Raw genomic sequence first — 60,713 nt, forward strand, 5'->3', positions numbered from 1 at the left:
AATAAATTTCGCATTTCTTTCTAAGAAATAACTGATTTCTGATAACTGATAACCGTCATTTATCCAATTATTCGTATAGAGTTCTCTTGTATATATTTATTTAAATATGGAATATTCATCGAAGCCTTGGAAAAATTGTTTGGAAATTCATCGTCAAAAGAAACCAGAAAAATGTTTCAAGTATCGTTTATTTTTATTGACTCATTACAGAAGAAAACTTTTTATACACAAGTTTAAATACGCAATACTGAAATGTGCAAAAGATAAATTTCTTCAGTACAAAAATTGACAAAGCATATATTTTTTCTTACAGTGCATATCAAACGGTAAAAATTTCTTCAGCAATTATGTGGAAGATAAATAGCTTCAAGTTCAAGCATCAGAATTGATTTCAAGAAACTTCAATCTTCTTTTAACTAAAAAGAGAGAAAAAAAATAAGAAACAATAAAAGATAATTTTTAAAACCAATCCTTTCATTGTAATAAACATTTTTTGAATAGATAATGGCAATTTACAAATGCAATTAAAGATAATTTTCATGCTAAAAAAGTTGTCAAAAGTTGTCATAAAGAAGAAAAAGAAACTGAACAAAAATTTAATGATTATTTTCATTAAATAATTAAAAATAAATACGATCTAATGTTGAAGCATTAAAAATTGTCGAGTCGCCCTTTTCATTTACTATATGCTTAGAATGGGAAGTGCAATTCTTCCTGATACTTTATATTTCTCAATCCTGTAAGGGGACTTGTACCTCGATTTCAAGTCATTTGCAGGACTGTTTCCCGGAGCATAAAATTCCCCATAGACGTCTATCCTCCACATGATTTTGATTGTAATATGTTTTTCAGTACAAATGATTTACATGCTCTTCATGCTGAAAATAAACCAAACCCACCCCCCACTTTAAAAAAACCCTCCACATGATTTTGATTGTAATATGTTTTTCAGTACAAATGATTTACATGCTCTTCATGCTGAAAATAAACCAAACCCACCCCCCACTTTAAAAAACGAAGAACACAATAGTGGCTTTATGCATTTTGCAGCCCTAGACTGTGCACGTTACGAAGCCCCTTTGTTAATAAAATAATCGATTTAATTTTACATTTCAATACATTTATTACTTATGCAAATGTAATAAATCTTATCAGAACCTCATCAGTTATATTTTATAGAGTGTTGATATATTTTTCATTTTTTATAATTTACATAGTTTAATTTTTTTACAAATTTATTTATTTGGCAACTAGAAAATATGAAACTTTTAATCGATCTACTTGCGGCCCATTTTCAGACTAATGGCCCTAGGCAGATGCCTAGTTGAAAATCCACTATTATTAAAATAGATGTCAATTTAGGTATAATCAGTTTGGTATTAAAAATTGTCATTGATTAGGAATTGAACTGTTTAATTTGGCCTATGCAAGGCAGAATATCAATAGGCAAAGTAAGCAATTGCCTAGATGTCCCGTGACTTGGGAAAGGTCCAAGGTTTCGAAATTTTTTTGCGGTATTTTCAGAATTGTTTAGTTTTTATGTATTCATTTGATTTAAAAGACATGAATTGAAATTTGTTAAAATCAAATATTGTTTATATTTTGGAACAAAATGCTTAGAATTGATTTTCCCCATGTATTCTGACACGCTTACAAATCACTGAGGTCCACTTTTTCGTGGTTTGGCTTTACTGTCTGTACTTTGCATTGAAATATTTAAATTCTCTTAAAGCAGCGTTAAACAGATTTTTTCTTTTTTTTGTCGTTATGTTAACCCTTTAAAGGGCCGTTTTTTTCTAGTCGTATTATGTTAAAATATTTTGAGGCTTGAAATTAGAATAAGAAAAGTGATTCATTTTGCTTATTAGATAAATTTACTTTGATTCATTAATTAATTTGGTTAATTAATAATTAGGTTACAAACCAAGACGCATCATTTTGTGTGAGATAAAGTACTGACGCATCTAAGTTTCTGTCTTTCTAAAAAAATTTGTCAGAACTTATGTCAACCTACATCATTTCATACAAAGATTGATAAATTTAGTGGGAAGCATACTTCCCACGGCCTTAGAAAGGGTTAAAATAAAATTATATTTAAATTTAGATTGTTAAAGTCCGATATACTGACAACAACTCTTCTTGAAGTAAATATTTTATTTCCATTTGTTAAGATATTTATCAGTTAAAAATTGCTTATTTAGAGATTAAATTAACATTAAAAAATTTCTGGATTTAAAAACTGGAAATAGAAAGTATGTATCCTGGAACTTGTGTTGCCTAAAGGCCCTATAGCGCTTAATTTGGCAATGGTCCTGGAAACAATATCATAACCTTGCATCGTTAGAGAATATAGTAAATTTATCTCGAACTCATTCAAATTCGCTGATGATCCCAATTCCTTTTTTCTCTTATTCCTTACCATTCTGTACCGTGGAGGGTTGTACCGTGGCCGGTGATGGCCCTTAGGACTCAACCACAGTTCCCGCCAATGTTGCTGTTGCGACGCTCCGGTCATTCAGTTTTTTGGTTTAAATCCGTGCGTCTTCGTGGCGGGTCGAAAAGTCAGATGGCTGACTTACCATTCTGTAGGTACTTTTAACATTCAAATGTAAAATAAATAAATAAAACGTCAAAATGATGCATCGTCTTGAACGGTGCCCGAGAGAAATCATCGAAGTGAAAAGAGTTCAATTCTATGTTAAAATATCGCCAATAGTTCGAATTTAATTTTACAAATTTGAAGACAGAATTAAAAACGGAAATAAATTTATTTTCGCCCTTGGATAATTTTTTATTTAAAAAAACAGTTCACATCTCTTCAGAAATTTTATTATAGAATATTGTGTCCAAAATTTTATTTGTTATTCATTTATCAAAATGATTTATTTTTACTTTCTTGTGTATGCAGTATATATAAAGTATAGTAATCGTTAAAAAATTCGAACTCGAGAGTTTTGACGAATTTCCACGTTTTAGACCTGCCTGAATTGGAAAAACACATCTTTGGCATTATATCTGTCTTTCCGCCTATCTGTAGAAAAAGTTAATGCAGAAATGCTTAGAGTTAGACTGATGAAATTTGGTATGCGGACTTTACACAAAATTTATAGATTATCTATCAAATTTTGAACAAATTCCTTTCAGAGGTACTCTGTCTGGCAGTCTGAATATACATTTACACGATAATAACAAAATGAAGAGAGCTAAATGGATAAAATTCAGCACACGGATTTAATATTCATCTATATTGTAGATACATGTTAAATTTTGACCCTAATCCAACAAAAGGTTGACCGTCTGTCGGTCTGTACTTTCAGAAACCTGTAAACTTAAAAGTCAATAATGTAATGACTTAAATATATCAAATTTGGCATGGCATTTTGTAACTATAAGTATAGATTTGTGTTATATTTTGATTTCAATTCAGTGGGGGAAAAACGCATTTAAAACACACATTCTATTTTCGGACCTTATTAACCGCATGCCAAGGATTAATCGCCAAGGATCAAACGATAGATGCAATAAAAATGGTATATTCTCGCCAAACGTTAATATTTCGTAACTATTGTACGCCAATGCTATGCAAGGCTTTATCCAAGTTCCGCAAGGAAGAGGAAGATAATAAAGGATAACTTAATTAATGAGTATACGTGAAAATGTTTCAAAGGCCGCTCTCCCTTTTTAATAACTTATGGTGGTAGCCAACCGCCTTTAACCATGTCGCTCACTGCTAGTGACTCGAAAATTTTTTGATTTTTACTGTTAACCTGTAGAATGTGCGTATAAACAGTTTGGCAAGGGTGCCTTACCTTTTGACTTTCTTGTCATTAAACACTCACCATTTTGCGCTAAAATTCGTAGCATAATAAAGAAAATCGATGATGTATTTTGCATATTTGTCTCTATCAGAGTGGCTTATAAAGACCTACCATTTTCGATATCAATATGTATCTCCATTTATAAAACTTATTGAGCTTTTGAGTTATTATACAATTTCCGATAAGCAATTTCATATCACGATTACGAACATTTCTGCAAGACAATAAAAATTATTTTCTTCATAAACTGCTACTTTCACAAGAAACTCGCTGGGTTTCCGTGTGATCGTTAAAATAAATTTGCTCTGCTTTTCTCCGCGAGCTACTGATCGCTCACACTTCACATGAACGTCTACTTTTCCTGGCTGCTTAGCAAACAAGAAATCTTTTCTGCAAAACTTTCAAGACAACGGGAATGCGCTGCCATCTGGGGTTAAGGCAACTAATTACTTTCACATATTCATAAATAGACAAATCGATAGATATATACTTCTTTGGCAGAATTCAGTCCAAAAATCGATATAGGTCTAGAATTTTGTTATTGAAACAATATGGCAAATTTCATTTGTCAGTTTTTTGAGTAACATATATATATAAATTACCAATTTTGTACACAAATTGAACGAAATTAATATTCTGATATAAAGACCATATGACAAATTGCATCTTTCTAACTTGTGTTTTTTAATTATCATGTTCATAGACAAATATCATTTGATAGTTATTTTCGGGCTCAAGAAGGTCAGAAACGAAGGGGGGAACTACGGTAACCTGATGGTGAGGTCTTGACTTCAGAGCTGGAAAGTTTCAATTCGAAATCCGATTCCATCGAAAAACTTTTTTTATAATTTGGTTTAATGCAGTGAAATCGCTCGGAGTCAAAGGTTTCCCTGCTGGTATAGGTGGTGTAGTATACTAATCATCCTCATCATCTGATCGCGACTCAGAATTATGAAGCTTTTTCTGAAACAGCTTTAGTTACTCTTTAAAAAGGATGTTAATACAGATAAAACTAAAATTAATTAAAACGAAGTGATTTATAGAAATATCGATGCTCATTTTTTCTTTCAATTCTAATGCGAATAAAAAAAATCATATTAGAATTCCTCACCGCACATTACATCTCCTTTTAAATAAATAGAAATATATTTACACATTCATAAACTCGGAATGGCAATTAATTATACATTTTACCTGGAACACAGAATATCCGTCAGCACTGCACGAATCGTCATCGTCACATTGAGTTGTATCTATGCTGGACAACGTGTGGCAAATTCGGCTGTAATTCTGCGAATCTTCCGTGAAACCGCCAATGGCTACTCCGCTGCAGTCAGTATTATTCCAACAATTTTGGAGGCAAGAGATCATGTGGCCATCTTCAATCGTCTGCAAAATCCAGTCGTTGTGCATCTTATCCTGAAGTACGAAATCATAAAACCGATCCGAAACTATGAAGCCAGAGATCCGACTGTATTCAATAAGAATTGTAAAAGAAACAACTAAAAACCAACGAGTCATCGTTTTTTCAACTTGTTGTTTTTCTTCGGTGGAAATCTGTTTTTACGAAAATTGCTATTGAAGGAAATCAGTTATTTGAAATATTCCAATAAATACCTATTCTAATGTTAAAAATATTGAGAATTCTCTGATTGAATCAAAAATAATTCTTTTGATTTGATTTAATTTAGAATTAAATATTAAAATTTTTGATTCTTCGTAATATTTCTTATAATAGAACTACTTTTTAAACGCAAATTTAGTTAAATAAATAATCATCAATTAAGCAAACACTTTTAACATTTAATCAATGTAATCCGAAAAAAAAATTATTTCAATAAACCTTTTAACTGAATATTTTAAGAATGAATTTTGAAATTTAGTCTCTATTTCGAAGGCATAACATTCAAACGCGATTGCAACACTTAATAAATTAGTTCAGACAGTGCATCAGGAACAAAATTCATTGTGTTTATGAAACATAGCCATAGAAACAAGAGACCGCAACTTGTTTTTTTTATTATTATTATTATTATCTCATCCCCCCCCCCCCCCGCCTCGACCTGCTAAACACGCTCTAACGTTCGAATTCAAAAACCATAATTAAGTAGAGTACATCTTTGGTGAAAATTGTCACGCAATTTATAGATTCGAAAAGGAAGAAAGATTTTAAAAAGTCGGAAGTTGGGAGTTTTTGGTCTTGCTTATAAGATTGTTAATTCTTATTGCATTTCTTGATTGCACAATAATTTATTCGAAAGTGAAGATTGTGTGCTGGGTGAAAGGACTTGAAGACACATGTTGTCTTTTATGTGGTTCATTGGTAACATCAACAACAAAAGGCACTTGAATACGCCATAGTGTAGTAGGCCTAGAGAACTACACATAAAATTTCTCGAGAGAGAGAGAGAAAGCCGAGATCACACTCCCCCTAGTACAGGAGTCAAGTTCGCTTCTATTGGAAAAGAAAAAATATACTAACATCAACAGTGAGACCACGTAATATTTACATGATTGGCAGCTAGCTCCTCCCAGGAAGACCACGTTTTTAACTGAATTCTTAACAAAGACCTTTTCGTTTGGGCGCGATCAAAGTGAGGAAAATTCTTACAAGAAAATGAATGCAGGCTTTAAAAAAATCGTAATAACTTTATGATTACGTGACAGTTATATGCAATTTTTACTTTCTCATAAACGAAATATATAAATTGAAAATGTTGTAGTTAAGAAATTCCAACTGGAGATTTTGAGCAATCTCCACATTTCAGATCTCCCTCAGTTAAAAAAAACACATTTTTATAATTCTGCTTGTCCATCTATCTGTGAACGCGACACCTTCGAGCTAGACGGATGAAATCCTGTATATGGATTAAACACTAAATTTCTAGATTACGAAATTTTTTTAATTAAATTTTGAAATGTCCAGCAATTCTAATGGAAGTTAAAGCGATAACTCCAAAACGAAGAAAAATAGATTAATAAAATTTGATACATAAATTTAATTTTTAATATATGTATTCTAGAATATATATAAGTATCTAATTTTGGACCACATCCATCAAGGAGTTGACCGTCTGTCAATCCGTACTTTCACAATCTTGTAAATTTAATAACTCGAAAAAGCATTAACTTAATATATAAAATTATGAAATATATGAAATTTAGTATGTGATTTTGTGATTATAGTTGCAATTCTGTATCAAATTTTGGTTCCAATCAATCTGGAAGAAAAAAAAAAGACGTCCAAAATAGACATTCCTTTTTCTCTAACTAATGTATCCTTTCTCTAACTAATGTATCCAGAAGTAAATCTCCAAAGATCGCTTGTGGTCCGGTAGTTAGGTCTCGACTTCGGAACCGAAAGACCCGATTTCCACCGAAGAACCACCGTGTAAGCGGTTTTGGTGCACATTAAATCCGTCGGGCCAAACGTCCTCCCACTGGTGTGGTGGGGAAGTTTGGTGAGGAGATGCCAAGCTCAGGTATCATCCGACCGCGGTTCAAAATTACGAAGTCGAGACCTTTAGTGTTGCTTTGAAACGGGACGTTAATATAACTTAACAAAACTAAACCAAAGATCGCATTCTAATAAGCTCTTTTATAACTACTGTTCGCCATTCCAGAACATATAAATGTTCCTTTTCGAGTAAGTGTATCATAAAAATTGTAAGAATAACTTCTCTAATCCCCCTAATCTTGAAACAACTGTGTACATTTTCATTGCTTCTTAAACATTCCGCAACAAAGACGAAAGGAAACGCGTTTTCTCTTCTTGACAGGGAGTAATACGCGAATAATTTCGAAAAACGCCGCCGAGTATTGTTCGAACCTGGGATATCTCCAGTCCATTTATCATCGGCCATTGTTATTAGGAATCATTTATCTTGATAGGATGCAGGCAAGTGAGGCATGGAACTGGATACTGCCACTCATATTTTATTGTAACTAGAATGAGTACTGTTTATCTCCACATTAATAGAACCGTAATCTAATAAAGTGGTAATAGTTATTAATTGTATTAATGATATAATTTTATAAATGAATACATTCTCAGGTGTAATATATATAATTTATGCATAAGTAGCGGATTGGCAGCAACAGAATTGAAAAACTCTTTTAACTAGTTGTTTGACTGTATCATTTTTATTTTACTAAATGTGAATTATTAACTGTATAATCAGTATTTCTAATAAAACATGAGCTTAACAGCGACTGTAATGCAAAACGCTTTACTATCTCCCGCTTTGTTTGTATTTTCTCACCCTCAATGTTTTTCGGAAATGGATTAAAATAAATATTTTGTTACAGTTAAGAAGTGGAAATGCAATTTTCAAAAACAAATTAATTCCTTATTATGAACTAGTTTTTAAGAAGCTAATATTTACATTTAATATGGAGATCATCCATACATACATGGAGAAAACAGGTGGATATATATCTAATATACTACCTACCCAAGCTTTATTTAATATATATGAACATATAAATTTCGTTTTATTGTATTTAATATACACAGGGTGCCCACTCTAATCGAAGCATAGCAACTCATTTTTATACCAATAAAGATGAGAATACAGTTTCAATTCATTCCAGAATTGTTTTCAATATTTAACTGTATCCGTACCTTAATACTTTCTTGTAAATGAAGTATACGAGTAAAACGTAAAATTTCAGCCCGAGATTTTACAGACAAGTTACAGACGTCTCTAAGTTCGAAAAACGCGTTTTTAGAATTATGGCTGTTTATCTACCTGTAAACAGAAAACTTAAATGCTTTGAGCTACTTATAAAATTTAGTATGTGGTTTTTACACTAAACTTGTAGATTTCTTTCAAATCCTTTCGGGGAAATCTGTCTGGATGCCCAATTACAAATGAACACAGCTACAAAATGTAAATCTAAAGATAAACAAGATTTGATTCATAATTTAAATCTAAAATGAAAATACATATAAAATTTTGGTTGATGATTTGTACTTTTGCATGCTTTTAAAGAGTGTAACTCAAAACGCAACAGCTTGTATAAATAAAATTTAAAATGCTATTATATGACCAAAGTAGTTGTTAAATATCGAATTTTGGTTTCATTCAGTCAGGAAAACAAAGAGACACGAAGAATACATATACGGTTTTCTTCACAATACTAATAAACAAAGAACGTTTAAAGTAAGGGGCTCTTAAAATAAAAATCTGAGCACTTGTGACATTTATGATTTGCCCAAGGTCCAAAATTTTGTGCGGAGGGATTAAACCCTTATTAGGGGTATACATGAATGTTTCCTGAACACCCGCTGATATCTTTTGTGATCAAAAAAGATTGAAATCCTTAGTTTGTTGCGATTTGGTTATAGCGAGGACCGTTTGGGTTCGTAGCCGAGTAACATGACCACTAAACAAAAGTGATCACTCATGTAGAGAGGCTGTTATCTGGCTTATAAAGATACATCACAAGTTCACTCGAAAATTATAAAAGGAGAATCTAAAGAAATGCGATTTCACCTTCCATTTAAGAGATCAGCATCAATCATTTAATGATTGGTGATCCACTTTCTATCAATCTTTGAAGCTTTTTTCTTTCTCGCCCTCATCTTAAATTTTCCTATAATGAATTTAAATTTTAAGAATTTAATTCTGCAACATCAGTATAACAGCTAACTAAAATTTCGGCATCCTGATGATAAGCATATTCTTGTTGTTTATTTCTACCTTTAATATTTGAGCAAAATTTGATTCGTACTTATTATTTAAATTAATTTTAAAAAGTTGAATTTATATGCCCAGTTGGTCAAAGGGATAAAATTTTCAATACAGCTGTACACACTACATGCATAAAATTATGCATAAATGCGTCATCAAAATCGGCGATAGAATAATTAAAATACTCAATATGATTCGAACAAATTTATTCTAGTTCATCAGCGTTTGAATCTTTCAAAAAACATTTATAGTATCTAGTAAAGGGAAATAATTCTCTAGTTAAATTAATAAAATCGATGGCAGATTCAATCCCCCCCCCCAGAAGAATAAGAATGTTTTTATGTTGAATTACAAACACTTATTACGGAATGTTTCTAATTTCAAAATTCAAGTATCTCTTTCATTTTCAGAGTCCTATGAAAGATAATTTAGTACATTGGAATTGGTTTTCATCCATATTGAAAAGAATACGAGTGATGGAAGTTTGCATTTATTAACACTGCTGTTTTGTTTAAAAGACAATGATAAGATTAGTTGTTTGTGACGTCACAAACAGTCTCAATTTAAAGCTTTACAGTGGCCATAAGTAGAGTGGCTGTAGAGTAAAATATCCATTATTCTTTAAAAATGTATTTCGATAGAATTTATGTTTATTACATTCGTAATTTTTATCTTCGTACTATTTTTTATATTCTTTACAAGTTGATTCATTTGGCCTTTGCTTGCTCAGCTATTTGAATTGTATGTGAGGCAACAATGAATCTTTCCATTTTCAATTAAAGATTAAATTTAATCTACCATATAAGCCGTACAGCATGAGCTGTTTGTATATTGGACACCATAAAAATATTCGTTTTTTAGTCAGAAAAAGTTCACCTGAATCTGTATCTGTAGAGGAAGTCTAAGTTAACACGATAGTTACAAAACAAAGTAAGAGCTAGACAGATAAGATTCGGTTCACAGATTTAAAATCTCTGGAGTAGACGAATGTCAAAGTTTGAGACAAAACCAACAAAGGGTTGACTGTCTGTCGGTCAGTACTTTCAGAAACATGTAAAAGCGATAATTAAAAAATGTTGACTTAAATATTTTGAATAAGATATGAGATTTTGGGACTACAAGTGTAGTTTTGTGTCAAATCTTTATTCCAATCGATTGAGAAAAACGTGTCTAAATCACAAATTCGATTTTCGGATACTATTAATCGCATGCTAGGGATTAATCCCCAAAAAACTTGCAAAAGGTCACTCGATAGTGTGGTGAATAGCTTATAAGCCAATTAACAGCTACACTACCCGAGCAATTGCTTTTGTATCATGGTCATGTTACTGGACTGCGAACCACAAGGTCCCAGGTTCTATCCTCGCGTATATCAATCCACACAATAGATTCAGTAAAAATGCTCAATTCGCCCCAAAAGTTTATATTTCGTAACTATTGCACGTCAATACCATGCAAGAAGTTCACTGGGATACCATCTTCTGTAGAGAGTTTGCAATAAAGTTTCGGGATGCCATTCTCGCTGGTTTTGAGTTTGTGAGGTTCAGTTTCAAAAAGTGTTTTTGTAAGTCTTATTTACTCTTAAAATTTGTAAACGATAGTTTGGGAGCCCATATATGCTAATATGAAGAGAAAAAAAAATCATTTGGCAATGAAGTATGTTTTATAGAAATCTTATCAATTTGTGGGAGGGGGCGCGGGATTCTTGAACCGATTGTTCTTAATCTTCGGGTTTTATAGTTGGAGTTTAGAAGTGTGGCTTAACAATGGTATTTTATTTAGCAAGATGGTAGTCATTGTGAATTAAATAGGATGTTCAGTCAGTCTTGAAATTTAGTTATTAAAAAAAATGAAAGAAAGAGTGAGTTTTATACTATGAAATTAGTTGGCAGAGATCTGGTCAGTCATATCGATGAGGTAAATCAGTACGCCGATAAATCTGTGGGTCTTCTAATGTTCTTGAGGCACTTTGAATTGTTGCTCTCACTTTCTTAGACTGCAACATTGTCGCTTTTATCTATCTTGTTAAAAAAAAAAAATTCTGACACACAATTTTCCATGAAATTTACTGAGAGTGGTGATCTTTTCTAATATTATTACATATAAACCGTGTCATTTAAAATATTTGGAGTATTCTTTCTGTTCATTTTCAAAAATTTTTTGAAGGTCGCAGTAACCTGGTGATAAGATCACAGATACGAGATCCGATTCCACCGAAGAACCGTCGTGTAAGCAGGTCCTGAGCACGTTAAATCCATCGGGGTCAAATGTCCTCCCGCTAGTGTGGTGCGGAAGTTTGGAGAGGAGGTATCATCTCAGGCATCGTCCTTGTCATCTGCCCATGGTTCAAAATGACGAGATCCGTCCCCAAATAACCTAGTGTTGCTTATAACCGGAACGTTAATATTACTAAACTAATAGAAGAATTAGTGGCATATATTTCCCCTATACACTCTTGGCTCAAGGAGCATGGAACTTAAAAAGAAAGATTGCACAAACTGATATACATATAATTTATTAAGTACAATAATTAAATATTTAACTACATTTAGAATATAATTCGAGAAAGAAATTCAATAATTCTTTTGATAACAGAATAGCATTCAAATACAAAATTTATATTAAAGATAAATAAATAATATAAAATGCATAATATGAGAAAATGAGACTAAAAGCATCAACAATGACATAAAATGTTCTCGGTAGAAACAACAAACACCTAATTATAAACATTAAAGTAGAATTGCAATTAGGAGTAATAAACGATTTCATCCTAAGGAAAAAGGCACTGCATTGCTTCACTTGCATGATTTAATAATACAAAATATTCCTGTATAATAAGGCACATAAAAACTTTGGAAGAGCATCAACAATAAACACAATAGAATACTAAAAAAACTAGTTTCCATAAAATGCAAAATAACGGAGCATGGATTAGATTTTATGAATCAAACTTAACACTATAAAAATCAAGGCACTATGCTCATTATATATATAATTTGTTAATAACAAAGTTTGTGAAATACAAGTAATATAAAAAATTACCTGTATTTGACAAAGATTTTTAAAGATTAATTTAAAAAGCTTTGTCTAAATATCAGGGGTGTTTGTGGGACCCCAAAAAATCCCCTGAAACTTTTACGGACTTACTACCGGCATTTTGGAGTTTCGAGAAGGGGGGGGGGAGAGAAATGAAAAATTACAATTATGAAATATTGAATGACTTAATTATAAAAGTTCAATGAATTACTTTTTTTGCAAAATTAATAACCATAAATTTTCAAACATATAAACTACTACATTTTATGCAAATATTTTAAATTACCTGAATTAATTCTTTAAAAAAATTATCTAATTTCTGCTGCTTTTTTTTTATTTTCTGATGTTTGTGGGCTTGTCTTTCTTTTGTGGTGAACTTCATAATTGCAGGAAGATTGACTTTTATCTTCCTCATTTACAGTTGAAGAAATTTCCTCGAGAACTGCACATGCAGAGGTAGAAGCAGTTTGCTTTTCTGCTAATGTAGAAGGTTTTTCAGAGACTTTTATAGGTGACTCATCTGAAATACATGTTTTTAAGTCCTCTTGATATGTTTTCCAACTTCTGTTCATATTCAGTAAGAGATCTTTGTGAATTGGATCAGTCATTGGATTTTTTGAGCCATATTTTTCACATGAGGTTTCTTTAGAAGCCATTAAATCATATTTAATAGTCTGCACTGCATCTAGGGAATCAATTTTAAGAGAGGTTCTATAGTCAGTGACAAGTGTATCCATTAAGTTGAATGCACTTTCCACTAATGGGCCATGGAAGCAGCTAAGGCAGGCTTTGACCAATTTAGCCAATGTAGGATATTTATAATCATTTGTGAAATCATCTTTTAAATTAAAAACTTTAGACCAATATTTATCAATTGTACACTTGACTTGATTTCCACTTTCATCAGATGTGTAGAGCATTTCTTTGGTGATATCAATATCACTCTGGTATAACCTTATTTCAGCTTCTACTTTTGACTTTTCATTATCACTAAAAATATGGGACATAAAAGATGATAATTTTTCAAAAGCTAATATTGTACTGGTTTTACCTCTTAGCTCTGAATCTAATGCTGTAAAACTAATTAGATATGAATTTTTAAGGGGTAATTTCTGTTTCATATGCTGAAATTTCAAAGTGAAATTCTCTTGCGTACATAAATAAAAAAATATTTCAATAAGAGAAACGAAAAATTTACACGTGCATCAATAAATGAAACGAAAATTTTACACAGCGGAGAAAAAAAAGTTGCGAAGCGATCAATGACAAATAGCTAATACGGCGAAAAATCCCCCTTCTCTACTTATTGGCGCCACGCCAGGAGAGATAAGACCTTTGAACCCAGAGTCACGTGATCGCACATCTGGTCGCGAAGTCTCTCCCTTTTTTTTCTGCCGCGCCTACTTGCCGAAAAGAATCCAGAAGAGAATGTCCGAGAAACGGGGGAATGAGTCATAACTCGCAATAAGGAAAGAACAAAAAAGAAGTTTTTTCCCCCTTTTCACGCATTATCACTGCCTTTGGAGAAAGAAAGGAAAAGTTTTCACCACACACGCTGACCTTGCGTTTTCTGCTTTCAAAGCAAACAAAATCGCCCAGATCAAAATAAATAATTCATTATTATTCCTACTTCCTTTTGAACGACGATCCCCGGAATTTCCGGGTATCGAAGTTCAAAATCCCCGGAATTCCGGGGTTTCCCCGGAGCACAAACACCCCTGAAATATATATAATATTAAGCATTCCACAAAGGTCGTTTTATTTTTTTATAGCTCCAGTCTTTCATATAAATAAAGTTACAAACATGGTTATCTTTGTACATAGTCGCATGAAGATTCAAGCCTTAGTCACATTAGTGGATAAAGTTTCTGATTTTCTCTTCAAAAAAATATTGCCATCAGTGATGCAAGATGGGCTTTAACATTCTTTAGAAGCTAACTCTGTAGCTTTGGCCTTCTAGACAAAGCTTTCTTAATCTTCTTTGGTTTTTCAGTTTAAGGAAGGGAATGAGAATCACCTGGTTCTAAACAGTGTTCTCAGTGAATGGGTGCAAGAAATGCCTGTCACAACTGAAGATCTTGTTCGAAAAACACATAGAATACTGGAATCCCAGACAGCAAGCTTGCCGACCAACATGCCAAAATAGTGATCTTGGAAGGTGAATGTTTAGAGATTGCAGCTCCATACTTTTTTCTTAAAGAACATCCAGAATAATAAAAAGTTTCAAAGAAAAATTGCCAAGGAGAATTTTATCTCATATTACTGAGGGTAGCTTCAAGAAGGAAATGGAAAGCCTGTCCACCAATATGTCAGATAGTAAGTATGTCGAAAAGAAACCATGCTTGTATGCAACTTCATTTTCTCGTCTTTTTTTTTTTTTTTTTCTTCATGGCCTGTCAGAGCTTGAAAATGCATGAAATGAGATGAATTATGAAAAGATTCTAATAGAATCTTTATGCAATATAAAGAAGCATTAAAAAAACATTAAATTTTACTTGTATGCTACTGCAAAAATTACAGTAACATTTTATAAATAGATTATTAAAATATTCTACTCATTATTAATGTCTGCCAAATACTAACCATATATATACATATAATTATGGATTGATTTTCCTTCCTTAAGTATCCACTATCTAATCTTTCAAATATAAACAAAATTCATAGCAATTACTGGCATTAATGTATGTACAAAACTTTTTTATATTTTTGCCACTAATTGTTTCAAAATTAGAAATCATTAGCAGAATTATTTTATGTATTTTTACATTTGCTTTCAACACCAAATCACCTAAATATTATTAATTAGATTAATTATTTAAAAGCAAATTAGCTTAAAAAAACTGATATTTCAACAATTAACATTAATATGCATATAATTTTCTTTTAATAAACTACATAATTTCAAGCTCCTTTAATAACAGTATTCTGTTTTTAAATTAAAGGTCTCAAAATAAAATGGAAGTAACTCTTTATTCTAATTCTATATTGAATATAATTTTTCATTGCAAAACTGTTCTGCAGGAGGTATATGAAGTACAAGATCTCATTCCCTGCCCCCAAATCTGTTGCTGATACATTTAAACTAAAACAGTAACCATGTATTTGTTTTAAACATATCAGCTGTATTTTATAACTGAATTTGTCTTTATCTCATAGCAATTTTTTTTTTTTTTTTTTTGCATTTATAATTAAGGAAAATCTAATACTGAAAATTCTTTTCAGTTGACAATAGTTAAAAACTTGATATTTATAGTTATCATGTGAAGTAACATAAAAAATGGCAGGCAAAAATTCTTTAACACATTGCATATGGGAAATGTATTTTTAAGTTTTTTTGCAGCATGTCATTAAAGTATGGATCATATAAAAATATGAATATAGTAAATTTATGCTGAAGAGTTCGCTACACACATAAGCCAGCAGTGAAATATACCCACAAGCAATGTGTTAACTTTTTCCTATATAGAATTTAAAAGCACAGAACACTAACTTTGTTATTTTTTATAAAATTAACAACTAAGAAATAAGTTTTTGCAGAAAAGAGTAGGAACATTGTTAAAGAAACTAGCTGCATATAAAAAATTGCTAACGATATATATATATATATATATATATATAAAATGCCATAATACTGCAAGATTTGCATAAGTAATCAGATAGGATATTTTACCATTTTCACATAAGGTAGTATCTGAAAAAAATATATGTGAAATCATACTTTGTTAGTATTAGCAAATTGGAGAGATAATTGGCATATAAAAACCATATAGACAAATTCTGCTTAATGTAATTTACAGGTCAGTACTGCCAGTAGATATTGTAAGTGAAAGATGGGATAATTTCTTGACAGCCGTTTCCATATCAGATAAAGCATTTCTAACTTTTTCTTTCTCTAAAGAGCCATTGGATAAACCTGAAAGACGAAAATTTTACTGCATTGAGAATAGAGTGGAGTGGATTAGTGACCTAAAACAATTTTAAATTTGTGATAAATGAAATATAAATCAGTTCTTAACTGTTCCAAATAGGAGAAAAATTATTGCAGTGTTACAGAGTAGAATGCCACTTTCAAAAAATAACCACTTGTATTGCTTCAAATTTTGGGATATAATTAATATATTGCTCGAAATAAATTTCTTCATTTCCTGTTATGCCACAATCATCTTAAATATACGGTAATGTCAGTCACTGCACAATAAAATGAAGTTAAAGTATAAGATATCAAAGAAAATAGTTTTTTCAGAAAAAAATTACTATCAAGAAATCTTTAAGTATTATCAATAGTAATTAATACCATTTCATAATCAAGAACAAACAATTTATATAATATGTGATTTATTAAAAATGTCATAATATTTAAAAAAAATTAAAGTGGAAATAAAAACTATTTCTATTTGAATCCTTATTTTATCATTTATAACACGAGGCAATTGGTTTTTATTGAATTCCTTAGATAACCAGATAAGAATATATATTAAACTGAATTCTATTTATAATCATAAGTGATGTGTGGAAAATATTACATTCATTTATAATTTTATGCTACTAAGCAGAAGTCTCATGGTTATAAAAAAAAATCAAACAATTACTAAATGTTGTGTAATGGTTCGTTAAAAGTAGGTTTCTGTTAGGAAAAAAAGAACAAAGTTCGTAATACATGCAAGGCTAAAATTAAAAGGAATATAAAATCAAAGAAGAGGAATATTGATTATTTGATTCCCATTTAAAGTTGCTGAAATGAACAACTAATTCAGTTTTCTAAAATTCCATAAAGAAAACCTATAATTTTCTTCACTGATTTTGTCTTGACTTGAATTATGAGGGTTTTTATTTCAAATGTCTTTTTAAACCCACACAAACTGTTAGAAATATTTAGTTATAAAAAGACAAAATTATGTTTCTTCATTCTAGAGAAAAAAGTTTGTATTCTAAAATGTGTAAAAAAACTGATTAAATGATTTACCTGAAACGTGTGGAAGTAAGCTTTCAATTTGTTGAAGCATGGTCTGCAATTCCAATTCCATGGCTTCTAAGCTTTGGTCTTTATTTAAAGTAAATGTTGAAGAACATGTCTTTATCATAGAAGGAATAGATGCTGAACCCCGCACTGGTGTAACAGACAAATTGTATCCAGCTGAACTTTTGCTTTTAGATTCATCAAATCCACTACTAGAATTAAAATAAATGGGGCTCAGTTTACTTATATCAAGCCTTTCTAGCTTTTCTGAAAGGTTTGAAGGACTAGAAAAATTAAGAAATTCACTGAGTTCAATTGAAACACTTTCTGATTGTCCCTCAAATGGCTTGCTGATAACAGAAGTGCTAAAATGTGTAGTGTCAGTTAATTCTTGAGATTTGAAGCTACTCAAAACATTGGTGAAATCTAACGAAGTAGATTGATTCCGTTGCTTCTCCAGTGCTTCATTGGCACTAAAACATGATACTGGAAGTGAAGGCTGCATTCTATTTAACTCAATGGCCGAATTCAAAGGAGTGCTTTCATAGTAGTGATCCATTTTGTTGAATGGAAAATGGGCTACAGGAGAAATAATGTTTACAGTTTCTCTTTGAGAACTTCCAGGGGTTTGCAAGTCCTATGAAAGAAATAAGTTAAAATTCAATATTTATGAATATATACCAGCTAGAATCAGAAAACAATTATTACATGAAAAAATTGTCATTACATGATTAGAGAAGATATCAGAATAAAATCAACATGGAAATGTTTAATATTTTAGCAAGATTTCAAAGTAAGAAATTATTTTAATCCACGATTCTGTATTGAAGCTAAACTTTGAACATCAATACTTTTCCAGTATTGTCCATTTTATTCCTAGCATAAAGCTTGCAAATATATACTCTATTAACATAAATACAGTTACAGACAGTGTTGCCATTCAAAATTGGAAAAAAAAAAAAAATCCTGGGTTTTCCCTATATGTATATTTGATATGTACAGAAAATGCCCGAATAGCACTCATGTGTTAGTTATAATGCAATATGATTTAAAGAGTGAAAAAGACAAGAATTTAACATTATTCAAAACAATAGTGTATTAAAATAAAATGTTTATATTTACATATAAAAACGAACAGTTTTGCTTTATTTATTATCTAGAATTGAGAAAAACAGAATTTATATATTAAGGTGAGGGAGGGATATATTACTTCTCATGCTCTTTGACTGACCTTAATTAAGTCACACAAAATTAAGGACTCGGATGAAATAAAACACAATATTTTTGTTATGATATTGTGATTATTTCATGATACAAATCATTTAATGAGTACTTAATAAAAAACATTACAAAGCAAGATTACTCTTTTTATTTATGTATTTATGCATCAATTTCTGCAAAATTTTTCTGCCATCTTCATGGAATTAATCCTTAATTAATAAGGTACAACATTTTTGTAAGGCCTAGCGTACATTTTTTAGAATATCACTTTCAGTGAATATATGTGATGCAACAGATTTTAATGCTCATAAAAATTCAGCTTTATATGATTAATCTTTAACTAAGAATTTCGAAAGCGGCTTTTTTCGACATTAAATTTGATATGTCATCTTTTCCTGAATTCCTTTTAGATACTAAGTTTAACATTGAGTCTTATATGAAGGCAACTCTTTTCTTCTTTTGGCATGACTAGTAAGTGCTTTCTTTCCAATGTTATTTAGGCTTATTATCTTACAAACAGAGCAGTATGCAACAAATGGATTTTGCAGAATTCTTCTAAAACATTCAGCAAAATCCAGATTAATTTTTTTTATCTGTCCAATTTGTATTAATATGGAATTTGAGCAGTTCATTGTTTTAAAAAAAATCTCTAATCTATTTTGAATAAGCTGACAATTTCTCAAATAATGAACAAACCATTCAATAAACTCAAATATAATAGACTTAACACCACAGTGCTTCTTCCGCAGATTGAATGTTCCTGCCAGAGAAATGTTACAAAGCTCTAATACATGATACATTCGCTACAATTCAGGAATCTCGTGGAAAAAGAACAGCTGTCTCGCAAATCGAAACTGGCCTGATCTATACAGAAAAAAGGGAAAGAGAATAGAAAATGGGCGAGTTTCCGCATTACGCAGTCGCCAAAGGCATTGTTCGATTTCAGAAGCTATGACGACACACTGAATATGATCTTTTATTCTTGCAATCTTTAGATGGGGAAAAACTTAAAATTCTCTATATTTTCCCGTTTTTTATGAATATTTTCAAATTCCCTAAATTTTCCCGGTGGTGTGGCCAACTTGTATAAATTTATAATAATGGTCAACATACTTTGATTTCAACTTATTTCTATTTAATATACACTATACAAAGTCTTTTATTTTTATATTCAATTTTCTTTGTTGTTTTAACATAGAGTTCCAATTTAATTAAATGCATAACAATCAAATAAATTAGTCGTATAAGGAGAATTTTAACAATATATTATATGTTGGACTTCCTGATAAAATAAAAATTTTATTAAAAACCTGAATCTTCCTATTTAGTATAGAGCACATAGATATCTACAAAATGCGAGAATATATTAATGGATATAAATTTACCATTCATAATTTTTTTAAACAAACATTTATCAAGAACATGTGACAATTTTTTTTTTAATGAGGCATGATTTGGCTATGTGAAAATATTCAATATACAAAGTAAAATAATGCATATAAAGTCTTCATTTTAGAAGAAGAAAAAAAAATCATAAATGCATTTTGAATTCTTTTGATATCTTTACCTTAAGAAGGTCTTTCAATCTTGCTAACTGCAAATCTAGATTTGACTTGAAATTGTGAAGTGATTCTCCATTTGGTAAAACTTTTTGATTCTTTTGGCCATTATCACACTCATTTTCCTTATCATTAAATGCCAAGACTTTTCTGTAACATTTATACAATGGAGATTAAATTAGAATAAATCATATCGCATTCAAATGCTACATTTTTGTAAACATTTACACTCATCAATTTCTTTAAAAATAATATTTTTAGATTAATCAGTAAAATCTATAGAATTTAATGACATTAAGTAGAAAATTAAAATAACTCAATGTAAGTAAATTGGGGCATCTTTAATCTCCTTGTCAGAATGACTGATTCACAGGATTTGTTCTGGAGATACCAATACTCTCACTTTCCCTCACAGTACATATAGACCGAATCCAATTTTCAAAGGAACTTTTGTACATATAATTCAGAAAACTAATTTCATGTTAAATATGGAAGCAGTTTTCTATAGTCTTAAAATACTAAGGAAAATAATACATATAACACTTCTGTATTTGAATATAAAATTAGCCTATTAAAGGAATGAAAAAATTTAATTTAAATTTAAGGATTTCTAATTAACATTTTCCATATCTGTACTTTTGTTTAAATTTAGATCTCTGTTACACATTGAAGACTGTTTCAGTAAACATTTTGTATAAACAACTATTGCAAATATTTTGAAACTATAAATAATTACTATTAATTTTTGCATAAATTTGCAAATATTCCTATGTCAGAGAAAATCATGCTGAAATGCATTAAAATACAATAAATAATGAAAGAAAATGAATTGGAAAGAATATATAATTAATTGAAAGTTTATAATAATTTAATTTTTTTAATTATACATTTGGAAGACTGATGCTGGTTTTATGTGAATTAATCTGTTAATTATGAGTATACATCTACAATGCTAAATATAAAAAAAGAAGAAAAGTTATTAAAAGTACATATAATTGCTAGTAGATAAATGAACATCTGTTGGTGACTACTGTACTTAAAAATTAATTTAAAAACATGTATCACTTAGTGACAATAGTTGAAATTTAAGGACTAATTACATAGAAAAGGAAACAATATAGAATAAGAATTCAGCTGCATTGATCACCATTATGAGACTCTTGAGTTAGATCAGATGTTTCCAATTTCAACAAATAATGAGTAAATATTTTGAAAGAAAATACATGCATGGATATTTATGAACAAATTCCTAAAGTTTCAAACCAATTAGTAACATTAAAACATTTAGCCATATAATATACTTACTCTTTATCATCTTCTAATTTGTTAATAATGCTTGATAACTCCTGCAATTAAAATATCAAAAAAACTTCAGAAAATGAAAAAAAAAATTAAAATATTAAAAATTAAGAATTATTTAGAAATAACGCAATTACCTTAACAATATAAGCTGCTGTGTTCTTTTTCAGAGTTAAATTTATCAAAGAATTCTTGAATGAATCTTTGCTTGCTTCTCTCATGCTGAACAAAAAAATAAATAAAAATAAGTAAATGGCCTGTCTTATGTTTAAATGTTTTTAATATATTAAAAAATTTTCAAAAATATCAGAATTTTATTATATAAAATACCCATTAAATTGTTCTAAAATATAAACTTTGCCCAATTTAAAATCTTTTTCAGTATTATTAACATGATTTTTTATAGACAGTAATAACTCAATTTATTACATTTTTTTTTATATTCTCAAGCATTATTCAACATAAATAATTTTATCAGAATATCAATACATGTAAACTTCAATGTTTTGCAATCAATAAATAAATGCATACTCTCAGAAGTAGTAATAACTCTCAGCTACTCAACCAAACTACATAATTTTTATAAATTTATTTTGCCATTTTTTAAATTACCATTTTTTAAACTACCATTTTTTTTTTTTTTTTTTTTTTTTTTTTTAATCTTAGGACCATCATTTCACATCAATGAACAGAATCATAAGATGAAATAATTATTGCGAGTATTAGCTTATATATGTTACATTTTGTTTATTTTTAATGTATGCATCATACTATATAGTGAGCATGATTTTATTTTTCTACAAAGTAAAATATAAAAATTATTTTTAAGTTTGTATTATTTATGTGGGGTTTTTTTTTTCTGCAATAAATTTTTAAAATATGTATTACAAAACATAACTAACATTTATAATGTACTGACCTGTATTTAGAAAGATGAATAAAAATAACTTTTGTCTAAGGAAGATATTTTTAATGGTATGGAAGATGTAGGAAATATAAAAATTAAAAGAACGCCAGTCTGTACAATTACTATTTCACTACATTAATACATTGTATATTTTGGAGTTAAATTATTTTATGAAAGAACCTCACATTTACCTTTCAAATATACTCTCTTCATCAAAACTTAAATATGGCTTAGTGGAGCACTGGGCAAATGGCAACTTATTCTTAAGTGCATTGACAGTAGCTTTTGTTTCTTCCCAAGTAGAAGCCTAAAAACATGATGTAAATGACATTATTGCAATTCACAAGAGGGAAAAGTTCAAATTTAAAAAATAATAAAATGCATAAATAAAGTAATGATGTCCAATAAATATGCTTATATTAAAAAGTGACAAATAAATAATTAAAAACAGCTCTTTAATATAGGAAAATAAAATAGATAACAAGTATCAACAATTATACAACAAAATTCAAGAACTTGTGAAATACAGGCAGACACCCACACAAAATACCAAAATGAGCATCAAATATAAAGAATGAAATAAATTAGAAAAAAGAATTCTAAAGAAATTAAACCAGAGCATTAATAAAAAAAAAATCAATTCTTATAAAAAGCAAAAATAATCCTTAAATGTTTAAAAATTTTAATTAGATGTAGAGATTATATGATTATTTATAAAGACAGATAGAAGTTAATATATTAATAAAACTAAAGATATTGAAAAATTTTGAAGAGTATGCACAGAAATATAAACATTTCATTTAGTTTGTTTCTAAATTAAAACAAATTTAGGATTATATATGTTTAAAATAAGGGGGGGGGAAACAAATGTATAACAAAATGAAGAAGTTATAGTATAATATCTTCAATGACTAGAAGTAATTGTGCATATTTCTAACCTTAATTTCTATTAAAATAAATGATAAATTTACTATTTTTGAAATCAAACAAAATTGATGATTTATGTTAGAAAAATGCACAATTACTTCTAGTCATTGAAGATATTATACTATAACTTCTTCATTTTGTTATACATTTGTTTCCCCCCCCCCTTATTTTAAATATCATTTTTTAAAGGCATTTTTTAAGGATAGAGTATGTTCAGAGAAAAATTTCTGTATTTCAAATGTATCATAAAAATTAAAAATAAGTTATTGTAAATGGCTATGTAAAAACACATAAATCTTTAAAATGACATGAAAAATTATAAATAGAGGAACAAAACTTCTCGACATAAAATGAAATGCTTACGGGATGGACAAATTCTTGCACTTGATGTCTTTCTTTATGTCTTTTATTAAGATGACCACGAAGGAAACAATTCTGGCAAAGATTGTAATTAATGCATTGCAAACATCTGTATCTAAAAAAATTCAGAGCACAAAACATGAGCAACATATTTTTCAAAGCAACTATCGTGGACGTTTAAATTTTTTAAAATGACAAAACATACAAAGAATCAAATGCTTCAGAAAAAGTAAGTTAGAAGCCTAGTTGAAAATATGTATTCAAATAAAACTCTTTCTTAAAAAGATTTTAACCATTTTTCTTTTGAAGCTACAGCAGCAATTTTGACATTTAAGATACCGTAGAAAAAATCATTCACTGAAAACAGATCTGCAAAATTTTAACAATAAGAAGTAAGGCTTAGTGTTCCTTCAAGAATAAAACTTATAAGCCATAGAAAAAAATGTATATAGCTTTAAATATCCTTTTGAGTTATTCAATAAAATGATTGATTTGTTAAAAACATTTTAACTTGCCACATAATTATTTTGAAAGAATAATTTCTATTAACACATAATCCCCTTGAAATAGGCACAAAAATATTTCTTAGAAAAGAACATTTATGCTTTTAAACATATTAAAAAGTGCTTAAATAAATGCCAACTTAAGGAAATCAGTTTCATTTCCAGGAAAAAAACTGTTTATCTGTTATTTTTTAAAGACAAAAATGTTTCTCTGCTATCGACTGCAATAGCATTAGTAGTTATGGGTTTTTAGCAGAATATTGCAAAAAACATCAGTAATCGCAAAATAAATTAGCATTATCATAAAGTAATCACAGTGCAGAAATCTTATTACTTTATTTTCAAAATGAGTGAACACTTTTCATGCCAAATAGATTCATTAACCTTTTTAGTTTCAACAAATAGGAGCTTAAATATGATCACTGGTAATTGCTTTTAAGCTGAAACAATACTGGATTTTTAAAAAAGTTATAAAAATATCCTGTTTACCTTAATCAAACAAATTGCAGAATTATAAAGAAAAAGTTAGCACAGATAACTGAATACTAATGTAAAAGTGATACTAAGCAGATAACAAAAGATCAAATGATTGAAAATTCCAAACAAGATTCAATCACAAAAACAATATTATGTATCATTATTTAAACACAACAGATGCAGTCAGAAACTAGAAAACTTTTATTATTACCTTAGACCAACCACAGGATTTATTCGGCAGTAATCGCAAGAAACAAAATGTTGTGCTGAAAAATTAAAAAGATTGGAATATTTATTTTTATTTAAATAATGAATTTGACGAAACAAACATTTTCATTTTAATTTAGAATAAAAATCTATTAATTAACTTTGCAAATTCAATTAGAATCAGATTTACAGAGTATACGTCTTTAATATAAACACACACACAAAAAAAAATTATTTAAGTTTATATTTATGGACATTCTTAAGTCCATTAATATAAATTTAATAATTCTAAGTTAGGGTCAGTAATGCTAAGTAAGGGTCATTGTAAATTATACTACCTGTTCGATTTTAGCTTGAAGCCATTTTTTAAAATTAAAAATTTTCGTTCACTAGTTTTGTTACTAGGCAATTTATTTAACAACAAACGATTTTGGAGTGAAGCTGGCAGTGTTGTTGTCATCAATAGAATTTTCTCACAGATATGAAATAAATTGAAGTTTTAAAATTAGGGTTTCTTAAAATCCAGAAATGATTATTGTACGAGGGAAAAAAAAGGCATAATAAATCTGTAGATGTCATCTTAATAATGGTACATTATTAATTTTATTCCTGTTCAATTATTAATAAGAGAAAAATAAAATATTTTAATAGTATTAATACATCAAAATAGATTTTAATGAACAATACAATTAAATAGATAATTTAATTTTCAGATTTATTTTCAACAATCAAATCAATGCTACTTCTATATGTAACAACCACACGACACTTTATTCCATAAATATATATGGTTTGTTAAATTTTTATATCAATATGAAAATAAAACCTGTACTAGAAGAAAGAATATATAAATATATATATAGAGAGAGAGAGACTTTCTATGGTTTGTACTGATAAGCTTAAAAAATATAAATTTAAACTTTTATTGGTTAATCATATATAATCATCAGTTATAACATTAAAAAAATATAGAGAATGTATCAAAATTGTTTTGTAGTAAACTTGCAACCCTTAACTCAAGAAATCTTAGAAATTTAAAGGTAAAACAAAATTGAAATATCATTTCAAATACGAAACATTTATCAGATAAAGTAATATTATGTATGTGTGTATATAGTAAATATTAATATTTATTCAATAAATATTAAATTGTTCTTCATAAAAAAAATTTCAAAATCTTTCATATACATACTTTCTAACATTGGTTACCCAGTTATCAGTAGCACTTCTTAAAGATTTATTACATTCAATGTAGTATCAACAAATTATTGAAGAATAGATATTTCCAAAGAATTTTAATTAATTAAAACACATATTTTTAACCATTATTTAAAACTATTTAACAGACTTTTATTATTGACTAAATATATAAATGAAAGACTGGAAAAAAATGGTATTACACGATTTTGATGATCAAATAAATTGTTAGATATTTACAAATTTTTTTGTTAAATAATAAGCACTATTTTAAAGTTATCATTGCTCAGTTTAACTTTATAATAATCACCCATATGCATTTTTATAATGTGGATGACTTCAGCACTTTTGTATTCATGCTAAAATGAGATTCCATTCCCCCCCCCCATAATTATGCTAAATTTTTTTTTTCTTCACTGCCAGCATTCTTGAGCAAAGTTTCAGAAAGAAGGTATTTTTGGTCTTTTATATAGATTCCCGTAATTTTTCACTATATATCCAAAACTCCATAGTTTCACCGAATAACTACGGAAATTCCATATTTGTTGGATATTATGCATATATGATAATTTAACTTCAGTTGCATACAAAATTCTGCAAATTTATGCCAAATTTTAAAATTAATTCATATATATGCATATTAATATATGGTTTGTTTTATTTATGCAGAGAAAGATATGCAAATAAATCATTCCTTTCCTTAAAGAGAGATGAAGAAAAGAGAAAGAATCTTTCAAAGAAAGAATCAAAGAGAAAAATTAATCTTCGTAATTTCAAAAAATTATCCAATGCAGTACCTAACAAATTCATTCCTTTTTGTCTAATTAAATGGAAAATTTTGAGGAAAGCAAATATCTTTTGTTTCTTTATTTATTTAGTTAGTTATTTTGTCATGGATTCATAATGCAGAATCCAAAAGTAACAATTTAGTATCTTCAAAAAGTTTAAGTATCTATATTTGAGAAAATTATGAAAAACATTTTCTATATGAAAAATTACATTATATTAATATTTTCTTTAGCTACGTGATTGTTATTTAAAAAATTTTACTGCTTTCATCACAAATTTGATGATATTTTCAAATCAGCAAAGTTGCTGCTTTTATTTAACATTAATGGTAACATAAAATATAGAAATTATGAAAATATAATGTTGAATAGAGGAAAAAATTAAACTACTATATTTGACCTCTGCTCCATTAAAATGCCATATTTGATGTAACTGCATAATTCAGTTGTGATCAAGCATAAAAAAAATGTACAAATTATTGTGAAGACAAAATGGATCATGATAAACTTATTTTGTAATATTAAGTTACCAAGTACTTAGGCTTCATGGGGAAAAACATAGGATATAGTACTGTAGCAGTTACATTACTCTTATCTTCTCTTTTGGATACTAAATGGCGATGCCTGATTAGGCCATCCCATAGTGCATTGCGATTGTAATTAGAATGAGAAGTGACACTGAACTGTGAAGCCGTGCACGTGAATGTCTTGTCTTTGTGTTTGTTTAGTGTGTGAATGTGATTATTAAAAGAAATGTTCCTAAAAACATTCGTCCTGTTGCTTCCTGCACGGATCATAATAATCTACATACCACCACATTGGCGCCCAACGGAAAAGAATTTGTGAAGAAACGAAAGTGATATCGTCCCGACCATTGCATGAAAAGTTTCCCGCCACCACAATGGCGCCCAACGGAAAAGAATTTGTGAGGAAACGAAAGTGATGTCGTCCCGACGATCACAAGAAAATTTTTCCGCCACTACATTGGTGCCTAACATAAAAGAATTTCTGATGAAATGAAAGCGACGTCGTTCCGACCATCACAAGAAAAGTTTCCCACCACCACAGTACAATAAAGTAACTCCAAGCTTTTTCAAGTTTCTATTATTCAATATATATATATATATATATATATATATATATATAAATTTGAAAAAATGAACATATAACAACTTTCAAGAACTTAGTTTTTATATCTCCAAAATTTTTACACTCATAATAATATTTCAAAACAAATCATTAATACCATAAATATGATATACATCTCATGAAAAGAAGCCTTCAAATTCCTGATATAAGAATAAAGGAAAAGTAACTCATCATAAAAATTGTGATGTAAATGTGGAAAGGGGATGTTGTATTTAATATGCAGCGATTCTTACTTGTTTCGGATGAAGAAATTCTATGGAGTGTTGAAATCCATACCAAAGTTTGTGGTTCCAATAAAAGCCATTTCTGAAACTTCTTTAAAGTAATCTTACCTTTACTCTGAAAACAAACATTAAAAGATTTTAAATAAATTAGTTTGTATTTGAAAGTGGGAAAGAAAAAAAATTCCATACATCCTAGATAAATATACTTACAAATTTAAGTAAATTTTTAACAGCAGCTGGTACTAGATGAGATCCAAAAGTCACTTGTTCTCCAACAATTTCAGCTATCTATAAAGTAAATTTTTAAATCTATCTAAAAAGTAATTTTTTATGTATGTTGAGCATACATTATCACCATACATTTGATTTTTTTTTCTCATTCATAAAGAGTGTAACTATAAAGCATATGAATTAAAAATATTGGCTACATGAATGACACAAAATGCATTAACTAATCCCTATATATAAAATGCATCCCTATATACAGAAAACATGTATGTACACTAATAATTCATTTGGAATTTATTGATTTGTATTTGTGAAAAACTTTAAACAACCTAATGAATATCATTACAGAATAATTCTTCCCATCAATAATGTAGATTTAAAAAAATGAGAGGTACTGGACAAAAGATTGCTATTTTTTGACAATTTTTAAAAAATTTTATTCATTAAAAATAACTTAACCAACAATTGGTTAAAAGAAAATGAAAATGAAATAATAACAATAGTGCTTATCTATTAATTCTTTTATTTATTTTATTATCTAGCAAAAATTATATAAGATTTCTTTTTATTACATAATTTTAAATGAAACATTTGACATAACAATTTACATTAAATTTTTGAAATTTTAATTTTTTTAATTATTTTTTCACACAAAAAGAATAACAAAAAAAAAAGCATAAATTTAGCAAAGCATTTTTGTTTCAGATGAATGCAGATACTTTCAAAATAAGAACTAACTTTAAAAAGGTTTTTTATTTTATTTTATTTTATTAAAGGTTTATTAGATTTATTATTTTGTGTAGATGTATAAAAAATAAAATAAAAAACAGAAAAGAAACAAAATACCACATATACATATAGGTAAATTATATTCTGGATAGAAATATGTTTACCAACATGTTACTATTTTTCTTCTATAGAATTATTTCTATGATTGCCAATGTAACATGAATAACTTGGATAACTTGTGTGAAAAGGTTGTAATATCAAACAAATGTTCAAAAATTACAAAATACTTCACAAAATGTTGAGTACATCAGAGAACCATAATACAAGTTGAAATAAGCAAATAAAGAAATTATTTTTTGTCTATAAACTGTTGGTAATAATCACCTTATGATAATTATATTGACAAATTGTAAATAAATGAGTTAAAATGAGAAAATAGGTAGACAATTAAAATATCACTTTTTCAGAAATTAATAAAAATATGTTGCCATTTAAAATATTTAAAATTTTAAAAAGGAAATTTTCAGTAAAAACGAACTGAAATAGCATTAATATAAAAATTGTTTTCTTGTTTAATATCATTCAAGCAAATGAAAGCAATGCAGATAATAAAAATACAAATCTGAATAAAAAAAAGTATTGTCATCAGTAAAACAGTATTAAAAATATTGTAAATTTAGTATAAAAATTTAGATGTTATAAAGCCTTTTGATAACAAATTTTAACTATTTATTCATATAAAAATTGAAAATAAGTGTGTTCAAGTTAATGTTATTAAATATTATATTTGATTTAAAAATCATTTAATGAATTGTATTGATCAGCAAAGATTATTCAAAAATATATAATATATGACAACAATATTAACAGCATCGGACAATTAAAATTAAACTTGATCTAGATAATATTAATAGCAATTACTGGTCAAGAAAAAATAATAAGGTGCTAAGGTATATTACAAATTAAAATGCATAATCACGCATCTCCACTCCCCTCCCACACACACACATTTTATAATATTTCAGGAATCATTTCTTTTCTGACTCTAAAATAATCTTTAGTATTAATTCATAGCTCTACAGAGTTCTTCCAGTTTGTATCTCTACAGATATTGTAAACACAAGCTATAAAACAATTATCAAGTGAACTATTTCAAATAAATCATTTTTAGCAGCAAATACTTATATGAAGTAAAAAACATTCATAAAAGGCACAAAATAGAGTAGTGCAGTACAAAGCAATTATAATGCATTATAAGAATATGCATAAAAAACATGAAGTTCATTTAATTTAAAACTATTAAATTCATTAATTGAATGCAGCCATATAGCATACCTTAGATAAAGAATTCAGTAGCACCTGGAGATTTTGTTTACTAATTGTAGATCCATCAGAACAATAATGAAAAAAATCTATGAAAGATAAAAGGAAAATTATAGTAGAATATTTGTTTATAATTCAAAACCTTTCACATATTTATTTTTAAAATATACATTACTTCAGTATATCACATACATTTGTATTTTTCTGCAAGTTTGGCAGATGAAAACAAAGTAAGAGCAACCTTCACTTGAATAAATAGCAAGGCTTTATCATTTCTGAAAATATGCATAAAATGTTAGAAACAAATAAAATGAGATCAAATGGTATATAATTCATGATTGGTTGATGAACAAAGTTTTTTGAAAAATATGCTTGCCACTTGAATTATGTTTCAATCAATCATCAATTTATCATGGATTTTTTAAAATTTATTTAATGAAAGATTTGGAGATCCCCAAATCAGATTTTTAACTCAGGTTATATATAATTGCACTAATATGCAAATTTTGCTTGTTTTTAGTGATTAATTCAATTCTTTATTTTTATTTCTTTTCGACCTTATGTCATCAACAATAAAATAATAACAAATAGTTCAGAAAAGAGCTTTAAAAAAAATCAAGAAACAAATATTGGATTAAGTAATAGTTCATGAGCATCCATTTTTCTTTCTTTCAAATTTAAAAATGCATAGCAAAATGTTTTATTTTATTTAAAAGAAAATTGAATTATCTGCAAGATACAGTATGTCGATTTTTTAATGTATTTAATTAAAATGTTAAGATTCTTAAAAATATTTGCAAGTTTTTTACTATTTCAGAATTACGGAGAAGGGACAATGTTTAAAATATTATCCAAGGGTCGACTTCATACTTGAAGGAGGAAGGGGGGGGGGAGGAAAAAATACTGAACCAATATCAGGGGTGTTTGTGGGACCCCAAAAAATCCCCTGAAACTTTACGGACTTACTACCGACATTTTGGAGTTTCGAGAAGGGGGGGGGGGAGAAATGAAAAATTACATTTATGAAGTATTGAATGACCTAATTATAAAAGTTCAATGAATTACTTTTTTTGCAAAATTAATAACCATTAATTTTGCAAAATTAAGACCTTTGAACCCAGGTCACGTGATCGCACATCTGGTCGAACGAAGTCTCTCCCTTTTTTTTCTGCCGCGCCTACTTGCCGAAAAGAATCCAGAAGAGAATGTCCGAGAACCGGGGGAATGAGTCATAACTCGCAATAAGGAAAGAACAAAAAGAAGTTTTTTCCCCCTTTTCACGCATTATCACTGCCTTTGGACAAAGAAAGGAAAAGTTTTCACCACACACACTGACCTTGCGTTTTCTGCTTTCAAAGCAAACAAAATTACCCAGATCAAAATAAATAATTCATTATTATTCCTACTTCCTTTTGAACGACGATCCCCGGAATTTCCGGGTATCGAAGTTCAAAATCCCCGGAATTCCGGGGTTTCCCCGGAGCACAAACACCCCTGCAATATGTTAATTTTTGTTTAATTAATAGAATTCTAATTTCCAAATTTAAAAAAAAAATAACTTGGAAACACAAATAATTCAACCTAATATGAATTATACATTGCAATAAAATGTTAATTGCATGTAAATATCAGTTCAAAAATTATCCATAGACTTATAAAGGTCCATGCTTCTTTCTGTTTTTTTTTTTTCACTCTGCCCTGATCTGCTTTTACAGCAAGTATGTTATTAACTTTGTGAAACTCCTAAGTATCACACTTTTGTCTGCTCACTTCATTCAGCATAAAATATTCAAATGTAATACAAATAATCCTATTTTAATTGAAATGTGAAAAAAAGCATCACCACAAATTCAAAAATATTTTAGTGGATGAAAGTTCTGAATATAAAAGCAAATAGCCACTATAGGAATAGAATACTATTTTCAAAAAAATAGTAATATGATAGTTGCATAAAATCTTCCAAGATAAAAAAAAAAAAAAAAAAAAAAAAAGTAGTTAAAACCTATGGACTTTTTTTTTTTCAAACATCTCTGTACTATTATGGATTACAGTGAAAGAGTTTCTTAGCTAATCAGCAATAAAACATGCTTATGCAGTAGAATATTACTCAGGATATTATCATCAAATGTCAAAATGTTATTTCATAATCATATTTGGCTTTAAAAAAAGTCAACATAAAGCTACTAACATCACATTTTTGTAAGGGAACATCAGCATTTCCCTTACCTCTTAACCACTGTGTCACTTTACATCTTAAATTGTTTGGCACAATCTCATGGCATTCTGTGGTATTTTATATTAGTTAGGTAATATAAAATACCACAGAACTGAGGTACTACCCTGGCAATAAAAAATGTTTTATTCATGTCACCAAGTATGAACCATTTTTCTATAAGTAAAGCAGTCTCTAAAATATGCACCATTTCACTAAGAAGCTGACAAATAAGGATACTCTATGCGGCACACATTTTAGTTGTTACTGAACTAATAGAAAATTATTAAAAAGTGAATCACAGGGCATCTGTTAGGTTTCAAATCTAACTGCAGCAAATAAAATTATGGTAGACATAATTTTAAGGCTCCATCTTCTAAAATAATTAAGAAAATAAACTTGATTTATAACATTAAAATTTACATAGTAACTATTTTAAATTAAATTCCTCTTTAATAATAGTTGATTTATTTTCAAATAATTTTATGAAAATAAAATTTGACTTTAATCCGAAAATGAGATCAAGAGCAAAAGAAGTTTATAAAAACCTGATGTCATAAAATGTATCAAACATGCCTCCCCCCTCAATAATATGGTTTATGAGAAGCTTTGTCTCTGTGTTTCATTTTGTAATTTTACAAAATTTAGCAGTAGCAATTTAATCAGTAGCAATTTTATTAGCGGTAGCAATTCAATATTTTAACTCATTCTAAAAATTAGAGATAACTTACTCAGAAAAAGTATTTTGAAGAAAAGCAAGAAATAATAGAGCCATTGTATTTGGTTCTCCTGTAATACCAATTTTCTTGCTAGCTTCAGTATACAATGCACACAAAAGATTTTCAACTTTAGCCAGAGTAATAGTTTCCTCTAAAGAATTACTGTTGCATTCATAATCTTTTAACAAAGAATGAATCATAGACAGTTCAATCATGTGTACTGAAAATAAAGAGGAATAAAATTAGAAAACATTTACACAAATCCATAGTTCAGGGAGAAAATCATCTTCTGATTTTAAAAAAAAATGGAAATAAAAATTTCCTTTATCAGAAAATGATAAATAATTGCAATAGAATTTCATTTTAAGGAATGGAAGCCAATAACTATCACTCTAGCTATTCAACAGATTATAAGTTATCGGTTGTTGAAGTTTTAGATATGTTGCAAACAATATTCAAAAGAGACATACATGGAAAGTGTAGTATTTTATTAAAATTTAAGTTTATAAGTTTAGATCAAATTTAAAAATTGAATTTTAGTTAACAAAATACAATCTAAAATTCTAATACTTCATTTTTAAAAAGTTAAGGAAAAATCATAGCCCAATTTAATTCAGAGGAAAATTAAAAATTAGTACAAATATAAGTTTTATTCGGCAGAGTTGCAAAACAAAATTTTTCAGAAGTATAAAAACATTATTTTATAAGAGATTGTGAAAGCCTAAACTCAGTTAAACAAGAATCAAATTCTCAATTAAATTATAATTATTCACATAAGTTTAAATAAAAGCAGATTCTTAAGCTACGGATCTAATAGGATTTTCTTGTTTCAGGTTTTCTCAAATTTGTAAAGAAAAACATTCAGGAAAAAACTCTTACACAAGGAATTTCATAAAAATTTGGTTAATTTTAATTAACTTCCTCTCAGTTAACATTGCCATCAGTTAACATACTTAAGTGTTATTCATTTTCAAGTTTTGTAGACCATAAACACTTTTTTTTTTCCTTCTATTTACAAAGAGATACTTTGGCAAGAAAGGTATTTGAATGCAAAACTTAAAAATTTTAGTCAAGAATTAAGGAAATATCCAAGCATTTTATTTTCTTTCACAAAATTAAAGAATAATAAACAAATTTTTACTTGTTAAAAAAATAAGGTTCTGCTACACAAATAATGAATGACAAAATGAAATGGTACTTAGGAAATAATTACTTCATATTGGGAAGCATAGTGAAAACAAGCACAGTGTGCAATTTTCAGTGATTAATTACTGGCAAGCAATTAATATGTTAATACCCATAGATATATAAAAAATGCGACTTTAATAAAATCAGTTTTAAAAAATTTGATTAAAATAATCATTTTTATAATCGGAGAGCTTTTCAAACTACTCAAATATATTTTATTATTAAATAATCTAATGGAAGTAATCCAAATTTTAAAAGAATATAGCATAATTTGTAAAAGATAGTTTTATAATAATAATAAGAAGGCATATGGATCAAATGTAGAAAAATAAATTATTAAAAATTCTCACATTTTGAAGCTTTCTGAATTGTCCGGAGTTTAAAAGCTGTCCGGTATGCAGAATATCTGAAAATATCATAGTCCCTCAGGGATTCGATGATTTTTGAAATCTTAGGGGCATGATCTTGATCAAAATCTGAAACACTAAAAAAAATTGACAATTAGTCCTTAAACTTTTTTGTCTAAATAAATAATAAAACATATAAATTTGTTCACAGCACATATGGTAATCTGTTCTGTGATATAAAACTAAGTATAATGGTTTTTGTAAATTCTCTTTTCTTGCTAATTTTACCTGGTATAAACAGCTGCATGAGTATTATTGACTCCATTCTCCCACACACCGGAAGCTCCACCTGCGACTGAAAAACATAAATGACATTATTTTGAATGCAGATTCAGCAAAACTATAAATTACTGTTTGAACTTAATATTACCTTTGAAACATGATATCATGTTTCTTTTTCAAAAATTATAAAATAATAAAAGATTAAATAAAAATCAAAACAAATACTCGTAACGAACATACACAACATTTAAATATAGCGGGCGCATATGAAAGTTGCAGTTACAGCAGTATCTGGTTAACTGACCCATTAGAAAGACAGGTTTATGGCATTGTTATTTAGGAAATACTTGTTTTCGATTTTATTCACTTTCTTGAATTATAGAATTCTCTTTTCTTATGAAGAACGTTTGCAAGTATTATTATTTTAATAACTTTAAAGAATGTTAAGCTAAAGACTAAATAATTTTTTTCTCGAATTGATTCAACTCATCTCTTCTATTTCCGCAACAAAATCTATAACAGGTTCTTCACCTGAGAAAAGCAAAGTACAGAGAAATAGCATCGCAGCAGAACATCTTTCGTGTGTTGGTCGGATCGGTTGTCAAATGCAATGCTTATGCGAACTTTGTTGTGATCAGTCATCTGTTTACATTTCATCTCTGCAAACTTCCGCAATCCTTATACGAATGATTAATTCGTGAACAAAGAGTTCACAAATCTCTGTTGCGATGAAATTTCAGCAGAGTTTCTTTCGTTATAAAATAGCTTTAGCGCTTTTCATACATCAGTGTTTTTCCTTAACTCCTGAGTTAAGTACGTGAATTTAATTTCATATGTTCATTTGAATAAATTTTGTTATAATTTCTTTTAGTAATGATATAGTAGTTCATTTCGTAACTATTAATATTCCGAAATAATATTAATAAACACTATATTAATTACACACTATTTGCTTTAGAAATTTGAAATATTGAAGTGAGCCTCATGCCTCTATAAACTTTACAGTCTTTACATGTTAATAATTAATATTTATCTTATATTATTAGATAAAACATATTTTTTAAAAACTGAACATTGCATGTCAGCAATAAAACACATTATTAATAAATATTTATTATGAATAAAGTAATTATTGAAAATATAATTTATGGAAAGAAGATACTTATGGTTAGTTAGTATTAATTGCACAAAGTGTGTTTGGATGCATATATAACATCTTTTTAAAATATCTTTATGACTTTTCTAACAAATAAGTTTTATGCTTTATAAAATTTATTTATTTATTGTAATCAGTGCTTTTAATTTATATTTATGACCAATCTTATTAAATCAAATTTATATTATAATGACACTAATTATATAATTGTTATTATTTAAATTTATAATTTGGTATTTTAGGTGAAGTAGCAAATCCCATATCTTTGGAAATCTCTGTATATGATGTGTCCATTAACAGTGTGGAAATTGATTGGCACTTCAAAGATGAACACTTAAAATCAGCGCTCTCTTGTGAATTAGTATATGGGCCTGTTGATGATGTAACACAGGTTCAAGTTTTCACTCGAATTCAGCTTTTAGAGGAAAACATCATTAAACTTAACCATTTGGAGAATAATGTGACATATCACATGCATATGGTTTGTCACAATGGAACAGAAGAAAAAATTCAGTCAAATGCACTGCAGTTTACAACAGGTAACTTTATACTGCAGTTTCTTTATTTTGTTTCAAATTTTCTTAATTATTTCTTATGATGAATGTTAATCTTTTCTTTATAGTTAATGTAATTGCTGTATCAGTAGTTTTTTTTTAAATGTTTGTAAATGTTTAGTTAATTTTAATGTTTGTATGTGATAGTCATATATCCTGTATTAATGAAACAGTAGAATTTTCCCTCCTTTATAATAGTTAATTATTGGGTCCTTAATCATCCTGCAGTTAGAATTTTTATTATTTTTTTTTCTGTTTTGTTATGATATGATAGACATGTTTATTATAAAATAAGTTGCCCCATATGCAATATACAGATATTATAGATCATCAATTGATTTTAAAAAGTGATTTTTAAAAGCTCCTCTCTAAGAGCCCTATTTTGAGAAAGAATAATAGAATTTGCTTAACTATAATTTAAAGTTTGATGATGTTTGATAAGATTGTATTTTTGTCATAAATAAGAAGCTGTTGTCAGATTTCATTTAATATTAGCTTCTTTAATTTATCTGGCTCTTTGGAAATATTGATTTATTTATGAGATAAATTACTTGGAGAAATTCTTGAGAATGAAAATTTTTCAATAGTTGTAAAAATTATAATTTTCAAACACAACACCTTAGGGTGTTTGATTTCTTCAAAATTGAAACTAATTTTGTATAGGTAATTTAGCACAATTCCTTTGATTAATCCAAACTAAACTGCCTTTCAAGCTCAAACATTAAAATATCATTTTTCTATGATATTTTAAAGTGACCAGATGCATAATATAAGTTAGAACAATCGATATTTTTAAATTATGATATCTTAAGTTCAAAAATTTTCAATGTTGCCCAGGGGTTTTACTTTTTAGTTAATAATCCATATTAAAAATTAAAATAAATAAATTTGATTCATAATACATTCTGACAATACAATAGGTTTTCTGAAATAGAAAACCTATTGTCTACCTCTGAAATAGAATATTAAATCTTAATTTTAATAATATTTTCAAAAATAAATAATTGGAACTTTTATGCTACAAATTTTTTAAGCATAAATTTCCCTCATTGTTGCCCATGGCTATTATAATTTTTATTCAAACAAAGCAAAAAAATGCATAAAAGATGAAATGATTTAATGAATATGTAGAAATAGCATTGTAAGAAATGAGAATTTTTATGAATTTCTTCAAAAATGGATATACTCTTAATTTATTTAATTCTTAAAAAGGTTTGATGTCTTCTAGCTATGTTATATTAAAATGCTTAAAGTATTATGTAGCTGTATTCTTTTAGTAGATGATTCAAAAATAGATTTACTACTATGATTTTATATTTAGTACTTCTGACAAAGGAAAGTCTTTTTTTATATATATATATATATTTGCCTATTTAACTTTTACATTCTTATTCTTTACTTGCATATTGAAAACCATGCATTCTAGAAGATTAAAGGGCTAATAAAACATAATATGATGTGGATTTAACATATATGATATCCTGCAAAATTGTTAGATTTTTTCCTCTGAAACTCATTATTGTTCAAATTGCTTTAAAATACAAAATTTCTGTGAAATCATTTTATATTATATTAAAATTACTGAGTAAAGATTGCTGTAAAAATTGTAATTTAAGTTTCAGTTTTTACCTTTTTCTCTAACCTTAACTTTTTGAGTTGTTATTTTATCATTTAATGATATTTTTCATCATTTTTATACCTTCGTTTTCCTGGCATTATTATATGGTATTGAATAGTTGTTTATCTTTTTGCAGGATCCAAGACCTTGCCATTGACTTATGTCATGCCCTCCAGCAATTTTCATGGACACAGCTCCATTCCTCGTGAAAATTTTTATTCCCGCGATGAAGATTACGTCCGAACTGTCCGATCATCAAGTGTCATTTTGGGAGCTGTTTGCGGAATTGTTGGTTTTCTTATTATCAATGTCACCATTGTAATGGCTGTTAGAAAATACTCACATCGACAAATGAGGCGACGAAGAATTTTGGAAATTGAGTGAGTATACATAATTTTATACTTTAAAATGGAGAAGGATCAACATTCTCTTATCTGATTAGTAAATTTTAATACTAATAATGTAAGTTTTAATACTAACTTTTTTCAATGATAATATGATTAGGAAGATTCAACTCTTAGAATTTTTGTCATCTTTTAATAATTTTCATAATTAATCTTTTCTTTCTTTTTCAGCTCATTATTTTTCTTTCTTTCACATTCATCATTTATTCATGCCATTTTTTAAAAAGATAATATCTAAAAATAAAATAATTATTCTTCAGAAATCTTTTTTCTAGTAAGAACCAAATGGGTTAAAGTTATTGTTATTTAAGTTACTTTTTCAAAAAAGTTCAAATTTAAAATTTTAATCATTATACAAAATTCAGTTCATGTCAATTAAAATTATATTCGTCAGGCCTTAAGATTATAAGATGCATTTTTCCTTTGAATTAATTACAGTTCCTATTATTATTATTCCTATTAAAGTAAAGAAAATGTAACTTACACCACTATCACTTTAGCTTGCTCAATTTCTTTAGATTGCCTTTTGAAATCTCAGAGAAGCATGAAGTGGCAAAATATGAATTGCTTTCTAATATCTTAGAAAATGCATTATATTATAGATAATAATGGGTATAAGATAATTAAGACATTATCAGTGGTATGTGAAATATAGTGCATTCTATAGATATGTATTTAACATATCCAACATTTCCAAATTAGTATGCAAGTCAAATTCTTACCTTGACGAAATATTTCTAAAAGACACAATATCTCATTTGTCATGATGATATCATGCTATGAAACGATTTTTTTTTTTTTTTTATTAAAGTGAAAAGAAAAATATGTTCACCATATCAGAAAGGATATACTTATTTTTTTAGAATTTTCTCTGCATAATATGTTAAATATTGCTATGTTGAGTAGTTTTGTATTTAGAAATTATATTGCCTTATCAAATATATAATTACCTCTGTCTTATTTTTTTTTATCCAAGAGATTTAGTAGCTTATCAACATGAGATAATTTGCTATACCTTTGGTTTCTATGGTTTCATAATTTTAACCAAGGTTATGTTAATGCTAAGATAGAAGCTAAGAGTTTTCTAAAATGTGCCAAAATATAAATTTATTCAGAAAAAAACTGCATTAAAAATTTTTAAACAGGAATTTAATACAGGTGGAACGAAATATCACATGGAATTGAAATTGATTGGTATTAAAAAATAGTAATTTAATGATTTTTTGCATCATTCTTATTTACCTTTTCAGCTAAATTTGATTAGTTGCCATTTCAGTTATCTTTGAATAAAGAGGTATGAAATATTGTGATATTTTATTACATACTTTTATCTTCACTTTTACTTTGTCATAACAAGATGTATTTTTTTTAATATCTTGATTATGATTGTTATACAAATGCTTCACCCTGTGAGAAGTTTTGATGGTTGATTGCATTTGTAAAGTTGTATTTCATTGTTGCATTGTGGTAATAATATAAAATTAATAATTTGCTTTAGAAATAAAATAATTTATAATAAATTGAGAATAAAAAAGCTTTTTAAAAATAAGTAAGCTAAAAATCTATAATGTATTTATAAACGTTGTCATATTTTACAATAATAAATCTTTAATTTCGATTATCAATGCTGTAATTAGTTCAAATATTATTACTTACACTATATGAAATTTTCTGTTTCAGAAAAAAGCACTTACTAAATTTGAAATTCATTTACAGAAAGTAAAATAAAGATGTTTTGATCTCCAAAACATCTTTGAAGTAATTTATTTTTAATAAATGAATGCATTTTGATTCGATAACAATAACCTAATTGAAGTATTTTCTATTATCTTAAGAGGGTTTAAAAATGCATTCAACAAAATGTCATCAGTCTGCAATTTATATTATTTATCATTCCAGAGAACTAGAACTTCATGGTTATTTTTTATCATAAATAAATCCACTTATATAAAATATGCATTTCATAACACTTTTAAATATATCTATGCCATTTATGGTTAATGATTAACTGAATATGTTTAATTATTTTTTAATATTGCAACTTCTAAATATCTAAGTCATCATAATTTTAATTCTTACTAAAGAATATACTGCCTAATTTTACCTACATGAAATGAAATTTCTGATTGTTTATCCTTTCTATATATATTTTTTCTGTCCATCATAATTGGCATATTTAGTTATATAAATGAGACAATCTATTGCAATATGTAAATTTGCAGTTAAAATTGACTGGCTTAAGTTAAAATTATCTTTGATTTCCAGAGAGCGGGATTATGATGAATTTCCATATTTGCGTGGGGATGAATAAAGTTTTCTGCAAGTCTTCCCTTCAAAGAAAGATTGAAAATATCAGCATAATAAGTTTTTTTACTCGCAACTGTGGTCCATCATCAGTACGGGTTGTTGACAATCCTGTCCATAATATACAGCCAGCATCATTTAAATATTGGCTGTTTACCTTTTATATGGACTTTTAACTGTTGTTTTTGGTAGATTTACATGCAAGAAGCAAGTAATGGATGAAATTGTGTTATTAATACTATGTTTTTTGGTAGATCCAGAGTTCTAAATTATACTGTTTCAAAATTTAACCATGTGAGGGATATAATGTAAATTTGATAAAACTTTCAAATTTTTATTTTAACTATTTTGATCAACTATGCTTTTTTCTTTGTACAAATCTTCAATGAAAAATATGAATTTCTCAACTGTTTAATATAGGTTATTTTGTTTTGTATGATAGATGTTTTTTTTTTAAAGTCATTTTTATAAAATTGATTGATTCATACTATTTGTCTAGTTCAAAGAAAAAGGAAACATTGTTTAACTTGCATCTTTAATACTTTGCAAAATATTTCCACATTAATTTTATTTAAATATAAACATTTTGTACAGTATATTGAGTAAATTAAAAGGGCCTTTAAATAAAATGCCCTTTTGATATATTATGTGGTATAAGAAAACAATGGTATAAGTTATACAAACATAATGTAGGAATGTGCAATATAGTATGAGATAGGATACATTTAAAATTGTTTAATTAGGCAAACATAATGTAGAAATGTAAATGCAATGACTTCTATTATTTCTCTTTAGAAATTTAAATCTCATTTATCATTTTTAACCAATATTTCCTCAACATTCCATTGCCCTACTTTTTCTAATTAAATAAAACATAATGTTTTTATTGAATTCCTTTAGTAAATCAATTAAAATTTCAATGTTTAATCCTTTCCTCAAAAAGAAATTATTATTTAATCATGCATGAGATAACATTTTTAAAAAATTGTTTTATATATTGTTTTAGATAACTAACTTAATAAAAAAAAAAAAAAGAATATTATTCAAATGCTGTTCTGTTTCTCTTAACATCAGTACTTCTTTTTATTATTATTATTATTATTAATTTCTCCAGTTTTGATAGAGTTAAATGATGAGGGAAAAAAAAGATTTTTAAAGCATCATCAAAAATACCAGAAGCTGCAGTTTTAATAATTTTCTTTAATTGCGAATTTTTTAATTATTAATCACATATCTTCTATAACTTTTTTGTGAATTATATTGTTATAAATTCTTATATCTCATTATTTAAGAAAAGAATGAATGGCAGGTTAAGGATTTTATTTCACTTTATAAAGGAAATATTTGTTTATTTTTTAAGGTAACTCTTCTCTAAAATGTACATGGAAAAATTCCATCTTTTCTTATATATCATTTTAATAATTAAAATTTTGAATAACTGTTGTTAAAAATATATAGTACTTTTTTGCTAATAAGTTTCTACCAATTATAAATTCATATTTTTTATTGAGTGATGCATCTGTTGTTATTAAAAAGGACATTTAGCATATATTTTGTTTCTTCCAAAGCATACTGAAATTAATTCATATGCGAAGTAAGTGCAAGTAATTGTCTAATTTTGCTGCTTTTCCAAAATTCTGGATCTCCCAATTCATTTGTGTGTTGGTTGTAAAATATATTTGTAAAAAATTGGCAGAATTGCTTATGAATGATTTATGTGTATGTTTAATTATAAGTGCTAGGAGCATAACTGCTAGGAAAAGTGAAAACTTTGTTAATATTTTATAATGCATCTAAATCAAAGTGCTTACTGTGATTTCAGTTGCAAATGCCATGCTTTTATTCATCGCAGCTGGATCATTTTCATAGAGTGAGCAAATTAAACAAAGTGTATTATTGTATATATATGAATATTATATGCATTTCTGTGATACGCATAAATTGAAAACTATCTATCTGCCATGCAATAAAATTTGAAATTCCTATTATTAATGTATATGTCTGTATATATATTTTTTGTTACATGTTTTATATGCTATTTACTTGTTTCAAATTTATTATTTGTTGCATATGATCATTTAAACAATATTGAAATAAAATTTAAAAGTATTCACCTTAATTGTATGGTTTTTATTTTTAACAATTAAACCTCTTTTTTAAGATGTGCAGGGTGTATACCTCTATCTTTGCATAATTAAATTACATTTGAAATAAAAGGTAGATTTAGAGAATTAATGCTTATCTATAATAAAATGATTGTGAGCTCTGTGGTTGCTCATTAGATCAGAAACAAATATTGCTGAAAAAATTATTTAACTTAAATCAAAAATTTAATTGAAATTAAATATTTCAGTTGAAATAAAATTTTTAGAAGCTGCTTTATTTTTAAGGAGCCCCAAAGTTCTAATTCTAATTATTTGAATTGCATTTTAGAAAAAAAAAAATCAATGTCACTTTCTATAATAAAAAAGTAAATATATATTAAACTAGATGCTATCATAGGTCAATTTGAAAGCACACTCCTAAACAAATAATAACAGACAAGAAAAAGTGAAGGAAAAGAAGCATATTCAGACTTGGGGGGGGGGAACTTCACACTTTTGCTGTGTATCAAATCTTGTGGCATCAATAGCCAACCTACCTTCAAATTCAATGGAAGGAAATTTGGTTTTTACTTTTTAATGTGTCATTTAACTATTGAACAATTAAGAGATTTTGTATTTTTGAAAATTGTTTAGGTAAGTAGCTTTAACATTATTTCCTACTTATTGTTTAATTTCTTCTCTTCTTTGCTTTTAATGTTATTATTTTGCATCAAACTCATCACTGTGGAAAAATAAAAAAAAATAAGATTTTAAAAAAAAAAACCACTAAAATAAGTTAAGATAGTAATGGAACTCTTAAAGGATGAACCACCATTGTTTGAGCTGTTATCTAAGATGAATCACTGTGCTTTAGTGGCAAATCTTGAAAGTTAAAGATTTTATCGCAAATTCTATTTTAAAATATCAATCCCAGGAGTTAGGTTAGGTTGTAAAATATTTCCAATTCAATATAAAATGTCTCTCTACCTATACCAGTTACTTAATAGAAGCTTTATTTATTTAAAAAAAAATTGGTATACACCTTGTAAATGGGTTTAGTAATAAAATTTGTGCACTGTTTGAGGAATGAAATATTGTATTTTATAAATTTTGATTACTTGTCTTTAACCTTTTCCCTGCTAAAATATAAATAATTTTATTATTCTAATTGTTCTAGAAACATTTCATAAAGAGTAATTTTTTTAAGATCTTTTAATAGTAGGTTATTTTTATAGTAACTTTTATTTTTGTTTAAGTTTTGCAGGTATTTTATAGTATTTAAATTTAAAAAAGAAAGGTATTAAATTGAACAAAAACTCAAAGTCAAAATGTGGACCAAATTAACACGCATTTAATAATATTAAGGTGTGTTTTCTTTTTCATATTAATTTGGCTTCTTATTATTATATGAAGTATAAAGTACTTCATATAATAGAAGTACAAAAGTATTTGAAAAAAATGTACATCATTAGCAGTCAAAGGGTTAAAGTATTTTATTTTAGAAAAATCAGCTTGCATTAAAGTTAAGTAAGTTTGAAATGGTATTTTTTAACTTTTTTTTTTTTTTTTTTTTTTTTTTTGCAACTATTAGTATATTAAAATCGATTATTAATTCATTAAACAAAAAAAGCAAAATAATTCAAAATTACATATTATCTTTAGTTGTAATTTCACCCTTTTTTAGCAATTTTTTTAAAAATCTTTATCTTATTTCAATTTACCTGCTCAACTAGCTGAGCTACTGTTTTATGCATTTATTACTGCAATATCCTTTCAAACTTTTCATTTTAATACTATTCATTATAAATATACATATCATCAATTTGTTGAAATAAAATTTTTCAGATATCTGATCTTTTATTAAATAATTCATGTGTATTCTGTGTAATTGTTATGTTATAAAAAGCATATAAATTTGTCATTTTTGTATTGTATATTTTTTTTAACTACTCATGTTTATCATGATTCAAATCCAAACCTCAGCAAAAAACATCAACTGCATATATAAATTATTTATTTTTCTTTAAGATAAAAAGTATCTTTGGAAAAAAAAATTATTTTTATAGTTTTGTGTATGATTTAATTAATACAGTGGTTCCCTAAGCATGTGGTTCAGTTATCTGGGGAATTTCAACTCCTTAATAAGACAGCATATTATATTATTTAATCATTTTATTTACATTTTTTAATTCACTCCCATAGGTCAAAAATTATGTGGAAGTTATGCAAGCTAATAAGTAATTTTGTCGAGATCCACTAGATATCAAGTTTTGTGCTCTTATATGAATGTATCTACCTGCAGTAACAATTTCCTACCCTCTTTGCGGCATTTTTAGTTTCAAATTCTTAGTACTATTCAATGTGCAAAAAGTTAAGTCTTCAAAAATTAATACATTATTAATACATGTATTAATACATATTAATACATCTAATTCTACTGTCATATAAGCAATTAAAAAGGGAGAAAAGGTACTCATTAACCATTAAATATAGATGAATGTTTATTTCTATGCTTTAAAACTGAAATAATATAATTCCATTTTTCTGTTTGTTTACACAAAACTGAATTTTAATTGTTCTCACCATAAAATCAAAGTATCTTACAAAAATCAATGTAAAAAATGAAATGAGAGTTGCTGTGTTTAATTAAATTCAGCAATGCGATAAAGTGTACAGTGATCTTTCATCTCTTTTTCACCTCTCATTATTTTGTTTATTAAAATAGTTCAGGTATCCTTTTTGTGACCTTAATTATTATTAAACTACTTTGTAAAAAAAAAAATATTTGTTGAATTTTTAAGTATGGTATAGAAAAACTAGATTCAGCAAGGATGCCAAGAAAAAGAATTGAAAAACTTTGGGAACCACTGAATTAATGAAATGAAACACTTTAAAAAGATTTTTAACTGCATGGTAAAATTCTTATCTAATTTAACATTAAGAAATGATAATCAGTATTCTCTTTCATAATGCAATAAACTACTTTACATTGTACTTTGGTATGAAAGTTTATTTATATTCTTTTAATCTAATATTAAGTGTATATCTAATTTTTTCTAGCATTTTCTTATTTTTGAATTTTAACCAAATGGGGTAAATTTAATCTTAACATTTCACCTGAGATTATTTTTATGAGCTTAAATATTGTGCATCTTTTTTAAATCCTATTTTACACATTTGGAAATTCTGTTTAAGTGTTCATTTTCTATTTTTTATGAAAAGAGTATAAATTCAGAAGTTAAAAATATGATGAAATGAAAATAAAAGAATACTTGGCATATTTAAGAGGACAAATAATAGTGCCACCTAGTTCAGCCAAAATCATCAAAAATATAAGAAGTTGTTTTTAATTATCTTTTGTATAAGATTGCAAATTGTGATCAAAACCAAAAATGATGTTTAAAAGAATTGACGATTTTTAATATGTGAGACTTGTGCAGTCAACAATGCGATTTTTAAAATTGTAAAATAAATCAGTTGTTCACAATGGTTACGCTTCCAAACAAAAACTATATAAAAACTACAATCATCTGTCAATGAACATTAACAGAAGGAAATCAAAATCACTTCATGGTCCTTATGCAGAAATGTCATCATTGGATAGTAAAGAAAGGATTTTTATCAAGGGCTTAAATTCTTGTAGTTCTTATCTTTTGAAGTATTTAAAATGCTGTATGGTGGAAGTATAATGGCCTGTTGGTTATAATAGTCTGCACCTGCTTAAGTATCTCACAGAAGAGATAAAATTCTGACCAAAATCAGTTTTTCAGCAATGTCATATTGAATTATGACTGTACTTTCAATTTCCTACCCTTATACATGTTTTTCGTAAAATAAATTGACCAACGCTTTGTTATAACTGCATTGGCTGGAATTATACACTTGCTTTTGAATTTTGAACTACTATTGTAGATTGGATATTGAAGACAATCACTTGCTGCTATGATTTTGAATTGTAGAAACTACAATCAATTTGAATTGTAGAGTAAAATGTTTGTATATATATTATATGAATTTCTTTTTAATTAGATATCACTACCATGAAGAAACATGCCTACTAACCAATGTTAAATGTGTGGAAAAACTTGTTTTCCTTCAAGTTTAAATATAAATGCAAAGTAATAGCTGAAGTTTAATACTGTCTTTCCATCTTTTCCTTATAGCATTTAAGGCTAAAAAATATCAACGATAGGTTGAATATTTTCAATACAGAAGAAACTGCCATCTCATATTGATCAATTTTCATCATGCAATGCATAGCTACATGAAACTTTGAAAAGAAAATCATTGCCTGTTAATGCAAACATTAGCTTAGAATCTGCCTTTAATACAGACTGTGAGCAATTTTCCCACCTGAATTTTGTCAGCAATTTCTGTTAATCTCTATACTTACTGAAAACTTTATTCCCTGCCTTTCAATGTTCCTCATAAAATGTAGCAGAATGACATTTTCTAGCCTTGTATATACGAGATTTAAACCTTTACATTCATGACTGTATATACATAGAACTGTTTAAAATGTTTGAAAGTAGTATAAAAAGAGTTATCTGTGTCTGCAAAAATGTATTTTCAAAGTGACAATAATAATAATAGTTTTGCTAATAGAATCTTTGCCATAAGCTTATGGATTGTTATTAAATTGTATTATATATTTAACAATGCTTGCCTTAGCTTGATGATTTTTTAATGAAATGCATACTCTGCTGTCTGATTTTCGAATATCTCACTCATGTTGTTATGAAATATGTATTAAATTGTATTTTGTCTACATGGATTTGTAGCTTGCTTTTTAGGCAAAAGACTTGGAAGGCAATAATTTTAAGATGTAGAAAAAGCTTGTAAAGTTGTGTTGGTTGCCTTTTCTTGTTGTGTGCATAGAATGTTGGAACTGCCTTTTTAAAATAAGAGCCCATGACAACTTGTTACTTGTATATCTATTGAAATGTGTTGTATCTTTCTCTTCTGAGATCTACTAGAAGTACTTTATCATGTTACATGTTGGTACCGTCCTTGTAGAAAGCCAAATATATCGATGTAAAGGACAAATAAGTAGAATGAAGAACGTTATGAAGCTGTGGTAATAAGTATTTTACCTTTATTTTATAACAGCCACTGATACCAAAAAAATAAATCTAGATATTCCAAAAATCTTTGACTGGGTATGAAATTATTTTATCTCTTCCCTGCATTATCACCTTGCACCTGCATTTTACATTAACCATTTAAACAATTTAACCATTATATCAATATTAAAAGTGCATGAATTTTCAAATATTATATTTGACATGATTAATAAGTGTAAGTTTAATTTCATTGCAATTTTAGTTATATTCAAGATATTTTTAAAAAAAGGAAATAACATTTATAATATATTGATAAGATTTCTCTTTGTTTTTTAAATGACATGTATGTAATTGAAATTGTATTTTCTGGAATATGTGTTTTGTGCATTTTGAAAATCACATAATAAGTGTTAATGAAATTTTCTACGAGGTAAGATTAAAACTTTTCATAAGTATTAAAATTTTGATACTTTTTTTCACAGTTGTCCATTACAATGAGATTGGTAATTTCTTTAGTACCATGAAAAAAAATTGATGCTTCTTTAATTTGATTTTGTTTTTCGTAATATGTGAAACAAATTTCGTGTCTACATTTAATTTTTAAATCGTATATTGTGAAGTCTTCTTTTAAAGAAATCAAATCTAAAAAGTTAGTCTTGTGTTTTCCACAGTATTTCCTATGTAAAATCATGTACATCAGTATCAATTTCTCGCAGAAATTCACCTTTCATATTCCTAAATCATTATCTTGCGTCATTTAGTATTCTTTCTCAGAGCATATTTTCTTAAGCTCATTTAATGACTTCAGTAATTAATGTGCAAGATATATGTAAGGAAATTCGATTTGTTCTAGGTATCCTGATATTCCTTTTTAACATTTCGGTGAAAGGTTAATAATCAATTTTCGAAAACGTTTTCGCTCTCTGTAACCGCCGAGAACAGCCCGAAGGGACTTCATTAAAATCATTTCCCCTCACTCGTTTCCTAAATTGCAATTTATTTTCCCGTCATAATCCCCTTGAATGAGCAAACTGCTGACACGACGCTGTTTATGTAATTGAAAAGTTTTTTTCTGCCTCATTTTCTCCTGTCGCCATTTTCGAGTTCCCTCTAGAGAGAGAGAATTCGGCGAAGGGAAAAGTATTCGAAAGTTAACGAGAATTCTTTCTTATTGAATATTCTCCTTTCTTCTTACGTTCTGATATTCAGCAAAATTGGAAATCGATAAGCGCTTTCCAAAAGCCGAAAAAGTTCCAAACGAGATCAACTTACTGAATACTTGAATTTCAGACGATATTTTTTTGGAGTTGGAAATTTCTTACTAGAACAGAACGAATAATGGTCTCTTTTTTTTATATTTTTTCCTGCGTTTTCTTTGTCTTCTTTTGTTCCGATTCCAGATTGTTCGGAATCGTTATGCTAAATATATAGTTGTTGGATTTCCATAACTGGAATGCTTACTATGCTTCCAAAAGGCAACGTTTTATTTTTATTTCGGTATTTTCTCTCTTTATTGTTGTTCTAAGTACGTATGTGACTTGAGCATATTCTGAATTCAATACTATTGCTTTTAAACGACAAAATATTCCTTTAGTTTGGTATGAAACAGCAAGTTTAAAGTAGTTTCAAAATAAAGCACATTTTTTGTTTTATGAAAACTTGTTTAGTTTCAATATGACATTCGAGATTATTGTCAAATATCTTCTGATGTACATAAAATTATAAGAAGTAGAAAATTCTGATAAAGATAATTATCGTTGCCAGAAAACAAATGTTTTGAGAAAAGGGAAAAAAGGTGCTTTAAATATCCTAAATGATAAATAAATATTCATCTAAAAATGTAAATACGATATTATCAAAAACATATCGCTATTTGTTAAATGATATTGATAAAAATTATGTGCTTTTGAATTGTTAAAAGCTGTTCGATAAATTATTAACCTGATGAATATCGATTAAAGAAAAAATAGCGGATTCATTACGTTATGAAATAATTATGTTGTTTTATTTCTTTAAATTCCTTAGAAAGTTGAGAAAAAAATTCTTTTCAAAAATCTAGAAAAATGGCAGACATTCTTAACTGAAAATTATAATTTCCTGTATGCATTTAAAAATCTGCGAGAATGTTCTTCGACTTTTTTTGCTTTCTATCACGTTTCGTTTTCAGCTTTCATCATACAATTTCCTTCAATTTACGGACTTTTTCTTTTTATCGATTAAGTCCAAAATTAGATAGTTGTAATAAATAAATTTGCATAAATTTATAAATTACTATAAAATTTTAAAGGTATGAATTATAAAAATAATATTAACACTTTGTCAAGCATAATTAATCGTCTTGTTGGTTTCATTCTTTTATTACAGTATTTAATATATAGTAACATATGGATAATAATACTGGATATAAACGAGGATACCATTCAGTGCCCTGAATCATAATCAATGGATAAATACATATGCATTTTTACAAAATTAATGAAATAAAAAATAAATGTAAAATAAATCATAAGCATGCTAATTAAGTTTAAAATTTGTTGAAATATGAAACTAAATTGCTCAAAAAGGAGGGCCTTCATATTGTACACTCTCTAAAGCCGCAAAATATTTCATTCCACTCTGTATACACTCACATTTATTTTGATTAATAGCAGAGATAAAGGCTTGCAGTGTGTGTGTACATTGAATTATTAAATAAATTAAAGTAAATATAATTGCATATTTATAAATATTGGATTATTACTTATTCATATAATTGTTTATATTATTTCCCATTTGATACTTCCTGGATTTATTGACATATTTGTCTCTGGCTTTTAATTTTTAATGGCATATTTGTTTGAAATTGATTTTGTGTCATTTTTTGTTATTTCAATCAGTTGAGAAAGACACATCTAAAATGCACATTCGATTTTCAAATATTTTTAACAGCACGCTAAGGATTAATAGAAATAAGAAAAAGAAAAAAAACCTTACACATCACATTCAGTAGAGATACTAAATTCACGTCAATGGTTAATATTTGTGGTAATGGTATATATTGTTAATTATTCTCTAGTTTAACACCGTTATTAGAGTTTAGTTTAGTTATATTAACGACACGTTTTAAAGCAACACTAGGGCTATTTTGGGACGAACCTCGTAATTTTGAACCGCGGGCAGAGACGAGGACGACACCTGAGCTGACACCCTCTCTCCAAACTTCACACCAGCGGGCACCTTTATTAGAGATTATACGATAAAGTTTGGGTAAACCGCTCTAGATGGTTTGTATTGGTAGTTGGAATGTGTTTGTGAAAGCAGCACCCGATACTAGTTTGCATAAAATCAGCATCTAATAGTAACCATCTATAACTAACAATAAGGGCATATGCACTGTAATCTTGAAATCACTTTAAATTATAAGTGTTAGTTTGACGATTGCGAGGTGAGAATAACAGGTATGTTTCACCTGAGCTTCTAGAAGTAATAAGCAAGAAAGTAATTGTGCATTGGAAAGTTAATGTAAAAATATTTTATTTAAGTTTATTATTTTTATTTTTAAGTCTAAAATATACAATTGTATAATCCTTAAATTTCTCCAAATGACCTTGAAAGTCCTTTAATTTTTTTCCTCTTCATTTTGAGTGTGAATCTGGACACTAATAAACCATCAATTTGAGTTAGAAATTTAAAAAGAGCTCTGAACTATCGACAGAGATTACCCTTCTTTTCGCATAATGCCCCCGGGGAGTCATCAGACGTTATAGGAGTCAGTACGAATTTCTGGAAAATTACCAATTTCTTCGAGGCACTATTTCAAGGTATGCTGTGTAGGATTCCCAAGTTCGGTGTTTTAGAAAAGTATGTTTTGTTCGCAATAATTTCTTGCACATTTTTTGTTAAAATAATAAAAAGTAATAATACTGTTGGTTGGTTTTTATATATGAAATTCATTTCAATTCTTTGACAGAAAGAATCGTCTCTTATATGTGACGTCTCTTAGTACCATCGCCAACTTTTTATTTTCTCGTTTATGTAGAGAAAGTACTGTAATTATCAAAAATTTCGAACTAGAGATTTTGATGAATCATCACATTTTAGACCTTCCTGAATTGGAAAAATACATTATCGGAAAATATCTGTCTGTCTGTTTATCACAAAGATAATTTAAAAATGCTTTAAGCTTAATAGATGAAATTTGACATAGAGTCATAGGAACAAGTTTGTAAATTTTTTAACAAATTTTAAGCAAAGTCCATTCTGAGAAAGTCTGCCTGCCCGGTTGTCCGAATATACTGTTACAAATCTGTAATTTTGCTACCCGGCACAAATAGTGTCATCGTGGGAAAAACCGTTAAAACCTTTGTAAGATCTGTCCTGCGCGTGCTGAGCTTGGCGACGTATTTGGCGAGTTTGGCGACTAACTGGATAATACTGGAAAATTCGAGAACTTCACGATCCATCCACTAAGAACCGAGATACGCCCTGATTGGTCTGGAAGATTCTAGCCTCCAGAAAATATATAAGACGGGCACTCTGAAGCTGCGAAGAAGTCGTGTGTGAGAGAGTAGTCGGAGTCACCGACAAGTAACAGATTTTGGAGGATTAGACAGCAAGAAAGCTGCTGAACTAGCGATTAAATGCGCTGCGTCATTACGATTGATTGACGAGTATTTGTAGAATTTTTTTTTTTTTGTAACAATACATTAACAAGACATTGAGAGTTCTATAGATAAAATTTCTTGCACAGATTTAGCATGTCAAATTTTGAACGATATATGACAAAATGTTGACCATATGTATGGCTGTTATTAAAATATTGTAATTTTCAAAAAATTGGAACTTGGGATTTTGACAAATCTTCGTTTCAGATCCTCCAGTTCGAAAAACATATTTTTTTTAAAAAAAATGTCTGTCGGCCTATCTGTGACAAATGTAGTTGAAAAACGCTTGGAGCTAGATAAATTAAACTTGGTATGCTATCTTTATATTAAATTTGCAGATTTCTATCAAATTTTATGCAAAATCCGTTCTGAGGAAGTCTGTTTGTCTGGCTGTTAGAATATAAGTTAAAACAGTAGCAACAAATTGAAGAGAGCTTGATAGATAAAATTTGGAACATATATTTTACACCTATATTCTAGACAATTAATAAATTTTGAGCCAAATCTAACAACAGAGAGAACGTCTGTCGGTCTGTACTTTCAGAAACATGTAAACGTGATAATATATCAAAATGGTATGGGATTTTGTGACTACAATTGCAGATTTGTGTCAATTTTTTGTTTCAATTGGTTGAGATTGCGCCGATTGAAAATGGCTATATTTTCCTTGTAAGCAACAATAGGGAGAACATCAATATGAAGATAATACAGATATCTTAAAGTTTCTTTTATGAATGTAATGATTTCTCCTTGTGATATTGGCAACATCCAGACGTTAATCCATTTTATTATAAGCCTTTTTTATGCATACTTAAAGATCATCCACGATTGAAATACCATTAAAGCATATTTACAATAAAATGAAACCAAAAGAAGTGTTTTTAGCATAGTTTGATAGTCACTTATGTATGTATACTGATACCGAACTCATGTTTGTGATAACAACTATGCTTCATTGCGATTGCCGTGAAACAGACTATTGCTTGGATGTTGCCCGGTTGACCAAGGAAAGTCATATGGTGTAATTATTGCAAATGCAAACAAAACATTAAGATTCCTCTTTATTGTTTTCATATTTGTGCACATATTTGTGTATATATTGTGTTATTTATTATCATATTTGTGTTATCGTTACTGGCAAGGCAGTTATAGCATTTGTAATCGATTCAATCGTTTTAAATTATCCAATATTAGGAATTTTATTAAAATTCCAATTTACTTACATAATTTATAAACACACCTCTCGCTTTTATAATTTTGGCTTTAACCCTCCAGATTTTTTTAATTAACTATTTTCTACAGACCAGTATATCAATAAAATCATGTCTTTAAAAGCTTTTATAATGTTGGCTTTAATCTCTAAATTTTTGATAAAATATTTCCTGCAGACCAGTGCATCAATAAAATCATATCTTTAAAAGCTTTTATCTTTAATAGTTATTATGCAGCATATATTTGTCGAATAAGAGATTCACTAATTCAGACTGGAATTTCAAAGAAAAAATAAAGTATAAAAGGAAATAAATTTTTAAAATTAATGAAAAATAGTACGAATTCAAATTATCATTCCTAGGAAACTATTATGAAAAATTTCCAATTTTAGTGTATATTCTACTTAATTTAATAGGAGAATGTTTTCTTACTCCTACTCTGATCAATAGCAGCCCATTGCCCATGTCGTTGCTAGGGGCGATGGATGGAACCAAACAACCCTCCATTTTAATGAGAGGAAGATGGATATCTGCACTTTTAACCCGAAATAAAATGGTTGCTTAATTTAGCGCATTTATCGACCGTTTTCCCGCGCGGAACAGGAAATTCATTTTCTACTCGTTAGCAGGTTGTTTGGACGGTAATTATGCAAACAACACAAGTTTAACTCAAGCCAGGAAGTTTCGTCAATTCGAGGTAAATTTTACCTAAGTGTTTACCGCGAATTAATAATCTTTCGTAATTAAGAGAATTCGTTTATGGAAAAGAAAAGGTAATATTATTTGCAAGCGCTTAAGTTAATTCCCTTATGAAAATACAACTAGCATGCTGTTAGTTTACTGAAAAATGGTGGCAATAGCTGAGAGGGTGGGATAGAATGAATCCCCAAAGATTCTTACCTGATTGATTTGTTAGTTAGTTTAGTTTAGTTATACTAAAGTCCCGTTTTAAAGCAACACTAGGGCTATTTGGGAACGGACCTCGTCATTCTGCTGTCAGATGACGAGGACGACACTTGAACTGCAATCCCCTCTCCAAACTTCCACACAGCACCAACGGGAGGACGTTTGGCCCCGACGAATTTAACGGGTACCAAACCCATTTCTACGACGGTTCTTCGTTCGGCGTCGAACCGGAACCTTGCACTCACAATGAGGGTGGCAATTGAGGAGATGACCTACTCTCCAAACTTCCTCGTGACAAAGTGAGGATGTTTCACCTAAGAGGTAGGGCCGGAATATAAAATAAGAAATGTAGGCATTTTTTGGGTTTCGAGAAATCTTTGCAATATTTTCAGAGCAATTTAATTTTATACTTTATCTAATTCATTGGAACCGTACACCTTATAATAAAATAAAAATCAAACTTTGTTTTGGAATATTGTACAAAAAAATTATTCTTAGTTAATTACTTTTTGCGAGTTTTATGTTACGTTGTTCTATCATTCAAAAAATAATATGCTGCTTTATAATTAAAAAAAAATGACAGATTCGATAATTAAAGAGTATTTAATTTGTGTTTTATTATTATTAACCGCCTTTGGCAACATTTGGTAACGAATTTCAACAGAAAAAAAAAGAGATGTAAAAAAATCCTAATAGAGCCAAATAGCTGAAATAGCTTTGAAAGGTCACAATTAAAAGTAAAAAAATATAGATATTATTAATAATTTTTGAAAAAAAAAAACCAGCTTAGTTAATGATATCTTAGCAAAATGTTCAATGTTATAAAAAACAGTACAAATAAAAAAAGGAAAATTTAATTCTCATGTATATTTTTAAAATTATATAGAATGTGATAGACCTCAAGATAAAAACAGTTTTTATAAATAATTTTATGAACATTTAAATTTGTCGTTAATGATTTTTTTCTCAAAATGTCTCTATGTTTGCATTGAAAATGATAGTAAAACATAGCTAAATGAAACTATCTTGAAATCAATGCAACAACATCAAAAATTTCAACAATATCAAAAGGTTTTTGATATATCATTACGAAATTTCATTCAATTTTTATTGAATCGTTTTTGATATATTCTTTTCCGGGGAACCAATTTTATTGAAATATTCAATTCTTCAAAAAATTATTTGATGATGTATTTGCACATCAGTTCATCCAAATAAACTAATGTTCATCTAAAACTAATAATCATAAACTAATGTTCATCAAGATGAACTAATCATCATTAGTTCATCTAAGTAAATGAACTAATTTAAATAAAAATTAGTTCATCTAAATTTTTAAGCTTTTGTGACAAAAATGCCTGAAATAAGCAAACGGTGGCTGGATATGTAGATAGTTACTATAACTGTTTCAAATATTACTTCTGGAGAACTTTGTTTTAAAAATCATTAATTTCCGATTTAAAATATCACTCTTATCTGTTTCGTTTTTATCTGTTGTGTATTATCGAAACTCTTGAATCAACATTATTCTAATTTATATTTATTGAAACTCTTGTATCTATAGTATTCTATTTTATATAGATTAAAAGTAAAAACTGCTTTGGAATCCACAAATTTTAGGTTTTATTTTTAGATTGCAAAATAAAATTAGAATTTTTCTCCAAAAAACAACTTTACAACCTCATCGGATAGCTTAAAAGCTTAGAACGAATAAGACAGTGAGGTACTCTTCGTTTTCTTTAAAAATATTATAATCTGGCAGTACGAAACTTTAAGAGCTTTTCAAAGAGTCTTGAAAGCACTCATCTTTCATTTCGGCAATCAAAATCCTATGTCGGAGAGTAGAGATTCACTCTAAGAATATTCGTCGTGTGCTAAGGTCTTAAAGATTTTCTGAAACAACAAGTAGTATACGTAAAGTGAAACTTATAGGACACCTCCACGTCACTTAATGGTGATGTAGAGGTGTCGTTTAAATATTTGTATCAAATGAACCGAATTACATATGATTCTCACAGCTCAAACCGGAGAACTAGAAATATAATGGAGGTGAAATCTTCTTTAATGAATCCCCAAGGAGGATAACTATTCCTAAGACATGTAGGTATATTTTTTCAAGATGATATGACCGGAACAATTTTGATGAAACTTAGTTGGCATATTTTTCATTGTTCAACTACAAATTCTGAAAGGATAAATGAATCCAAATCACGCTATTCTAAGTTGGGTGAATGGGAGAAAATGATTCTTTGAAAGATATTTAATCAATTGATTTGAAAGTTTGTATCCATTCTTGTAAAGAAAAGTATCCAAAAAGTATTAGTATAAGAAAGTTACGAAATGCTGTATAATACATATTCAAATAAATGAAAATTATTAGATTTTTAAGTTGAGAATTATTTTATTAGACTTCCAGAAATACCCCATCATGAAATTAATATTAATAAAAACGTGCAATATTTATAAAAAATATTTCTTTTTAATGACACCAGTCGCGCGATTTTTTTACCGAATTTCGGTATATTTTGTATAAACATTCATTATAGATATGCTTTTTCACTCGATTTTCAACAATAGATTACATTTTTGTTCTAAAATCAAATCCTTCCATTGTTTAAACTAATGAAGAAGGATTCTTTTCAATATCTGTTTAGTTTAGAAAACAAATAAAAAAAATTAAAATTACATTATTTGAAATTTAGAAGAAAAATGAACTGGGCATTTATATTTTTAATAGCTCTATAATGTTAGGAGACTGATCTATAGTAGAAAAATTCATAAGCATAATAAACAGAAGCTAAGTAAGATAATTAAAGATGTTTTATAGTCTTGCGTTTAGGTAGAATCATGAACTGAAGTTACACCAAAACGATTTAAATAACATTAAATATAAATAATATCAATGGCTAACCATCTGGCTGCCAATGGAAACTAGTATAGTTTAAATATATTAGTACTTTTAATTGTTATAACGTGATATGCTAACTTAAAAAATTTTTTTACTGTTTCCTATTACAATAACCACCCTTTTCCCAAAGCGAAACTTTCCTGAACTTTCGCTGACGAACAGTTTTGAGTTACTAGAGAAACATCTACAGGTACTTCGAATGATCCGATTTCGTAGCAATCAATATCTTTTTTTGAAAAAAATCCCATTTTCTCGAGTAAACAAAGAAAGTTGACTACGCCCTTCTTGGAGTAATTCTTGAGGCGTCTACAGAAAACGCAACAAAGAATAGATTTTGAAATAAGAACTCTTTCCTCTTGCTACAAATTATAACATGGTTGGATTAATTCCATCCTTGTTGAGAGAGCACTGTAGAGGGAAAAAAATCAATTTAAATAAAAGTAAAGTTTGTACGCTAAAAAAATTCTAACATCCACAGGGATTTTCTATAAATTTTACTCGCAAATGTTGTTAAATATACGAAAGGTTTCGTTGTAATTATTTTTATTGTTATATTGCGTTATTTAAAATACTGTTACGAAATTTCCGGGGTTCGTTTAGATAGTGGGAGTTATATGGTATGGAGAACACTCAATCAGCAGGCGGCAGTAGAAAATAAAACAACGACGTTTATTTACACGAAGACACACAGGACAGCACAAAGACGACAACTATATACAGCACAGAAGACGATTATCTTCAGCCGAGACGTGCAGCATACAAAAATATACACAGCAGCATACAACAGTATAAACAGCAGCTCTACTCCGTCCCTGGAAGACGAGTTCTTCACCGTCGCTTCCGACTACTCTTTCTCTCCACTGGTCCATGACTCGACTCCCCGGCAGCTGCAGCTCCTTTTATAGGTCTGAAGAGGCGGGGCTAGAAGCCTCTCAACCAATCAGGAACGTTCGAGGCGTAACTCGATTCCTACTGGACGGATCGGGAAAATTCTCGATGTTTCGGGTATAATCTATTTTGGCGCCAAAGTCGCCAAGTTTGTCGCCAAGCTCTAGGACCTTCTATGGAACCCACTATGCTATGAAGCCGCATTGCAGATTCGTAACAATACGTTCAAAGATTATTGAGATTTATATGTTCAAAATAGAAAAGATTATTGAAATTTTAATGTATTATTCCAATTGAAAAAGATATTACTTACAGTTTAATTGTTTTATTCATTTGTCTTTGAGTTGAAACTCACAATGTTTTATGAAATATTGTATCATTCTTCAAATATTATTCAAAATTTATGAAATATAGCTTTCAAAAGTTTTTAAATAATCGTTTGGTACAAACTTTAATGTTTCTGCCAGATTAAACAATTTTTTTGCGTAACTGATATTTTCATTTTAATCAATAAAATAAAGAAAATATTCGTATATGCGCATTTGCGAAGTCTAAACAAATCTATCGCATTTACTACCATGAAATGTGGCTCACAAGAAGTCGAAATGGTGGTTCAGTGTACTCCAAAGTGCGCAATTTAAAATTTAATAAGGAAAAAAAATGTGGTGTTTTTATTGATTAATTGCTTATTGTGTCATTGCTAATGATTTATTACCTACTGTGTCATTACTATTGATTAATTGATTGTTGTGTCATTTCTAATGATTATATTATCCAGCGATAGTGATCTTCCCGAAACTCTCTCGCTTGCTCTTTAATAAATGTGTGGCGGTTTGGGATGAGCGAAGATAGAACCTGGGACCTTATGGTTCGCAGCCCAGTAACATGACCACGGTACAAAAGCAATTGCTCGGGCAGCGTAGCTGTTAACTGGCTTATAAGCTTTCACCACAGACTTTCCCTCCAGTGAGTTGGAGGTGAGACGAACGATACGGCTGTTGAGTGGTGATGTATTAGCTGCTGATTTTAATGCGCCCGCACCCATTTGAGTAGCCCCAAGCGTTATGGCGAGCGTGTGTGTGTGTGTGAGAGAGAGTGAGTGGTTGCTTTTGCTGCGTCAAGTGAGTCTGAAGACTTTTGTTGCGACAGATGGCGCCACAACAGCTGTACGAAGGTTGAAGTTTCATCGTTGCGAATTTTGATGAGTGAGGATAGAACTTGGGACCTTATGGTTCGCAGCCCAGTAACATGACCACGATACTAAAGCAATTGCTCGGGTAGGGTAGCGGTTAACTGGCTTATAAGCTTTCACCACAAATGTATCATTAAGTGCATATCAATGGCGGATAATAGTTACGAAAGAGCCTCTTAGCGTGAAATCATTAGCGATTAATCGCTGACATGTTATCAATACCCGCCAGAAAATCAAATGGTATTTTAGATACTTTTTTTCCGATCAATTAAAACCAATATATGAAACGGAATTACAATGATAATCAAAAAAATATTTAAGTCAAACCATTTTGAGTTACCACGTTTATATGTTTTTGAAAGTACTGATCTGCAAATGGTCAACTCTTTTACGGATTAAGTTCCAAATTTGTGACTTATCTAT

At 28.4% G+C, this 60,713-nt stretch overlaps 3 protein-coding genes across 4 annotated transcripts; 1 reads left to right on the top strand and 2 right to left on the bottom strand.

The window, feature by feature from the left end:
• Positions 1-312: 312 nt before the first annotated feature.
• LOC129983649 (uncharacterized) lies at positions 313-5,410 on the bottom strand. Its single transcript, XM_056093208.1, has 2 exons — positions 5,013-5,410; positions 313-416 (listed from the first exon to the last, which is right to left on the bottom strand). Exons 1-2 carry the CDS (start codon positions 5,337-5,339, stop codon positions 402-404), a joined length of 342 nt encoding a protein of 113 aa, XP_055949183.1. The 5' UTR covers positions 5,340-5,410; the 3' UTR covers positions 313-401.
• A 10,775-nt stretch (positions 5,411-16,185) lies between these two features.
• On the bottom strand, positions 16,186-35,644 carry LOC129984437 (dystrotelin-like). 2 transcript variants are annotated; one of them, XM_056094318.1, is made up of 16 exons: positions 35,600-35,644; positions 35,366-35,432; positions 35,081-35,214; positions 33,555-33,762; positions 30,804-30,886; positions 30,624-30,700; positions 28,542-28,619; positions 28,341-28,446; positions 24,978-25,032; positions 23,790-23,901; positions 22,691-22,806; positions 21,730-21,814; positions 21,599-21,639; positions 20,302-20,443; positions 17,520-18,150; positions 16,186-16,469 (listed from the first exon to the last, which is right to left on the bottom strand). In XM_056094318.1, the coding sequence occupies exons 1-16, from the start codon at positions 35,604-35,606 to the stop codon at positions 16,348-16,350; spliced, it is 2,064 nt and encodes a 687-aa protein (XP_055950293.1). In that variant the 5' UTR covers positions 35,607-35,644; the 3' UTR covers positions 16,186-16,347. The 2 variants fall into 2 exon arrangements, with proteins under 2 accessions (XP_055950293.1, XP_055950292.1); XM_056094317.1 differs by having other exon boundaries at positions 35,508-35,632.
• Positions 35,645-35,890: 246 nt separating this feature from the next.
• On the top strand, positions 35,891-43,514 carry LOC129984005 (uncharacterized). Its single transcript, XM_056093753.1, has 4 exons — positions 35,891-36,172; positions 36,758-37,054; positions 38,824-39,067; positions 41,357-43,514. Exons 1-4 carry the CDS (start codon positions 36,088-36,090, stop codon positions 41,400-41,402), a joined length of 672 nt encoding a protein of 223 aa, XP_055949728.1. The 5' UTR covers positions 35,891-36,087; the 3' UTR covers positions 41,403-43,514.
• The last annotated feature ends 17,199 nt before the right edge of the window (positions 43,515-60,713 follow it).

This window comes from Argiope bruennichi, chromosome 9 (assembly GCF_947563725.1).
Source record: "Argiope bruennichi chromosome 9, qqArgBrue1.1, whole genome shotgun sequence".
Taxonomy (NCBI): domain Eukaryota; kingdom Metazoa; phylum Arthropoda; class Arachnida; order Araneae; family Araneidae; genus Argiope; species Argiope bruennichi.

What these genes read in the sequence shown, in the direction of transcription:
- LOC129983649 (XM_056093208.1), bottom strand. Translation starts at nt 5,339, where the DNA reads ATGACTCGTTGGTTTTTAGTTGTTTCTTTTACAATTCTTATTGAATAC.
- LOC129984437 (XM_056094317.1), bottom strand. An exon ending in AATTTCTTCATCCGAAACAA is followed by an intron (nt 25,033 to 28,340) that starts GTAAGAATCGCT and finishes TTAATTTTTCAG; the next exon opens with CACAACATTTTGTTTCTTGC. An exon ending in CAGCAGCTTATATTGTTAAG is followed by an intron (nt 21,640 to 21,729) that starts GTAATTGCGTTA and finishes TTTTAATTGCAG; the next exon opens with GAGTTATCAAGCATTATTAA.
- LOC129984005 (XM_056093753.1), top strand. Translation starts at nt 36,088, where the DNA reads ATGAAATTTCAGCAGAGTTTCTTTCGTTATAAAATAGCTTTAGCGCTT. An exon ending in TGCACTGCAGTTTACAACAG is followed by an intron (nt 37,055 to 38,823) that starts GTAACTTTATAC and finishes ATCTTTTTGCAG; the next exon opens with GATCCAAGACCTTGCCATTG. An exon ending in CGAAGAATTTTGGAAATTGA is followed by an intron (nt 39,068 to 41,356) that starts GTGAGTATACAT and finishes TTTGATTTCCAG; the next exon opens with AGAGCGGGATTATGATGAAT.